General features: G+C 41.6%; 3 protein-coding genes and 1 non-coding gene across 5 annotated transcripts; 3 read left to right on the plus strand and 1 right to left on the minus strand.

Moving 5' to 3' along the window:
• The first annotated feature begins 9,322 nt into the window (after positions 1-9,322).
• On the plus strand, positions 9,323-9,394 carry TRNAQ-CUG (transfer RNA glutamine (anticodon CUG)). The gene has a single exon. It is a non-coding gene; the product is annotated as a tRNA-Gln (tRNA).
• A 5,037-nt stretch (positions 9,395-14,431) lies between these two features.
• LOC147869313 (putative protein ABIL4) lies at positions 14,432-18,793 on the plus strand. The gene is made up of 9 exons (XM_087328182.1): positions 14,432-14,578; positions 16,024-16,106; positions 16,196-16,346; positions 16,828-16,927; positions 17,409-17,492; positions 17,608-17,707; positions 17,842-17,864; positions 17,974-18,020; positions 18,436-18,793. The coding sequence occupies exons 1-9, from the start codon at positions 14,447-14,449 to the stop codon at positions 18,589-18,591; spliced, it is 876 nt and encodes a 291-aa protein (XP_087184308.1). The 5' UTR covers positions 14,432-14,446; the 3' UTR covers positions 18,592-18,793.
• An 822-nt stretch (positions 18,794-19,615) lies between these two features.
• LOC147869314 (intermediate cleaving peptidase 55, mitochondrial-like) lies at positions 19,616-37,778 on the minus strand. 2 transcript variants are annotated; one of them, XM_087328166.1, is made up of 16 exons: positions 37,605-37,778; positions 33,739-33,843; positions 28,315-28,578; positions 27,943-28,035; positions 27,265-27,474; positions 26,886-26,989; positions 26,165-26,231; positions 24,724-24,831; positions 24,196-24,288; positions 23,335-23,419; positions 22,567-22,637; positions 21,795-21,850; positions 21,052-21,112; positions 20,002-20,059; positions 19,864-19,928; positions 19,616-19,789 (listed from the first exon to the last, which is right to left on the minus strand). In XM_087328166.1, coding segments are annotated over exons 1-15 (1,488 nt in total). In that variant the 5' UTR covers positions 37,716-37,778; the 3' UTR covers positions 19,616-19,789; positions 19,864-19,926. The 2 variants fall into 2 exon arrangements, with proteins under 2 accessions (XP_087184292.1, XP_087184297.1); XM_087328171.1 differs by lacking the exons at positions 19,616-19,789; positions 19,864-19,928 and having other exon boundaries at positions 20,027-20,059; positions 23,335-23,415.
• A 10,311-nt stretch (positions 37,779-48,089) lies between these two features.
• Positions 48,090-50,999, plus strand: LOC147869315 (pentatricopeptide repeat-containing protein At5g39350-like). Its single transcript, XM_087328192.1, has one exon. It carries the CDS (start codon positions 48,238-48,240, stop codon positions 50,983-50,985), a length of 2,748 nt encoding a protein of 915 aa, XP_087184318.1. The 5' UTR covers positions 48,090-48,237; the 3' UTR covers positions 50,986-50,999.
• The last annotated feature ends 21,090 nt before the right edge of the window (positions 51,000-72,089 follow it).

A 72,089-nucleotide genomic window follows, 5' to 3' on the forward strand; every position in this document is an offset into this window, starting at 1 on the left:
ATGATTATCGTCAGTTCTATTGGTATGGTGGTTTTCTATTTCGGCAAAACCTATTGTATGTTCCTGATGGTCCCCCATGACTACAAGTTTTACAACATTGCCATGACTCACCAATGGCTGGTCATTTTGGAGTTCGCAAAACTCTAGAATTAATTTCTCGACACTATTGGTGGCCCCGCCTTCGTCATTTTGTTGAGGAGTATGTTCGCAATTGTGATATATGTTGTCAATCAAAAAGTCCTCGACACCGATCCAATGGCTTACTACTACCACTTCCCATTCCGAAAAATCCTTGGAAGTCTATATCCTTGGATTTCAATACTGATTTCCCAGTTTCAAAAGGTTTTGATGCAATTCTCAACGTGGTGGATCGACTTACCAAAATGGCACACTTCTTGCCATGTATGAAGTCTATTAATAGTCAAGAGGTGGTCGACCTCGTTATGCGGGAGGTATTTAGGCATCATGGTCTGCCGGATGATATTATTAGTGATCGTGGTCCACAATTCATGTCAAAGTTTTGGAAGGACATGTTCAAACTTCTCCACATTTCGGTTAAGCTTTCTTCAGGCTATCATCCCGAGACTAATGGCCAAACTGAACGTACCAACCAGACTTTGGAGCAATATCTCCGTTGTTTCATCAACTATCAACAAGATAAATGGGTTGATTTTTTGCAGTTGGTTGAATTCTCTTACAACAACTTAGCCCATTCTTCTATAGGATATTCCCCATTTTTCGCAAAATACGGGTTGTCATCCACGGTGGACGATGAATGCGCATCCACACATTCCTACCAACCCTGGTGTTGAGGATCGTCTTAGTCGCCTCCAAGAAATTCACACTACCATTCTCCACAATTTGCATGATGCTCAAGTTATACACAAGAGGGTTGCGGATCGTCATCGCCTAGACTCCTAAAAAAAGTTTCGCGTTGGGGATCATGTATAGCTTCTCCAACACAACATCAAGACCACTCGGCCTTGTAGTAAATTCAATTACCAATGTTTTGGCCCTTATATGATCACTGGTAAGATAAGTGATGTTGCATTTCGTTTTGGCCTCCCTCCGTACATGCGTCTTCATCCGGTGTTTCATGTATCCCTTTTGGAACATTATATAACAAGTTCAATTCTGGGCTATCTTACAACACCCCCACCACCTGTTGAGTTCTTGGATGGACCCAAATTTGAGGTTGTTGCCATTCTCGATTCTAAAATTGTGCGCAACAAGCTGTATTACTTGGTCGGTTGGCTAGGCTATACCTCCCATGATCGAACTTGGGAACCTGCCGCAAATCTTTCCAATGTTGCGGATATGTGGTCAGTTGGCTAGGCTATACCCCCCATGATCGAACTTGGGAACCTACCGCAAATCTTTCCAATGTTGCGGATATGTGGTCGGTTGGCTAGGCTATACCCCCCATGATCGAACTTGGGAACCTACCGCAAATCTTTCCAATGTTGCGGATATGGTCACTGCATTTCATCGCTAATATCCTCATAAATCATGGCCTAATACAAACCCTACAACCCGTGAAACGTGTCGTCGAAGAAGGGGAATAGTGACATGATGACACTCACATCATGCCTCGAAAGGATTTGAACCCACGACCTTGTTGTACATATGTCAAATCCTTAACCATTGTATTAATATTCTTATATGTATAGTGTTTAGAATATATAATCTAATATCATAGGAATATTCTATAATACTCTACATTTTAGAATAACCTAGAATATTCTAGAGTGTTCTATACACTAGAACCTTCTAGAATATTCTAGAAACCTTCTAGATTACTCTACATTCTAGGATGACCTAGAATATTCTAGTGTTCTCTATTACTTATAAATAGGGATCTATCAATTATCCCAAACCTAAATTGGTTCAACGCCATTTTGTAGCACTCTATTGTGTACTCCTTGTAATCAATTTTACTCTGCAATAAAATATTTCCCTCTCTCTCTCTCTCTCTCTCTCTCTCTCTCTCTCTCTCTCTCTCTCTCTCTCTCTCTCTCTCTCTTGACACATCCTACATTCGATGCTTAATCGACATGAGCTTGTATAACAACTTCAATGAGGAGAAGAAGGCTCAGGAACTCTGTGAGAAGATAGGCATAATGTTTTAGAACAAGAGTGTTGTAAATCGACTCTCAGTATTTTGAAAGTTGGTGAGACTCAGATATCAAGACGGCGAAGCACATGAATGCCTTCCAGGGGCTTATAAATCAAACTACCTCGTTGGAGGTACCTCTAGCTGACGAGGTACTCGTGTTGTTGTTGTTCAGCTCCCTCTTGGATAGTTGGGAGACGTTAGTTGTCACTTTGGGCAACGCCGGGCCAGAAGGTAAACACATATCCCTAGAGAGAGTAAACTCAAGCTTGCTAGATGAAGAGGCACATCAAAAAGACAAGGAAGTGATCTCAGACTCGAAAGCGCTAGTTACCGAAACCGACACACAATGAGGAAGAGCGGGAATCGGAGTCCCCAGATCCGGGAAAAGTCGGGGATGAGGTCAAAATCAAGGGGGAGGCCCACGTGCTTCTACTGTGAGAAGTTGGGGCATTTCCAGAAGAACTGCTGACACTGCCGGAAAGAGAAAGGGTCCGGACCGGAAGAGTTCATATCGGAAAGGAACGTTGGCAATCACGACAAGTGAGGAAGAACTACTGCTCATCACCGAGGAGAGCGAGCTACATCTTGTCAACGACGAAATGACGTGGGTGGTCGACTCCGGAGCATCGTTCCATCTGACTCCCGACTGGAAGTGCTTCGCATCCTACAGAGCTGGAGATCGCGGTTGTGTGAGAATGGGAAATATGAAGGTGCATGCCAAATTGTCGGCATAGGAGACGTGTCGCCGACAACGTCAACCGGGTGCAAGTTATGTTGAAGGATGTCGAACACGTTCCGGAGGTTCAGTTGAACCTGATATCAACCGGTCGGCTAGATGATGAAGGCTACACGAGTGGCATCCGGAACGAAGTCATGAAGTTCAACAAAGGGAGCCTGATCGTGGCCCAAGCCCAGCAGAACAACACTCTATACCTAATGCATGCCCGGATATGCCGGGAGCAAGTAAATGTGGCATCTGACATTGTGGATGAGTTGTGGCACAAGAGGTTGTGTCACATGAGCCAGAAAGGGATGTGTAAACTTGCCGAGGACAACATCATTCCGGAGGTGAAAAATGTGCAACTTGAGAGGTGCACAGACTGTTTGTTCGGCAAGCAGAACTGAACCTCTTTCCAGTCGAGACCACCGACAAGACGGAAAGAACCACTAGAGCTCGCGCATACCGATGTATGCCAAGTGGACACGAGGTCACATGTTGGGTCACAGTACTTCGTGACGTTCATAGATGACCACAGCCAGAAGTTGTGGGTCTCACAGCTGAAGACGAAAGATCAGGTATTGACTGTCTTCAAGGAGTTCCATGCAAGAGTGGAAAGAGAAACTAGCGAGAAGCTAGAAGCTGAAAACAATTCGAGCCGAAAACGGTGGAGAGTATCGGGGGAAGTTTGAGGAGTATTGCCAGTCAAAAGGAATCCGGCTCGAATTCTCCGTACTGAAGACGTTTGAGCTAAAATAATTGGCGAAAGGATGAACCGAACTGTGATGGAGAGAGTCCATAGCATGTTGGCACATGCTAAATTGCCCAAGACGTTCTGAGCTGAGGCATTAATGACAACGACGTACGTGATAAACAGGTCACCCTCGACACCCTTGGAGAAAGACACACAGTAGAGAGTATGGACTGGTAAAGATGTGTCGGCACTTGAAGGTGTTCGGTTGCCTCGCCTATGTACATGTAGCAAAGGACAAGATAGCAAAATTGGATCCGAAGTCTTGGTCATGCATATTCCTTGGGTACGACGATGATGAGTTCGGTTACCGAGTGTGGGGGACTTGGTCGACAAGAAGGTCTTCTGAAGTCGAGACATAGTCTTCATGGAAGACAAAACCATTGCTGATTAGGAGTCAGAGACGAAGACAATGGGATTCAGGGTCGATCGATAGAGATCAGTTGGAAGAAACATTGACACATCCGGTTGGAAGCTAGATGTCAGCCGAAGACCATGATGAACTGGCCAGAGGAACTGAACCGACCGATGAAGAATTGGACAACAGAACCAGACAAGGCCCCGAATCAGATTCGAATGAAGAATAGACAAAGGAGCTACTGGTTGGAAGCCAAGGAAGGAGATACCCTCTCAGAGAGAGAAGGGCCCCCAGAGATTTCCAGATGCAAAGCGTGTTTTGATAACCGACAAGGGGGAACCGGAAAGCTTTGAAGAAGCAAGGAGGGACGCCCACAACCAAAAATGGTTGAGTGCCATGCAAGATGAAATGGATTCCCTGCATGAGAACCATACATACGAACTGAAGGAGTTACCGAAAGGAAAGAGAGTGCTCCGGAACAAGTGGGTGTACAAGTTAAAACCGGGAGATGCCGGAAATCCACCAAGATAAAAAGCCCGGATCGTGGTGGAGAGGTTTCAATAGAAGAAAGGAGTGGATTTCGACGAGATCTTTGCCCCGGTAGTCAAGATGAAATCCATCCGGATAGTGTTGAGCATAGCGGCAAGCATGGACCTCAAGGTCAAGCAACTAGACATCAAGACGACATTTCTACACAGTGATCTCGAGGAAGAGATCTACATGCAGCAGCCGGAGGGATTCGTCAAGAAAGGGAAGGAGAACTTGGCACAGTTGAAGAAGAGCCTATATGGATTGAAGCAAGCCCCCCCGACAATGGTACCAGAAGTTTGACTCCTTCATGACCAATTAAGGATACCACAAGACACAAGCTGACCATTGCGTGTTCGTGAAGAAGTTCGACGGAGGAAACTTCCTGATACTTCTACTATATGTTGATTACATGTTGATCGTCAGACGGAACCATATCAAGATTGGAATGTTGAAGAAGGCCCTGAGCCAGTCATTTGCAATGAAAGAGATAGATTTTAGGGATGCACATAGTCTGGGACCGGACGAAGAAGTTGTTGTGGTTGTCACAGGAGAAGTACGCAACAAAGGTGTTTCAAAGGTTCAACATGTCGGATGCTAAGCTGGTTGGGTCGAAACTTCCGACAAATTGCAAATGTCCGGAAAGCATAGCCCGAAGACAAAGGCAGAGAAGTCGGAAATGATGAAGATAGTGTATGCCTTTGTAGTTGGAAGCTTCATGTACGCAATGGTGTGTACACGACCGGATATCGGATATGCAGTCGGAGTGGTCAGTTGTTTCATACACAATCCGAGAGAGAACACTGGGCCGCTATCAAGTGGATACTCTGATACTTGAAAGGCACCTCGAGCATGTGCCTCCGATTCAGCTCCGGTAAACCCCTATTGGAAGGATTCACCAATTTGGACATGTCGGTTGATGTAGATACCAGCTGGTCTACATCGGGATACGTCATGACATATGCAGGGGGAGCCGTAGCATGGTAGTCGAGGCCGTAGAAGTCTGTTGCATTGTCACCAATGGAAGCAGAGTACATGGTAGCCGTGGAAATAGACAAGGAAGTAATCTGGATGAAGGACTTCATAGGAGAACTAGGAGAACGAGGAATACGGGCAGGAGGAATACCGGCTCTACTGCGATAGTCAAAGTGCCATAATCTTTGCAAAGAACGTGGCCTACCACTCCCGAACCAAGCATATCCAAAGGAGATATCACTGGCACCGGGAGAAGGTAGAAGACAAAAATTTCTTGCTAACGAAGATCCACACGGAGGAGAACGGGTCGGACATGCTGACCAAGGTACTAACAACTGACAACTTGGACGTGTGCCAAAAACGGATTGGATTGGCAAGACATCCCATGCTGGAGTGAAGGGGGAGTTTGTTGGGAAACCGGTCCCTCCGGATGGGATCTGGATGAGAATTGATCAAGCCGAATCAGACGAGTTCAAGGAAGGAACCGGACCGGATGGATCCGGAAGGTATCCGGACGGTCATATTTGTAAATAGTACCAAAGTTATATATGTATAAATATAACTAGGGCAACATTGTTCTGTTGTTGTAGTTGTTGTAGTTGTTGTAGTTGTTGTTAGTTGTATAGAGAGACATAAAGAGAGAGAGAGAGAGATACAGAAAGTCGTATATGTTGTAACTGTTGGTTTGGCGAAGATATAGAGCATGAGGTCGTTGCCTCTGTGACTCTTACTATAATACCTCTTCCCTATAGTAATCCTGTTCGGAGTTGCTTGAAATCCCGTGGTTTTCCCCAATTAGGGTTTCCACGTTAATATCATGCATCGTCTTGCCTGACTGTGTAAGTGCATTCATCATTATCTTACTTCGGTTTCTTTCATTGAGTGATTAAGACTTGGTTGTGGTTGAGCACTATTTCTATCAATAAGACCTATAGGTTCTAATGTTGGAACATGGGATCCAACCTACAAATAATTTGAGGTTCCACTGAGACTTGAACTCAAGTTACTGGATTTAGAGTCCAATGTCCTAAGTGGTAAACCATGGAACCAACAACCTAAATGTAATGTTTTTCCATTAAATGCAACACTTCTATATTTCTATCTTGAATCTACATGAATGCCATTTAAGATTGAAATAGGACATATGGGATCCAACATTGCAACACTTCAATTCGGCCCATTGGATTCAACCCTACAGAAACTTGAACTTGGGTGATTGGAGTCAAAGTTTAGAGTCCTAACCACTAGAATATGGAATCCACAAAGCTAAATTTAACTTCCATATTCCTATCTTGAATCTATTGGAATTTTCCACGTAAGGTTGAAATAGGACCTATGAGTTCCAACATGGTATCCAATCTTGAAATAGGACCTATGACCCATGGGATCCAATCTTGTGAAGGTTATTCAATCTTGCAAAGGTTCTACCAAAGCTTGAACCAGTTATTCGATTTAGAGTCCAATATCCTAACGTGGAACCAATCAAGGATCAATTTGAAGCATTTGATCAAATGCAATGCTTAGATATATTTCTCTCTTGAATATATAAGAATGCCAAATGAGGTTGAATTAGCACCTATGGGATCCAACAGTGCAACAATTATACTAGACCTATGGGATCCAACCTTGTGAAGATACGAGATCTATCTAGGCTTGAACTCAGGTTATTGGAACCCAGAAGGATCAATTCCAATTTTCAACTATTCCACCCAAATGCAGCACTCAATGTTTTTCTCTTGAATCTTTAGCAATTATGGTTCAAATAAGACATATGGGATTCAACATTGCAACAATTAAATTGACACACGGGATCCAACCTTGCAACCAATTTGAGGTTCCACCGAGAGTTAAACTCGGGTTATTGGATTCAAAGTCCAATGTCCTAATAGCTAAACCATGGAACCCACGAGGCTCATATTTAGGCCTTAATGTTTATATAATAAATACATTTCAAAGACCTATGCCCTAAGCTCTACACTATGGAACCAACAAAGGCTCAAATTTGATCGTGATGTTTAAATCTGATCTATGGGATATTTCAAAGACCAATGCCCTAAGATCTAGACTATGGAACCAACAAAGGCTCACATTTGATCGTGATGTTTAAATATGATCTATGGGATATTTCAAAGACCAATGCCCTAAGATCTAGACTATGGAACCAACAAACACTCACATTTGATCATGATTCTAAATATGATCTATGGGACTTTTCAAAGACCAGTGTCCTAAGATCTAGATTATGGAACCAACAAAGTTTAAGTTATGGGATCCAACACAACAACATTGAAATTTGACCCATAGGATCCAACAATGCAAACGATTGTAAGTTTCACATGGACTTGAACTTGGGCTATTGGATTCAAAGTCCAACATCCTAATCGCTAGACCATGAAATAATCAATATGATAACTAAAGTTAATTTCTCTATTGAATGGGTCACTTTTGTTTCTGTCACTTTCATTGTTGACATCTAATCATATTTTCAAATACTACTAATCATATTTTCAAATACGACGCAGGATCTAGAATTGGAACACTTAATGTGACCCATGGGATCGAACCAAGCTTGAACTCAGGTTATTGGATTCAAAGTACAATGTCCTAACAACTAGACCATGGAACCAATTTAAGATGATCACTAGAACATAGAATGAACAAAAGTTGTAAAGTTCAAATATAATCCTTGGGGTTGAACCCAAGTGAAATTCAAATACGATTGATGGGATCCAACCATGCAATTAATTTCAATTTCCACTTAGACATGAACTGAGGTTACTTGATCCAAAGTCCAATTTCCTAACCACTAAACCATGGAACCAACAAAGGTTCACGTTGTTTGGTCAAACTATCTAACAATTTCTCAGATCCAACAATACGACCCACAAGACACAACATTGCAATGGCACCAACAAGGGTTCACCTTGTTATTTCAAATCTAACAATTTCTCACATCGAACAATACGACCCACAAGACACAATGTTGCAATGGCACCAACAAAGGTTCACCTTATTATGTCAAATCTAACCATTTCTCACATCCAACAATACGACCCACAAGACACAACATTGCAACGGAACCACCAAAGGATCACCTTGTTATGTCAAATCAAACAATTTCTCACATCCAACAATATGACCCACAAGACACAACATTGCAACGGAACCACCAAAGGTTCACCTTATTATGTTAAATCTAACAATTTCTCACATCCAACAATACGACCCACAAGACACAACATTGCAACTCCATTTCTCTCTTATTGAACCTGAAACCCTTTACACAACACCATTTCTCTCTAATCTATTGATTCCAACAATACCATTAATCAACTAGTGTCGAATTTATTTTATTTCATTTAGATCAGTGCCTTGCGCTGAACATGGAGTGCAGGTCAATATATTGTTTGAATATGGAGCATGTCCGCTCTCGATAGCATGCATGAGAAGAATCAAGCCAAAATGAATTTCATATGAGAAATTTTACGTGGACACAAGCATGTCCTCAAAGCTAACTTTTGCAACACGGTGCACATGCTTAAAAACTAAACTTTATGATGCAACCACCAACTTCTATTTGCACATGTGAAATGAGTTTCTTGCATTGACATATCCAATTTGTTTTTTCCCCATGATTCAAGTATGTTCTTATAGGAAAACACAAAGAAACAGCTTGCAAACTAATAAAGATGAATGTGTTTTCCTATGATGAGCATCACACTTTTGGACTCAGTAAGGGCATGCAAAGGAAATGGTTTCACATTGTTACTTAACATGCATAGTTTGTTTGATTACGCTATACTATAAATATGTGTAATTGTAGAGTTTATTTATAACATCAGTAAAATATTTATTAGGAAAATTACTTACAACATTGGTTCCATGGTCTAGTGGTCAGGACATTGGACTCTGAATCCAGTAACCCGAGTTCAAATCTCGGTGGAACCTTCTTTTATCTTTTTTCCTCTCCTCCGAAGTTGAGAAAAGAAAAGCGTGAGTTTTATGTTTTTTTTTCTCTCCTTCTTCCATGAATGTTCACACAAATCCACACGAATAGTCCTTGTCTATTTAAATTTTACACCCATCACTCCATTTGGAAATTGATATAATTGATTACGCCTATCACACCATTGTGTTTGACGAATGTTGTATGTATGGGTCGGGTCATATAGTCAATAATCGAATAGGTATATTATGCTTTGTACGTTGCGTTTAGCAATCAGCAACAGTTCGGTTTGAGAGTGTCAAACTCAAATCGTTTAAAAAGATTGAAACTTAAACCGAACTAAACTAAACCATGAAACCATTTAAACCGAATCGTTACAAAAAATTCAAGCTCAAACCAAACAATTTTAGAGACTTTCAAACCTTTAAACCGTTAAAACCGTGGTTTCACGGTTCGGTTTTGGTTTTCAAGTTAGGTCAAAATTCAAAATTCCACATTTTAAATTTTAAAATTGTCAATATGTATTTCAATTTTTAATTTTTCAAAATTAAAAGAATTTTCTTAAAATATCAAAATTAGGCTTAAAACGGTCAAAAAAATATTTAAGAAAATTATCAAATATCAATTCTAAAACCGTCAAACCGTTTAACTCCCAAAACGAACTATTTAAACCATTAACCCGTAGTTTTGTAGTTCAGTCCGAATCCTTGTCGGTTGCTAATTGCATTCACGAAGGTGTAAAGGTTCGATACAATTATATCGATATGATATATGCTCATGGAACAAACCTTCAATCAATTGAGGTTTGACAACAAAATTAGGAATGCTTGTGTTATTGGTACACATGTTTACTACGTAGGCAATCGAATGCATATGGGGTCGAGAATAAGTAATGGCCATTTTGCTACCCATTGTCTACTTTCAACCCTTCAAAAAGTACGACTCTCTATCAACCCATCAACATTTACAAAGGATACTAGACTCTAGTTCATCATATTCTTAAACAAGACGTCACATCATAAAGTGTAAACAAGCAAAATCACATCGTCAAGTTGTTGAGATTAACATACTAGAGCACAATGTGAAAGCATTACCTTTTTGCATTCGATGTGACATGAGTTTTGACTTAACCTAAAATAACTACTTCTAATCCACCAAGTTACTATATTAAAATTGCAAACCTCCCTTTGTAAGGGAACAGAGTTATAAAATTTGAGAAGCGTTCCGGCGTTCCGATAGGATAACGACCAAATGTTGCGTAGTCTCAACTCTTCTTAGGCTCAAACCTACATTTTTAAGGGAAGGCTGCACTAATCCAACAAGCAACCAGTGGTTGTGGGCACATACTACAATTTAAGAGAATTAAACAATATTATATATGCAAAGATTATTTAACTTATGGAATTTGGTGTCCAAAATGCATTACTTCAAGCATTATGTATCTTCCAATTGAGTCATAAATTTTAAATAATCACTTTGGGAGACCTCATTTACCATTGAACCAAGACACCAAGAAACATGTAAAATGGAAGAAAATTTGTGACATAGAAGAGAATTTGCTACAAAACATGTAAAATGGTTAGTCCTAACTCCTAAGAATTGGTCCGCATAAATCACTTGGTGAAATGGAAATATTCAATAATGAGTATATGCCAACCCATAAGTAGAGAGATATAACGCAACACATGCACAATTTGACGATTATTAACAACCGGCATGCCTACACATTTTATATCAGTGTCTCAAGTTTCAACTATTACTTATAAGCCACTCTATATATCACACGTGGAAGCATTGTTCCATAAATAACATTGGCTAATGCAAAATTGCATCCACATATATAGCCTTGTAACCTTACGGGTAGGGATAGAAAAAACAACCAAGCATGCATAGATGGTTTTTGATCGATCAAATTGATTCTCCATGTATTGGTTGAAGATTGAGTGCCCAATGCCTTCAGAATTGACAGCCAAAAGCTAAGTGATATAAGAGGGGATCTAACAAATCAACATTTTTATTTTTTTTCTTCTTGAAAAATATCCTTTCATTAGTTATGAACAATTATTACAATAAAAACTGACCTACCATCAAGCTAACAAATCAACAATTTGGTCAAATTGTAAACATAAAGGCGGTATCTACAACACCACGACAACCCACAAAACCTATAACATAACACACCATACAATAGCCTATCCCAAAACCCAAAACCGGGAATCCTTTATTCTTTGAGGCATCATACAAATTGACACAAGTGACACACATACGTCATATGAAAGCCAAATATGTGTACACAGATAACCATAATTGTTGAATTGATCGAAACCCATTCCAGACAAAACATCAAACTTATTTATCAAAACCTAGAGGAGAGAGAAGGGGGAAGAAGAGGGAGAGGGCTAAGCTTGGACCCACTCACTCACTCGATCGATCAGATGATGGTTACATAGCCCACCATGCAAACATCCTCATCGCCATTCATACACACATATGTGTACATGCATACATATAGGCACACACACACACAATTGCAAACATACATACATACATACACACACACACACATACAATCGCAAACATGCTCGTGACTAACTACTACCAAAAATTAAAGAGGGCAAGTGAGGGAATCGCGGGCACGGATGGTGCAGGTCGCTCAGCTGATGGCGCGTGCGATCTCCACCGTCCAATCTGGATAAAAAGCTGACAACATCTGTCACCAGGAGCCCGACTCTGTCATAAGGAGCCCCGCTGTCTGACAGCCTCTGTCACCAGGAACCCGACTCTGTCAAAAGGAGCCTCGCTGTCTGACAGCCTCTATCAGCCTCTATCACTAGGAGCCCGACCAATTGTGGGTAGGAGCCTGACTCTCAAAAAAGTAAAGTAATAAAGAATAATATAGCAATATAATAAAATAAAAATGAATAGGGTATTGGTTAGAGTTATCCCTAAGTTTTGCTAGGTTTATGGTTCAAATCCTTCTTCTTTTTAATTATTTCTCTTTGGTTTTTTTTTCTTCTTCAATTACTTTCTTTATTAGGGTTTCAACATTTGGTTAGTCACTTTACACTTCATTTACATTTAAGGGTCGTAATAGTGGTATTGAATTCTCGTCTTTACAAGTTACAACGTGATGAATTCTTGTCTTTTGCAATTGTAGATCTTTTACCCTATGATCCTTCTAATCTGCATCTTGCCCTTAACACTTTTGTTTAAGTAAAATTAGCTCTTACCATTTGGGCTATGTTGATTGTCACTTTAATATGCAACTCACTCATGTTCCAAGTTAAGTTAACTCTCGTAATTTTGGCTTTTTCTTGATTCTTTGATTTTATACCATGGAATACTCTACCTATGGATCATGAGCCAAAACAAGAAGAAATGACACATTCACATTTTCAAACTCACTCATTCACTCTATTCACAATAGTATGCAACTCACTCATGTTCCATGTAAAGTTAGCTTTCATAATTTGGGCATTTTCTTGGTTCTTTGACTTTCTACCATGGAATACTACTACCTATGGATCATCAATCAACACAAGAAGAAATGACACAATAACACATTCACATTTTCAAACTTGTAGGAAGCATTGGACACCACTTGGAATTTCCAAGGTTAAATAGACATAGCAAACAACTACTAAAGAGTACAAAAAACAGTGGCACTTATAACATTTCAATTCCACATGAAAGATTCCCTATTAGGGTGTAAAAATAAATTTCCATACATACATCCCTATAGAGTACCAGTATCAATATAATACTACCCAATTTTGAATATATACAAGGTATGCATAGAAAACCTTGTGGATGGTGAATATCATTCTCACATGCTCATCGGATGCAATAAGTATGGTGCCGTACTAGAGAAGCATGATACTCAAATCCCACCAAGAAGGATGAGCATATAAGCACATTAATTACCTTCACACAATTTTTAACTACAAAATAGCAAACCCCCTTCACAAGGGATCGCATATATGATGACATGTTTAATTGCTAAATGGAAAATAAGAATAGATTTTATTATACTCCATTCTCAACTACAATATCTCATGATAATAGGACAAGTTTAGCATGTATTGAACTCATATATTAGTATTCTTGTAGGATTGTCTATAAGATTGAATCGTGACCCTTTTTGAGCATTGAATAGAAAATCCTTGGTTTAACACACCCAAGATCCATACAGTAAATCAATGGCTATTCATATAAGAACATTGAGATATTACCATGATGGCCTTTTCAGTGCAGCTACATGTATAACATAACAAAGTTGTGATTTATGTTCGCTTCACAAAGAAATATAACAATGTGAGAAAAAATGAGCAAAAAGGTGTCATATAAAGATGCCCCAATATGTAGTTTTAGTTCATAGATACAAACTTGTGTAAAAAACATATACACAAAACATAATGATTTTTGAGGATTTCAAACAGAATTTTCAACATTAACCCTAATTTGAAACTTGAAACTTAATGTCATTGGAGATCTAGTGACATTTTTTATGCATAGAGATTGATAACCTGTGAGACTATATTAACAATATGTTTCAAAATAGGTTCAAAATGAGTGATTCAGGGTTTTTATAATCAGTGCTCATTAATAATGAGCGGGGCTCCTTTTGACAGAGTCGGGCTCTTGGTGACAGAGGTTGTCAGGTAGCGGGGCTCCCTTTGACAGAGTCAGGCTCCTAGTTACAAAGGTTGTCAGACAACGGGGCTCCTAGTTGGGCTCCCCAATAAGTGACGATTTCTTCGCGCGTTTTTTTTTTCCCCACATCAGACGGTGCAAATCGCATGTGCCCTCGACTGAGCGACCTGCACCGTTCCTCTCCGTGATTCCCTCACTTGCCCTCTTCAATTTTTGGTGGTATTTAGACACCACGTCGCAAACATACATACATACATACATACACATATACACATACATACAGTTGCAAACATACATGCATACATTTGCATGCATACATACATACATATGCATATGTCATCATACTGTATACATCATCATCATCATCATCATCATCAGCAGCCGCAGCAGCAGCAGAATACATGAGTCAGTCGTTGGGGATGATGGAATCCATGGCCACGAAGGAGCAGCAGAGCTTCTCCTCACCCCACCCCCCCATGACTTATGATGAAGCTTCCATGGAAGGAAGCCGCCATTTCTACATAGCTCTGCAGGTAAATGCTGTACCGCAATTTCCATTTTTTTTTTTTGGGGGGGGGGGGGGGTAGTTTCCTGTTAGGGTTTCATTTTTAGAGCTGTTCATGTGTGATGCAGTTCTTTTGTTTTCAAATACTGCTCACATATAATCTAATTCCTGTTCTTTAGTGTTTGTTTAATAGAACTACTATTCTATTTCCATCTTTTAGGGTTTCCATTTATCTGTTACTTAATGATATTATAAAGACATTTTTTTTGTTTGTTTTTGAGCTTCAGTCTGCTCAGTAATGAGCTCTGGATGTTTTTTTAGGGTTTTATTATTATTATTCAAGCTCTTAGGGTTTAGTAAAGATTTCCATGGCTATGTCTTTCTAGTGTTAAGCTCGTTAGAGCTATTTATTCAAGAAAATTCATCTTTTATAACTTTCTAGGTTTTGACTGGAGCTTTTCTTTAGAGTTCGTTAAGAGATTTTCCTTAAGATTCGGTTAAAGCTGTTCAGTACTCAAGAGGGAAATCAGAATGTATTCTGTTTACGTTTCTAAGGGTTGGCTATAGATTTTCCGTGTTCATTAGAGGATCCAGAATCTACCTTGTTTGAATTTCTAGACTTTGTTTAGAGCTGTATACCCTGAATTTATCTTGTTTCAGTTTCTTGGGTTTGGCTAGGAAATTTTAGGGATTGTGGAGAGTGTTGCTTTAGGGTTTGGTTAGAAATCTTCAGTTTTAAACAGGATACATGATTCATAGTATAGTTTGTTTAAGTTTCTAAGGTTTAGATGGAAGTTGTTAACATTGATCAAGCTATAGAATTCCAAATGAATATTTCTGTAAGTTTTTAATGTTTGATTTAGAGCCTGTCAGTGTCCACCAGTCACAGAAAATGCAGAATGTAGAATTTCTAGGGTGTGGTTTGATGTTGTCAGTGTTAATGAAGACACAGAATGTAGGTTTTGGATCCATGGTTAATCAAAATGCATATTCAGAGGGTATCTTCTTTTGATTTCTCAGGTTTGGGTAGAGCTCATCAATGTTAATCAAGAGATAGTTTGTAAAATATGTTTTTCTTAAAGTTTCTATGGTTTGGTTAGAGCGTGTAGTGTTAATCAAGACACAGAATGCAGCTGCAGGATGTATCTTGTTTAAGTTGCTCGGTTTGGGACGATCTTGTGAATGTTAATCAAGACACAATGCAGAAAGTATTTTCTTTTTGGGTTTGGTTAGAGCTATATTTCGGTGGATTTGATTAGAAGAGCTCCATAAATATTTTAGTAGAGTGTTTTTTAGATTCCTATCTGGTTTCAGAATTTACCTTCTCTCTGTTTCCAATTTGTGGCTCAAAATCTATAGAACTGAAGTTTAATGCTCTATATCTTTTAGTGTTCAAGCTAAGAAAGAATTCACCAGATCCCATACTATAGCATTCTTTGTTGTGGCTTTAGTCAATTCATGGTGTTATGTCAGGAGCTTAAAAGTCTGCAACCACAACTCTATTCTGCAGCTGAGTATTGCGAATCTTCATACCTATTCAATGATCAGAAACAAGTGTAAGGTTCACTTTCCTCTCATTATGTCCATTATTCAGACTTATCACTCTGTATATATCAAGAAGGTCTTCTTATTATTAATCATGTAGGGTACTAGAAAACCTAAAAGATTATGCAGTGAAGGCTCTTGTGAATGCGGTAGATCACCTGGGAACTGTTGCATATAAGCTTGATGAGGTTCTTTCTCAACAAATTAGCGAGATATCTTCAGTTGAAATCCGAGTTTCTGGTCTTGCACAGGTAGCATTGTCTTAAAGATTTGTTCAGAAAACAAAGAGAAGAAAAAACGTGTATGTTTTGAGTCATATCTTATTAAATACTTGTAGATCATTTTGAGCTTGCACAATCTTATACACATTTTGGAACGATGATATGATATTCGTTTGTATTGTAAGCTCCTAAGCTCTTGTGTGATGGTGTTAGATATAGAAACTACACATTCAATTTTTGTGCAAAAAGCCAAGAGGTGAAAATACCTCTATTCATGGAGTTACTATATTTTTGAATGCTTAATTTAGATACTTTTCATGTACACTTGATCTTATACACATTTTTCAAGTACGATATGCTGTTTTCATCGTGCTATATGTAGAGGGCACACCTTCAAGGGTAAAATACTGCATGTATGCATTATCATATACACATTTAGCAAGGATGATATGATGTTTTATTTTTACTGTAAGATCCTAAGCTCTTGTCTGGATTCTGGTATCAATTGTAGAGAGTGCGCACATGCCAAGAACACAAAAGCTTTGAAGTACTTTCTCATCAGCGGCCTCCCAGAGCTAATCGGAGATATCACAAGCACTATCTTCTCCCAGGTACATCTTTCTCACAGTGATTGATTGTGGGGGATGAAAAAGCGTAGACACAAATGTTTATTCCAAACATTATATGCTTTTTAGCGTACATATAATCAATACCTTTATGGATTCAATTACACTGTAGAAAGTTCATTAGCTTGTGGATGACCCATTGATGACTCACAGTCTGAATTTCTGTGGTCTACATATAGAGATAGGGTTAATTTGTTATAAAGTTCTAGCTGGTCTATTGTGTCCTTGCTATTTTCATTTTGAGCTCCTCAGTCTCTTGTGCAAGGATATTACTCTTTCTTGAATGTACAACTCTCAATTCTGAGGTATGTATTTATTGCTTCTCTCATTGTATTAAAAGCCGTAGAAGTTCCACACACCAGATGATGAACCTCGGCCTCTTTTTCTTGTAAAATATCCAAATTATGCTTTGATTACTTCTTAATTATGTTAATGAATTGTTGATTTCTTTACAATATGACATTAGATGATAAGCCAAAATACAAAGAACAACCAAAGGAAAACATGGAAGGGCGAAAAAGCGAATCTGAGATTTCAGAACCACAGAATGGTATATATAAACATACTCCTGTATTTGATGTGTGGACAAAGCATAAGCATGAGAATCTTTGATATTTTCATCTATGCAACTGTATTGTGTTTATTGAATGCATTTTACATGGCAGTCATGGAAGAGGCTGGAAAGACTTTGTCATGGCATTTAGCAACTGAACCCCCAATTACTATAAAAGCGACAAGGGAGATGCTACAAGATACAACAAACAGGTGGGGTCAGTTCATATGCATCTGAGGAATAGATATTGTTGTGCAAGTAGCTTAGAAGATAAATTTTTTTCTTTTTCCTTTTCTGAATCAATCACTTAAATACTGATTCAAAACTGGTTTCCATCATTGACCAGTGCTTCTGAAAGTCCAACTTCAGGTGATTCAATCAGGCTTCATTCACCTTATTGATGATGCATCATTATGTTTTATGTATTTGTTGTTTTTTATGATAATTTATGCACAATTGTTTAAATCATTTATTTCAGATGATATATCACCATTCCCAGCTGATCGACCAGGACATACTGACCAGGTTCTCTCGCTCTCTCTCTCTCTCACACACATGCACGTACACACACCATGTTCTCTAAATTGCAAAGCTCAGTAGTAAAATTCTTGACTATTGAGATTCACATATCAACTGCATGGATATTTTACATGAGAATGTTTCACGTTCGTTCCATATTGAAATCTATGTCAAGATGAATATCTAAGGATAAGTTTTAAATGGTGGGTTCCTGGAAGGATTTGGAAGTTTTCTAGACTGCTTGTTAAATAAGTGAAACAGACTGGTTATTGAATCCCTTAGCCTATGAAGAATGGAAGAGCTAATTTTTATGGGATGTTAAAAGCTTTGCTATGTAATTGCTAAAACATTAAGCTTTTGTACTGTTGATTCCATTTAAAGAAAACATGATGATTGTTTGCTACTCATTTTTAATCTGTAGGCTTCTGCGTTTGATGGTCTAAAAAAGCCTTTAGCATCACAATCTTCATTTAATGATAAGTCATCAGGCAGCCCAAAACAAGCGCAGCATGTACCAACTCGAAGCAAAAGCTTACTTTCATCCCTGCTCCGGAGGAAACGTAGTGGGAAGTCATAAGAGTGAGCCTGACGAGCGTTGAATTCATAATTTCAACATTTGTTATTTCATGTATAATTGAATGTTCGTACCTTTCCATTGGTCCTCTCTTGCTAATGATTACCCTATAAATCATCACATCCACCACAGATGTATTCTGCAACCATTGTACTATTTTTCTAAAACATTTTATCTTGAATTAGAAATTAAGAATCTTATTGGATTTCTTGCATGGCTTGTTTTTGCCATTATTGACCTAGAAAAAACTTGAAATCAAAAGATGTCAGCCTACTGATGTTATTAGGCAACCATTGTAGTTAAATAAAGAATCTAAGAACGTTACTTCCTCTTATGAAAGAATAATACATATTTTTTTGAGGGACTTATTTTGGTTACAAGAGACGTGTAATATCTTTAAGGGCACTTAAGTGGGATTCCAAGTAGTCAATAATGTAATTGGTGTCATATCTCTAATCTTATAGTTTGCTTACGAATATCATCTCTAATATAAGCATTAAATTTTACTCTTTATAAAAATCCAGGCTTGCTGATACTTTCTATGAAAAACATAACTTTGACCTCTTACATACAAATGAGATGGAGATAGCTTCCGTATGCATACTAGAAATGATTGGAACAAAGAGGTTCTAGGCATGAAGGTTTAATATTAATTGCCTAAAACAGTTTGAGGTCTGGAAATTAGTAAGTAAATCTGATACGGACGTTTTGCTTTGGACCCAATTTAAGTGTCAAACCTGGACGTTTTGCTTGTATTTCAGTTTGGAAAATTTTCCCTTCAATCACAATATATTATATATATGCTCTTGAAAGATTTGATTAAAAATTTAAACCCTCTCTAGATGGAAAACTTTCCCATTAAATTCAAGAAATGTTACTATCCTGAATGAATGTTTACCTTTTTTTTTAAATAATCTTGATTTGAGTGATTGAAGTTTGTCAGGTTTAGTGCTCAAATATACAGATCATTTCTACACATTCTTAATAAATAGTAAAGATAATATCCAACTTAAACTGTGATGAAAGCTTCTTTACCAATAAATATTTCTTTATAGCATATATTGAGTATCGTATGTTCTTACAAATGTTACAAATTATGCGACTCCACCAAAAACCAAGAATTTTCTTAAATAAACTCGAAGACTAGATTGACCTATCTCTGATTCCAAAATGAGTGGTCCAAGGTAGTTTTCATTAGACCCTGCAAGTAATGAAACAGATATTTGAATTGCATTTCCGTAATTACATATCTATATCAATCTTACCAAACTTTACCTAAACTGTAAAACCATTTCACTTGATATGCTTTTAAAAACACCAAGCTGGACCATTTAGAAGTCCTGCATTTCGATCTTTATCATGTAAGTATAAAATAGAGTAGACAAAATACAATTTGGGTAGTAAAATTCTTACAACATTGTAGCCATGCCTCGATCTCATTTATTTCCTTAGGAATTGAAGCCGTAAGTACCTGTAAATGTATGTGACAATATACATGGTTATTGAAGCTGAAGAAGGTATAGAACATCTTTGAACACAAATATACTTTTTGGAGAAACCAGACTTTACAAGAGAAATCTCATCATCTATATCTACTTCTGTCATTAGAGGTATTTATAAACAACAATCCATCAAATCAAAAGTAGCTAAACAATATAGAGATACAGCAATAGGTTATTATCAGCATAGTGGCAGCAAGTGATAGAAGCAGTGAAGCGAGTTATATATAGAGGTATGCAGTACAGCAGCAGCACTGTAAATGCAGCTCAGAAAAGTAAAACATTAAATAAGTTACTGATACCACTTTGACAAAATGCAAAAGGAGCTTCTATTTTGATGTCACAAAGAGTATAAGGAATCATTCATAAAACGCAGCATGTATCTGGGCTGCATACTAACACAGTTAAGGTCTGGGGTTGGATATTTTGAGGATAATTTGTACTTCAAATATATAATAATGTTTATAGAATGGGAACGAACTCCAAATACCAACAAGGTTTTCTTTATAACCAAAATGCCCTTACTCTTTCAAATGCAAATCGTCAACACCTAAAAGACTGAAAAAGAGGATGAATTGACCATACAATTGCTCAAATAGCACTTATACTTGACAATGGGGCCTGAAATGACAAGATAATTGCTCAAATAGCACATATAATTAATAAAGACAGGGTTCACCAAGGGTATTTCAGAATTAACACAAAATAGGGGCACCAAGCAAAGGAAAGAAAACTTGGGGTATTTTGCTGGTTTTCCCTACACTAGACATGGGGTAATATCAACTCTAGCCCCTGTAGTTTAAAAGATATCAGGAATAACCCATTCATAGCTTAAACAATCAGTATACCCTATATTCAAAAAGCTTCAAAATATGCATTTTCCCCTTCTACTTGGCTATATACATCTACAAAAAAATATCAATTTCCACATCAAAGAATCTGTGACATGTGAATAACAACAAACCTCATTTCCTGTTTCTGTGATTAGGACTTCATCCTCAATCCTCACCCCAATTCCTTGAAAACTGCATTGAAAGAAATTATTTACCACATTAACCATGCCATTTTGAAATACTCCATAGAAATATATATATATATATATATATATATATATATATATATATATATTTGCAACTGGTAGAAAAATAGAATACTCTGGCCTAGGCACAATAAGATATTTTAACTACAAAAGCGTCATCAATGAGCTCAAGTGTTAAGAGTCAAACTCTAATCCCATCAAAATCAAACATGTAGTAGGCCAACTAAATCTCTTCCCATACGAATTCTCAGTCTGCGATGCTCAACCCACTCCCATGTATCCCTATATCTCTGAAACTACTCTGATAGAATGCATAGACAATTATATAACCTCAAAACCATGTGAATAAGAATAGAGTTCCTCTTCCTTATTGTGAACTGGGAACATGTAAGTAAGGACACTTAGTTCCATATTCTACTCTGCTTAAGGTTGATTAGCAGTAAGGACATTTAGTTCCATGTAAGATAGCACAGAACCTGATTTTTTATTATTTTAATTCAGTAATCACAATCGGCAATTTCTTTCTTAACACTGCATTATTCTTATTATTTGAAAATTCAGTTGTACCTAGTTGCTCTGAATCAATTGGCCAACAAGAAACTTCATTATATCATCACATCTCAACACTTTTATAATCATCTGACAAATAGCAGAGCCTTGTACCATACCATTTTGGAAATTCATCGGATACAGGTATATACAGACCAGGCTCAATTGTCAGCACCTGCATAAGAATAATATGTATCATTAATTCACACATATAAATCAGATATAGAAATTATACCTAAAATTTACAGTTCTCAAGTTATTAATCAAATGTTACATCATTGACGTTCCCTGCATAACCCCCAATAATTCTACACCAAAGATAAATGTACAGCAAGGTAGGTAATATTGATATCACACAGTGCTCAAGGCCAGCAGCTCTCATGTACATCATGGCATTGAGGAGTAGCTAAAATCTCAAATTGGTAAGCCACAACCAATTACGTTATATGGTAGTAACATAATCAGACCACCTTCTTTTGCAAAGGAACTGCCCTACACGAGGTAGAGAGATGAAACCCCTCGGAATGGTCTTTTTCCCAGAGCCCACTCCTAGGAACTCAGTGTGCATTTTAAATGTGGGATTCTTCAGGCAGATACAAACCTCCATATTCATACTTCCACATTTACATGATTTAGCACAGGATGAAACATCAATGTCACTGTTCACAATGCTGCCCATTCACCAAAATAGGAGAAATCGTATCACATAAAAAGTGACCTATAAACCACAAATGATTTATAGGCTGTAATATATGTTATAGTGTCCCTCTTCAACAGTTCTGCTATTACACAGAAATTGTCAGTCAATGAAAGAAACTTACAATATCTGCACTAGCACAAAAACAGACCTTCATATCAAGACATCAAGATAATTTGGAATCGTGATCATACCACTCCAGGAACGAGCTGGCGGTCCTCTCGAATTCCTTTGCAATCATGAACGTCCATGCCAAGATAGTGTCCTAGAAGTTTAAGGTAAGAATTAGATTCCACAATAACACCGAGTAGCTTGGCCAAAAGGAATCTTGAATAACAGATGCCAAATATTGCCTAAATGAATGCATTGTTACATAAGAACCTCGAAGTACTAAAGAACAAAGAATGAATTTTAAGAGTAAGCATGCCTCACAAACAAAAAGCATTCTGCAATTGTACGCATACAATATCCTGTAGCAAGAAGAACCACAAAAACCTTCTATAGATCTAACTTTGAATTTAGCTTTCACATTGAGGGAGTGGACACTCCACGCCTGCAGGGATGCACTCTTTTTAAAGTAAGTTTGATGTTACATTGCCAAAATGCAGAGAAAAATGGGTGAATCACTGGTACAGTGAGGTGCAACCAAAAATACTAGGAACTATGGTAAAAGATGTAGAAGTCATCAATGACTCCAAATTCTTACAAATAAATAAATAAGCGTGAAAGAGCCTACCTTAATAGATCATCAAATTAGGGAAAAATACACGTGTACAAAAAATACTAGACTATTAAAACCACGATGAGTAAAACCAGGAGAAAATAATTGTATATACACATGGTCGAATTTAGACATATGTATGGATCAGACACCAAGGTCGATATGTGGTACAAAGTGATACAAACATAAAATATGGAAAAAATTTATTTATTACGCCCAAGTAGGAGACAATTATACGTACCAACACTAGTCGGGTTGATCTTTCCATAGTCTTCCTGTTTCTGTATAATACCAAGTTCTCTGGCAGCTTTGCATAGCTTATCTGTCTAGGAAATAAAGAACCAAGTTTACATTTCCATCTCTCCCTTTCCCCTTCCATCTTTCCCACTCATGTAATGATTAATCGCATTTTCTTTTTCACGAGGGTCCGCTGTATCAGACACTTATTAACTATTACATAGACACAATGTTTTGAACTAAAACATTTTTCTCTGAACAATAATGCATACAAACAGGATTTGCCAATCTAGAAATGATGTCAATTAACCATGGCCTCCAATCTGAGGCTCAGTTTGGAATACATGCATAGACATGAACCCTGGTCAGCAAAGTCGGGCCAAAAAACTGAAATTATGAAATATTTTGGTAAAAGCAGCACAAATAATTGGTAGGAATGTGCTTTACTTGCCCCCTATCATATGTAAAATAATCCATCTTGACCTACCCCGCCTGAACAAACATTGAAGATACAACTTCTTCACTGTTTGATAAAATGAATGAAGTTGTCAAAAGATTGCGTCATTAAAAAACTACAAGACCAAGAAGTATTTTATGATAGATGTCCTACATTGAGCAATATTTACAGATTTGCATTAGAAAAAAAATCTCAATGTGGCAGATCTTTGAGCTCCACGAATAGCAACCTTTAGATATCTCTATATATTTTTGTATCATATGTATGTGCATTAAGGAGACCTATTTGCATAACTTTCCAATTAATTTCAGTCATTGTTAGAAATTAGTAATATTTTTTAATACAACAAAAACAGCTTGTAAACTCAATCACGAGGAAATGGTAGACTTTTGGAGCAAGGACACTTACTGCTGCACGATGGATCTCTTGCAAGGTTCCACCAGGTTTGTAAAACTTTAGGCATTCTTTAAATGTTGCCAAAACAACTTCATAAATATCTTTCTGCATAGAAAAAAATTTAAACCATCAAGATGCATTAGAGAACATGGTGTTAAGACGATTCAAGAATAGCATTTGATGCATCCTCTGTAGTAAATTGTTCCAGCTACTCTCCCATTCGTTTACATGAGATTTGGACTATTCCTTTTATAGAAAAGCTCATTGAGAGATTCTGAACTTACAAATGCAGTATTCTAATACCAAAAGAGAACTTTCTGTGAGGAGTTAGAACTTTGTGATGTTAGTTGTGCCTCTATAAGTCTGCGATATCAATGTTAGTTTGGCTGTGCATCTCAGTCTATGAGATTAATCTTTGGCCTATGGATATCAAATGGCACTATCCAAGTGCCTATGTATCACAAAGATTAATAATTATATCATTTATTAATTCTTATTGATATATATATCCAGCTAACTATTAGCTTAAAGAGGCATCACCTGAGCATTAGAAATAATTCCGGAAGGGGACCATGTGCGAGTTATATCGCTGACATACCCATAATATTCACATCCCGCATCCATCAGTACCATTTCGCCTTCTCGAACCTGCATTTTTATTTGATGTTATCTTTCGGCTCTTGCAATGAGTACACATATAGTTATATATTCTAATTGAGTGACCATATACATTAGCAAGTGGTAGTATAATCAACCAGATACCAACAATCAAGTAGTAATACGATATGGAAAGAGACTTTAATAGATGGTTAGTTAAACTCTACTCTGGCATGTCGATTGATTGCTTTAAACATTTATTGTTAAGAGTTGGGACAACCTAAGATGACATAATCCCTCAAGACCTAATATGATACTATGCCACGAATACAAGAGAGAAGATAAAACAATGACAAGATCTTTACATTCAGATATACAAAGACACAAAACACGGGATTTAATGAATACTAACATTTATTGTTAATAGTCACGACACCCTTAGATGAGCTAATCCCTTCAGACCTAATATGATACTACACCATGACCACAAGAAATAAGATAACCAATGACAAGATCTCAACACAATGACACTAGAGTCAGACATGCGAAGAGACAGTACACAGGATTTAACCAACAATGCTGTAGATGATAACTTCACCATTCACAATAGTAGATACATTGCCAGGTACAGGAGTTCTCCATCTCACTCTACAAAGCTCTACAGATTAAAGAAGACCTGCCCCTTCCAAGTCCTGAGACTCTCATATTTAGACTTTGACTTTGAGAGCCAGCTCACTTGGCTTTTCCTGCTTGTGTGTCTTATTTAGATTCTTTACCAGCACCACAATAGTAGGTTGGCATTCACGATAATCATTGAACATATTGCTCATCACCCGTGAGAAAACCTAATAAAAGTGATACATGCACACTCTTATTCTGATTGAATCTACATGCCCTGCCATTACAAAGACTTTTAAAGATATCTGTATATATTTCTGTCACACTAAGAACATTTATATGGAATTTTTAAACACTACCATTACCAAGATTCCTAGACTCCCATATTGGATGCTTATTTAATTTTCTGTATCAGACCCACTCATGACAGAGACCAGATGGAAGTGAGGCCCCACTCCTTTTATTACAACTTCATTCAATGTTGACTTGGTATTAGTATTTATACCTCAAATTAGAAACAAGACTACATATCAGAATTAAACATTTGCAGTGTCTCTAACTTCGCATGTTTCCAATGTGAGGACAACCAAAAACATCTAGGATAAAAATCTATAAGAACGAAAATGGATGGTATGGACATCATTTTAGATGTTCTGTAAGAAAAAAATGATACTGGTATAATGCCTTGATACTTTACATGGCACTGTATAGAAACAAAATAATACTAACATATGAAACCACGCATATTCAGGAGGACAACAAATACCGGTTGATCATTTCGAGAATAATGAATGACTGTTGAATTTACTCCTGCTGCAACAACTGGTGGGAAACTGTTAAAAGTACATGTTTTTGCAACTGATATTAATTTAGATTGAAAACATGTAGAAGCAGATTGATGTAAGTAAAACCTATGTATCTAAATGATCAAAAATTATGCTAACAATGCAGATGCCTGTGTGAATACACACTCAAAATGCCTCTATCTCTATCATTAACCAGCTTTTTGCAATAATCCGGCAGTCAACTATATTCCGCTACTAAACAAGATACAATCAGCAATATGGTGGTTGTCACCACAATGAATTCATTTGAATTCTCCTAAACTATTATCCAAGAGTGTGAAGAGAAACTTTTGAACATAAACTAAGGTTGCAAGAAAAGACCCTTAATTTTAATAGAAGAGAAAGATACAAATTCAGCTATGACTTGGAAGATTCAGGGTGGAGATTCACTGTAAAACATTAAAAAGGCAAATCAGGATCACTCTAATCAACATCTGGACAGCGCACCTGATACATATTCAGACTATCAATTAAACAATTAAAAGATAATATATATGAGTCTTACAGCTTCACTTGAAGCTCCAAAATACGAAAATATTTGTATCCTAAGAACAAAGGACAGCAACATCACTTATATATATTAATGAATCTTTTTCTACCTATATAATTACCACAGAAGAAGAGATGAGTACAAATACTCACGCCATACGCTGAGCTCCTTTAATTTTACACTCATACTCTATAGTAGCTGCTAAAAGATGCTCATGCATCCTTGTCCGAGACACCTTCATGGTTTGCAAAAATGCCTACAGTATTCACAAGATGAGTTCTTTTGTAAGCAAGTATCGGACATACTAAACTAAGTACATGCTTAACATGAAATGAAATGAAAATTCTTTTTGCACACTCTAGATACTTTGTCTAGGAGCCAATCATCTATACATGAATGACAATGTGAAATTTCATGTATGTGCAAATGTTACACGAATCACTACATTGAATCATTATATGTAAAGTGATGTACATTATCAAATACACCCACATATCAGGATGTCTATTATAAGAAAGATTGTACTCTCACCTGACAAGCAATTCCAGCTGAATGTCTTATCAGATTAATTTCTGAAGGGGACTTAATCCAACGAGCTTCGTGACTATGTTTTTGTATACTATGAACTTTCTTTTCTTGCGTTGCCTCCTTGAAAGCTGGTAGCTGTCCAAGTTCAGAATCTGAAGGCAATTCATTGTCCACATAGACTCCCTTGGACTGTTTTAGAAGCTGGGGGAGATGCTGTAAAACCAAAACCCACATTCTATCTATAAAGAAAACTGCGGTATACAATATAAAACATCATCAATAATAATCAAATAAGTAGAAGGTACAACAACCACGAATTAACAAATAACTATTATTTCATGCATATATTCCATTCATGTTTTAATGACGAAATAAGAAACTTCTTTAGAACTTCAGATATTTATTTATTTATTTATTTATTTAAGAAACCTCACACCATAGTCTACTTAATAATTAATCATTTTTCCATGGATTTGAAATGGCAATAAGCACTGAAAAAAGGAACATGCAAACTTTGACAACACACTTCATAGACTGCAACGCAAAGTACTACCATATTTGAATCTTCTAGTTACTGTTTCAAAACCTGCTTTTTTACTTTTGCTTCAATTACATTACCACCAATTTCAAATAAACTAGCTACATGTTGTCAACTTCTTTATATGAAGAGTCATCAGTTACCTTGGATAAATCATTCATGTCATAAGCACGATCTGCTTTGAAAACAGTCAAAGCTTGAGGGGCAAGTGCTTTACGTCCTTCCCAAAATGCACCCTACAAAGAATCCAAGTTCAAGAAAATTTTCCATCCTTCAAATAATTTGAATGCACAAATTATAATCCAATTAAAATTTGGAATAATTACCAAAATACACCTCATTTTTTACGTAATTCTAGGAACACCCGTAGTATCTTCAACATTCTATAAATAAAATACCCCTCTTTTTACAAAATTCTCCAAGTACTCTTCTATCCACAATTTCCCTTTTTCTCTAGAGCAATAGTTTCATGAGAAATGAGGAGTATTCTGGTAAATGTCACTTGATATGTATACCTCTATTGGGGGGTCAGGCATAAACATGCACAGCTGGCCTGCCCCAAAAATTACTGCTATGCCTCCAGACTGTTGCGAACCAGTATAATATAAGTAGTCAGCACTCTGGCGATATGGATACGGCACCAAAACAGTCATTTCTTTAACAGGAGCAGAATGCAATATGACTATACTTCCAGTTGGCAGTGATGACAGCAACTTTTTTCTCCTCGATGCCACTTCATCATAGGTCACACCTGGCATGATTTCACCAGGTCGCAAAACCTGCAAGATCATACTGATCAGAAATTAACATAGATCAGATTACAAACAAGTACATTGCACATGTAACCAGGGACAATAAATATAAGAATGTCCTATGTCTACCCTGATCTACTGAATGTTTGTAATATATATTGTTGTTCATGAATGAGAGCACACGTAGTTCTAAATTATCAGAGATGCTAATACTACTTTATGCTTAGACCTGTCAGATTATCAAAAGTCGGACCATTAGGTCATTTTAGCAAAAAACAGTGGTATGTGGACATATCTCATGAAAACTAAAGACCTATTGTTCCATGCTTTCCTAATAAAAAAACCCACTGCACAGATCCTACTTTTAATAATAATAATAATAATAATAATAATGTACATGTGATTTCCCTTTCAGATCATCTCTGGCACAGTATTTCGCCTATGATGTCCTTGAGACTGCAATTTTAGGGGAATTGGCATTGAGATGAATTTGTGTTTTTATTTACCTTATGTGCAGCTAATTTAGCCATTATGACATTGATACAGCCTTCTATTATAACTAGAGAGAAGAAAAACCATAACATTGTCAATTTAGGGGAATCGGCATTGAGATGAATTTGTGTTTTTATCTACCTAATGTGCAGCTAATTTAGCCATTATGACCTTGATACAGCCTTCTATTATAACTAGAGAGAAGAAAACCCATAACATAGTCAATATCAAGTTACCAGTATCATTGAGTGAGTAGCTATTATACAATTAATAGAACATTTGGCATTTTAAGCGGAAACTTCAATGCAACAAGAAATCATACAAGTCTGATGTGAAAAAATTCAAATTCGTGTTCTAGTTCTAGTTCTAGTCCTGGTCCTGGTTTGCATCAGCAATGTCCACAACAAAGAGAAATGACTTTAGATGCCTGACATGAATCCACACTGGTTGGTATGCTTGCCAGTACACCATGAGGATCACTGGTAGTACACGTGTAGAATAAATCTGTCAATTTCTGTCTCTAGGTGGATTGATCAGCATCCACCTCTTAGAGGAAAACGCAGTAATCATCTTTGATCATTGGACTCCATCACTCTACAGATAAATTCAAATCCTTCTCATGAAACAATGGTATCTTCCTCCAAACTCATAATAGACCAGTCAATGACACATATAATGCACCTAAAATTCAATTTCCCAATTTGTAACGCTGACAGGTGCAGTCTCCAAAGCCATATGTCTATCGTGCAATCTCTATCTTCAGTTACGATCATTGATATCCTGCCCGGCCCTATTGTTGTGCAACAGATATGTTATGGGTGTCTCCAAATACAAGCCTTGAAAAAGTTACTACGGAGATATCCAAATCCTTATTTAAAGAGACAATGTTTTCTTCCTCTGATTTCATAATAACATAACCTTGATCTCACCAAGGTTCACTGAGAGAATTCTTTCTTCACAAAGGCACATAGATCATTTACATGTTTTTGTGCACCCTCTGGGCTCTCTGTCAAGATCAAACCAGCTGCATACAGAAGTGTGGATATGAGTAGTACCAAGTTCACTCAATCTACATGTGTAATTAGAAATCTCACTGATGCAAAGACAGAGAGAAGAAAGAAGAAAGAAAGATATATTAACGTCTTTTAAGAGGCCAAAATGGCCTAGAAGACCAAACAAGAGATTACATCTGAAGTGTTGTCTTGTCTTTGAGAACAACAAATCAAAAAAATAAGTAAACAATACTTCGTAAATATAAAAGTATATAAGATAAAAAGAGACAAGGGAATCTGGTTTTCAGCACATGTGAGATTATCAAGTTAGATATATTGTAGCTTTTGTCTTCGAAAGATCTCTAGCATAGGTCGATCCAGAATGGAAATATCTCCGAAGCGAGGGAAGCACCTACGATGGCGGGAGATAATGGCTTTTATCTATCGATGACAAGGGTGTCGAGGTCGTGATCCATGGGGCCGGGGTCTACGTGCACGGCAAATTGCTATTGCCGATCAATTGTAACCCCTTTGTTATGTCCTGGTCGGGAGCCCATTTGTGTATCCCGTGATTGACTTGTAGCATTAGTAGGAGTGATGGGGCTAAAGAAAGTTGTGATTGTTCTTTGTGGATGAGCTTGTGTGGCTATATTCTTTAACAACTTTCGTTGATGTCTCTTGAGCTCTAGCAAGAAAAGTCCTAGGCACCGTCGGTCCTCATATTCCATTACATTGAGTAGTGGACCAAAGCCTTGTTTAAAGAGGCAATGGTATCTCCCTCTGATTTCATAAAAGACACTACAGTGACAAACATAGTATGCTTCGGATTCCACTCCTTGATGACACAATTGGCAAATTCTCTCTTCTAGAGGTAGTCATGTATATCTGCCTACCTCAATCTGTAACTGATGTGATGAAGTTCACAGCTGCCATATCACACTACACATCACATAGGATAGATGTATGTCCATATAAGGTGGCCTAATGATGAATCCATCCTCCGATGTGTGTAAGAAGTGTGTCTTATAGTGGGCCATATTTGTACCAAGTGGTATTTTGGGACTGATCCATGTTATCTTGTTTTCCAAGTTAATAATATCAGTTCGGATCACTCTATTCTTTTCCACTTTGGTCATATTTAGATGGGGACAGTCCAAGGTATATTAGAACGGGAGTAGTGCATTTATACTCATGCCATGTGACTCGAACCATTGCTGCATTTCAGCATACCAACAATGAATGTCTCCATTTTCAGCAAGTTGTCTTGATGACATAAGTGCCAACCTTGGGTACCTTTGTTGAGGGAGCTCCCAAAGATGTTGGATAAATGTCACCAATCGGAATAATGCCTCAGTGATTATAGGTGTTGCTCCCATCTCTGCCCAAATTATATCGTGGGGCACCGATGCTTTGCTCCTTATCATGCGAGCAATCATTGACACTAAAGGTCTCTCTAAATCTTTCCAATGATTTGCCTTGTTAAGACTTGTTCCCCATGTTCCTACTCCATAGAGAAGATTTGGTGTGACAAGTGTATCAAATAACCACAGCTTAGAACGTGGCTCTTGGAACTACAAATGTGCACATTGTCTCTCAAGAGCACCAAGGGCTGCATATCCACGAGAAAGTCGAGCACAAGCAGCCTCCTGTAAGGAGAACCTAGGCCCTATAAATGTTACTCCTAGGTATGTGTAGGAGCATGTGTATTCCACCTTTTCCTCTCCCAAGAAGAATTCTGATTCTGATCTTGTTACCCATGCTTGAGTGGTGTTAAACACCATCACTTTAGTTTTATCCATGTTGATTGACAAACCTTTGTCCGTACAAAATAGGTTTAAGGCATTTAGATGTCTTTGTAGTCCCTCTAGAGAGTCAGAAATCAGCACAATATCATCAGCATATAGTAATATTTGATAGCTATACCTGCTAGGTGTGCTTCCCAACCCCCGAATCTCTCTATGTAATGTACCTCATCTATATAGAGACCAAAGAGAGTGGGTGATAGTGGGCATCCTTGCTTCACTCCGATTGTGCTAGCCACCGCCTCTGACAAACCCTTGGATACAGGACATCCTTGTTTACCCTAACGGTGCTGATCAACTTGTCTAATGCTCCTCTTGGAGCCTTAACCTTCCTTGACATCATCTCATAAAGTTTATAAATCCCAGCTGCATATCCTTTGGTACCTCAATAATTTGTTGTTATTGCATAAATTTAGCTCGTGGCACTGTGTCAAAGGCTTCACAAAAACCTGCAAAGTAGCAATATATATTCCAATGGGCTCTGCTGTCTTCAACAAGAGCCCATGACTTCAATATGAGGTTCATGGTGGCCCTTGAGCTAGATGTCCATCTAGTCAGGAATCCCTAACAATTAACTTATTAAGTATATGCACAAGAAGTGGAGCCAAGGTATCAGGCACATACAAAAAAGTTTTCCTACCAAGCCCAGATGGTCTTAGGCTTTCCTATTCTACTGTTTTCCAATTGCATTCATCAACATCTGGCAAGTGAAACACATATAGGAAATTGGCATGTCTTGTGAAGATGGAAGAGTAGGCTGCCATAGTATATCGATAAAGTTTCTTCAAAAGCACATTTCAACGCTCTAGGAAATCAGTGCTATGGTATTTGTTTGTCATGAGACATCTTCCAAGCCCTCTTGTGCTGGTATTAAAGGCTCTTTAGGTTTCTCTAACAAAACTAGAAGACAAGTTTATATTATTTAATATATTCTAATTCTTGTTAAAAGTTGTATGGTCTCGTTTCAAAGCTGTACTACAACTTCTAAAAGAATATTTTTTGTAGTTTGAATGGGATCCTTGCACAAGATTCTACTCAGCATTAAATAGGTATTTATGAGGCCATAACTTAGCTGTCATATCAATATTTAAAGCTCTTCTTCTAAGAGCATATATGTGTGTGTGTGTGTGTGCGCGCACTCCTACCTTGTATATTCTTTTAAGCAATAGGCTTTTGTTTTGCAAAATTGCTTCTATTACTTTAATCCCAACTATATGTTAAACCCCGTAATTGTTTTTAGTTTCTATATCCCTGTCTTTAGATATTTCAGAAAACTGTCATTCTATCTTCTACTTCCTTATATCTTGCTATCTTGACTCAAAAAAATATGATGAATCTCTGTTCCACCATACCAAAGAATGCTCTCTTCTGTCTCCCTATAAGGCATTGAAATATTGATCTCGCATGCTTACATGTTCATGTTTTTCTACATTCAACATTGTACCTAGTATGATGTGGGGCTGCCCTATGTTAGCAATAAGAACTGGCGTTATTGTGACAAAAGACATAGCTGGCCAATATAGATAGTATTTCTGAACACTGTTCAATTGTATACTTGAGCTACCTCTGAGATATATCGTCATTTAGGGTATCTTGTCATGTTCATTGTATCAACATTTTCAGGTCATTCCCCTTCAACAGTGAGTTTCAAATTTGAACAATTAGCAGATGATATCAATTGGGATAAAGCATTTATCAAAGTAACCTACATGGAAAACATGAAATTATCTGCATCTTTTGATTAGATTGACCAACAGAAGTCTGCAATATGATTTAAAGGTGGAAATAAGATTGCAACCAGAGGCTCATAGTCAATCCAGATATTCTCACCAAGTCCAACAGACCTTGATCTATTTATATTATCTTTCTATGCATACGTGGATAGATATATCTCTATTCACCTCTGGATGAGTTTCAGGAATCGGCTGCCCAGCATCCAAATCCACTACTGCAGCAGTTGACAAATCTCTAGAAAGAACCATGGTTCTCAGCAGTCTAATGTCAACCTGCACATCACCAATCAATAAGCATTATCAAAAGATCCAAATCCTCCTGGAACCAAAAGTGCACCTGAAAAGCATATAGTACTAGACCCACTTTAGTTCAAACTATAAATATAAAGCATGAAATTGGCTAAAACTTCTTCTAGTTAATTCTCTATAATTTATCAAAATATTTCTGCTATGTATTTTGAATAAAGAATATTGAAACAAAATAGATTTGCATGGTCATGGGCGAGATTGTTTCTACATGCACAGTTTCTAGATATAAAATCAGCCACCCAATAGCCTTCCAGGGTAAGTTTATGTCATACATTCATCACATCAAAATAATTTTATACATTGTATACACGCCCATAGAGACACTAGTATGAAGTGGAATTTCAAATTTTTTTAGTTGTGGAACAACTTAAAATTTCAGGGTTTTTCAATTAAAAATTTGGGCTTTTGTATATAACCACCTTACAGAAGCCATAACCACCTTACATGAATTGAGCCTTACATATAGTCTCCTACATTAAAAATAAGCCTACCTATGCCGCATATTCACCAGATTTAAGTTAAATCGTGCAGCTCCCTTCAACTTTCTAAGTTAAGCCATGCAATGGGTCAACCTAATTGCCTCAGAATGCAATGTCACCAATTGAAGGCACTTGGCAAAGAAAGTTTGATTCTGGATACAATTCTCTCTCGTTGATGAATTAAGGTTCCTTGCATATTTATACATAGATGTTGCACTTCTCTGGCTACACTGTTGTACCTCGCCCAAATACCTCAAGGATGCTAAAGAAGCTCGTAGAAGATTGAACGATGATTCTACAACCACTATAATTGATAGTTTGGTTAATGTTTTGAATGAGAAAATAACTCAATGTGTCAGGTTGATATAAATGACCACACAAAAAAATAACATGCTAATGAATATTGGGACATGCTAATATCATCATGTAAGATGAGAAAGCTTACCCAAGAAGAGCAAGAAACTATGTACAATATGCAAGCAACCATTAATTTGCATAGGTATGCATAATTGGAAAGTGTGAAGTTCTTACTTTTAGCAATAATTAAGGTAGTTGGAAATGGAGGTCTTATATTCCTTCATTTTAACATGCTTTGCACACGAACAGAATGCCAAATTGAACATTAGTTCATGGATGCACATCTCAAGCAAAATGGAAGAGATATTTCTGCAATATTATTTGTGACTGATTGGACATTGGCTCCACACCCATGATAATATTTATCGCATGTTTCATTCAGACCATTATAGTGTGTCCCGCACATGTAGCATATATTTTAGACATTCTCATATTGTTTCAAGAGGGTCTGTCACCAGGAGCTGTTATTTCTGTTCTCTTTGTAGAATTGTTTAATTATTTGCGTTTTACTTGCTCCTCAAAATTCTTGAAATTGGGCACAACAAGAATGGCTGTTCAATGTGAAAAAGTCAAGAGCCAATGGTCATTAGACCATAGGAAACCATTGTTGGCAGGCCCTGGATTAGCACGTATTCAATCCAGTTAGCATTGGATTCTTATATGGGTGGAGGTGAGTTTAGTTGTAAAGTTGTGCCTGATAAATTCACTTTAAGTGAAGCCCTCCACAAAACCTTCACCTAAAAGTTATAAGTGAGAGAACTAAGATATTTTTTTGAAGTGATGGAAAATCAATTTTCAATTTTGAAGGGAAAAGGGAATTATGTTCAAGAGCCAAAAATCTGCATAAATCATGGCTTAAACTAATACCTGTCTTTCTAGGTTTTGAGATCTATCTTATTATATTATCCTCTATTATTAGTTAAGAAAGAATACCCAGAGGTTGGGGCAGCCTTTGGGGGGCAACTGGTGTCGAATTCTTTGTGCAAGCGCAATATAGTCGTGGATGCGAAATGAAGCCATAGTGAGTTCAAAATCTTAATTAATCTTTCATTGTTTGAATGAAACTCCTCCAGTGGTGAAATTAAGCAAATTTGGTGGTTCCATTGGGACTTTACTTCAATCTGAAAGTTCCTTATGTCAGATTCATGATTCCATAAATGGGATTTGATCATTTGTTTCCTCAAAAAGTGGCACACAGTTAGGTATAGATCGAAGTATACATAAAAGAAAGAGTTTTCAGCCAATGGCCGACCAGAGACAAGATGATAAGGAGGTTAAAACTGGACCTTTTTGGTATGGATGAAATGTTTCATTGAGAAATCAGTGAGCAAATTGTTTATCCAATAATTTCACCACCCTTTTCACAGCCTGGTTACTCAAATGGGTTCAAAGCCGTAGATCTAATTCCTAAATGTTTCCAATCCTATATGCCAACAAATGTATTGGGATCAATGCAAACTACCGTAACAAATTCAATGTACAGATATTGGGATTCAACCAGGTTTTCAAGGGGCTTCTGGGAATATTGTAAACCCTGACAGATATTTTGCACCAAATACTTTAGCTCAACCATACGCAGGCAGCGCTAATATAGCTGGAAGCAGTAAAAACCATTCATACAAGGAGGGCTTACAAATGACTAATCGTGGAGCGCCATTTTCACAAACACCTATTTATGACCACTTGACACCTTCAAAGAAAGCAAAGAATTATGCAGACGGATTGCAGCAATAAAGCATGAAATGTTCAGCAGTATGCAAGATAAATTCGAAGGCTTTACCTTCTATAAAGAATTTGACATAACTACTACAAGGTGGAACTTCACTGAGTCCTAAAAATTGAGCAATGCAGCCACCTTCTTGAAGGGTAATACATTGCAATGGTGGAACAATTTCTTCGTGCAGGGTCAGGCACCTTCTTCATGGATCCAGTTAAAACAAGTTTCATCGTCTTCGTGATTTATAAACACTCGGCCTCCTAAAATTGGTCAATCAATCACCATGCTATTTTAATCACTGACTTCTCCTGGGTAAAATGCTTAGTCATGATTCTCAACCAATCATAACAACTAATTGTGGATTGGCTTCAATACTATTTCATTTCATGGATCGATCCTTTATTTTATCTATCCATTCACTTCCATTTACTACATCACCCCCCTTATGAACTAACCCTCAAGGCTAAATCCAATCATATCAAATAACCAATAAACTTCAACATCCACTTATCTAATTGATGGGCCAGCCTTGATCACTTCCATTCATCACAGTCACATCGTCTTGAGTCTTGGTGTCTTGATCCTCAACCAATCACATTGACTGGCAACCAATGTTTCAACAATCACCATTAAAATTGATGAAACACTTATTTCATCTTTCCAACCAACTTCCCAGGATTCCTCAACCAATCATATCTACTAAGTAATGATAGGTTTAACAATCACTGATCTTATCAATAGATCACTTATAGCATCGATATGATCAATTCACATTCATCATATGTGTACATCATCTGCGTATTAATATATTTAAAAACTCTGAAGCTTGTTTCTATTTATTTCCACATTCACTCCTATTGAGTGAATGAACATTAACGGAGGAAAATGTGTGATTTGATGTTTTCACCTCATGGAACACTTGCAACCCCAAGAGCTAGAAAAATGATCCAGAACGGTTAATAATATACTCTTAGGAAAAAAAAACACTAACTTGCTACACATGATCATTCAATTTTTCAATTGCCCGACATCATCAGGTACTTTGTATGATGACCTTAACAATGATGAAAAATTAGAGCATCTATATTATTTAGGAACCCTACCATAGTATCAATATGCCAAATTTTTTTGTTTTCTTGACATTTGATCAGAGCGGAAGGTGAAAAACTAACCGTATCTCTCTGACGGCCGTATGAGAAGAAGGATTTCCTCTGTATCTGTTTCTTCGTGTGCTGCAGGGTGCGTGAAGATGCAGACAAAACACCGCGCAGACGAGATGCCATAGTTTAGCTCAGCTCAGGCCGGCTCGGCTCTGCGAGTTTTTCTCCCTGCTAAACCCTAGAAAAACCTCCTCTGTATTGCTGACTATTTAATGAAATGTTAATGAATTTGCAGATATAGCTCCTGTGACTTTGAAAGTCGTTGATAAATTACAATTTTACAAATAATACATAATAGCATAGTATGACCCATACGTGCATTCGCGTGTACGAATGTGTCAAAGTTACCCACCCTCGAAGAATGGTAAATACCATACTTTTGGATTCACTATTTACAGAAATTACAGAAATTATTTCAAAATTATAGAAATTACTTCAAAATTATACAGATTACAGAAATTGCTTCCAAATTATAGAAATTACAGAAATTACAAAAGTTACAAAGAAATTACAGAAATTTTATAGAAATTACAAAAAAATTATAAAAATTACAGAAAATTTACATAAATTTTTGTACCACATACTACATACTATGACCTAAAGTTTAAAACTTTAAACTTTAAACCCTATTATTAACCCTAAACACACCTAGATGGGAGAGGCGGGCAGCTTGGTGTCTCGTTGGTATGCAAAAATTAATGGTGGGGAAGATGCACTATGCAAGGCTCAAGCAACAGATCATTGAAGGCTAGATGGGAGAGGAGAGGAGCTCATCATCACGTTGATGTGTAGAAACTGATGGCGCGAGAAGTTGTGCATGTGTGAGCAAAAGGAAAATATAACTGTTTTGGAAAAAAAAAAACACGAATATTTGAATAACATACGCATTTGTTTGCCAACATATGAAAACGAATGTTATGGTAGACAAATGCATATATTTACATACTATGCATAATAGGGTTTTGAGAGTACTCTCTCTCTCTTATCGTAATTAGTTTACCCTAGTGGTAAGTTGTTACACTACTAGTGCTCACTACATCTACTAGATGCCACTGTGGAACATAGGGATTGAACCCATGACCTCTCGGTCTCCATTGGGACCTTCCATTTGGGCAAACTCTCTTCTCAATTTTACCTTTGTATCATAATGACATGATAATAGAAGACTTATGCTATCTTTAATTCACAATATCAAGGTAAACCGCTAATCAATGACTAGAATTTCACAATTTTTGGACATTTTTCCCCTAATAAATGACTGGAATGTCACTAAATTTTTTGCTTGTTAAGTTTCTTAAAAATTGGTTTTATTGCTATTTGAAAACGTAGTTTGAAATATTAGGGTTTTTGCAACAACCAAGATAAAAATAATGTTCAAATGGTTTAGGGTTTTCTATTAAAATGTCAAAATGGATTGTATAACTTTATTAAATCTATTAAAATGTTAAAAATGGAACAAAATCTGATAAAAATGTAAATGATCACAAATGTGGGGGAGGGACAATGTGCAAAGCGGGGAAAATGACATCTGATGGACCATGAGTTTGTTCATCATGTGGATGGAGTACACGCCTACCCCAAGAGTTGTTTGAGAGGCTCCACATCGTCAATCCACTTTGGGTGCAACTTCATGCACAAAGTTGTAAGGTGGCTGACATTTTGAATTGGGTGCCGGAGGGCGATTACATATTCATACCCACATTGCACTCATGTCATCTAGTGTTGTGGACAAAGATGTGGCACAACCCAACCGGTGTAGATGTTATGAAGGGGACCAACTAGGTACTCTACCACGATCCAGTTAATAATGAGGTGATTGTCACCTTGAAGAAGTTGGCATATATGGCGATACAAACGATATGTAACACGTTGACTGACCATTGCATTGTAATAGAGGGTCGACATCTCATCTTGCACATCCCAATGCAACGAAATGGGTGGGATTGTAGCTATTACATGATGCAATCCATTCAAATGCTAGTTCAGGACACAACAAAGAAAAAGGGGTGCATCCATCACGGAGAAATTTCATGCTATATTAGGAAAGTAAGAACACAGAACACACATTCACAATCAACAAGGATATTGCTTTCTTTGAAGTGGATAATATGGTTATTTGAGCATTTGTGAAGACAAGCAAAAAAGTGGTTTTCCAAATATTTTTAAATTGAAATGGCTCTGTATTCCTAGTGATAGATTTTGAAGTTTTGGCATTCGCAAGGATAGAGTAAACTTATGAAATGCTCGTATTCCTAGTGATAGATTTTGAAGTTTTGACATTCCTAAGGATCGAGTAAACTTATGAAATGCATGATGGTTAAATAGGAAGGGTGAGGAAGAAAACATTAACATACAATACTATATAGCCTCCATTTTGATGTTTGTCTCCCAAAATTGACCAAGAAGCAAATACTATGGAAGAGAGATTCGAACTCTAAACGTATTGACAAGAGGTGGTGGTTAGAGTAGGGCACTATTTTTATTGGCTTGTTTTTCTTATAAAGATTGTAGGGTGCAGATTGCACGCGTTCTCAACTAAGCGCACTGCACCGTTCGTGGCCATGATTCCCTTGCCAGGAAGCTTTCTTTATGATTTGATAGCAGATAGACACGAGCTAGAAACTGATACACACATAACATACATACATACATACATTCAATATATGATTCTCTTTTACATTCATGCATGCATACATACTTACATACATACATACAGAAGCCTTCTTTATGATTTGATAGTAGATAGACACGAGCCAGAAACCGACGTGTCTATTATGACACAAATCATAAAGAGGCTTGGTGAGGGAATCGCGGCCACAGACGGTGCAGGTCGCTCAGAGAAGGCGCGTGTGATCTGCACCGTCCGATTTGGATGAGGAAGAAGGCGCCAAAAAAAAAGTTGCGCAGGCGGTCGCCCAACCCTGTCAGAGGTCTCCCAACCGTTTTTTTTTTAAATTTTTGGTTGATTTGGTCACCCAACCAACTCAAAAAAAAAAGTAGGTCACCCAACTGTTTATTTTTAAATAGGTTGGGTGACCTGTTTAACCAGGTTGGGAGACTCCTTTAGAGTTTATATTGAGTTGGTCACCCAACCAACTCAATAAAAGAAGCAGGTCACCCAACTGTTGATTTTTAAAACAGTTGGGCGACCTGTTTATCCAGGTTGGGAGACTCCTTTAGAGTTTATATTGAGTTGGTCACCCAACCAACTCAATAAAAGAAGTAGGTCACCCAACTGTTGATTTTTAAAACAGTTGGGAGGCCTGTTTATCCAGGTTGGGAGACTCCTTTAGGGATGTCTATAAAAGCCCTAAACCTGTCATAATCTGTCATTTTTTCAAACGAGATTGACAGGTTGGGTTTGCCGGGAAAGAGGTGGGAGCTCCTCCATCACAAATCGTCTGTGGCTGCACAAATCGATCTCCTCCATCACAAATCGATCTCCTCCATCACTATTCCCAGGTATGCTCCTTGTTATTATATCTTCCACAATGTTATATTCATCGCTTCTTAATAATAATGAAAACAAGCAAGATTGTATGGACCATATTGATGCATAGACATGTTTAAGCTTTAGGGTTTAGAGTCACTATAGACAAGAAGATTGTATGGACCATATTGATGCATAGACATGTTTAAGCTTTAGGGTTTAGAGTCACTATAGACAAGAAGATTGTATGGACCATATTGATGCATAGACATGTTTAAGCTTTAGGGTTTAGAGTCACTATAGACAAGAAGATTGTATGGACCATATTGATGCATAGACATGTTTAAGCTTTAGGGTTTAGAGTCACTATAGACAAGAAGATTGTATGGACCATATTGATGCATAGACATGTTTAAGCTTTAGGGTTTAGAGTCACTATAGACAAGAAGATTGTATGGACCATATTGATGCATAGACATGTTTAAGCTTTAGGGTTTAGAGTCACTATAGACAAGAAGATAAGCGAACCATAAGTGAAGTATAATAGGATCTAATAGGCAAGGCTTTGTTGATTTCCAGCCACTCTAATCCCAGCCAGTATCTTGAAGGCATAATCTAGAAGAGGATGTAACCACTCTTATCCACACTATAGGTGAGGCCTATCAAACTTATTATGATCTTGCGTTCACTAGATTTGCTTGCTTAAACTTGATTTAATCATCTATATTTTGATTGTTGGTTTTAATGATTTGCTTGCTTAAACTTGATATTTTGTGTGTTTGAGTACTAAAATCAAAAAATGTTTGATTACTTGAATGGTGGTAGATGACTTCCAACTCCAAGTACAAAGATTGGTGGGATTTCGATAACAGTGATATATATCCAACTCAAGAGAGGTATGTCACGAACCAATCTCCCCCAAGAATGGTTTAGGGTTTGATGCATGTATGTTGACTTGTGATTTGTTAAAGGGTCTTCGTTAGAAGACATTGGCGAAGTCGAGGAGCCGACATGTGTACGAGTGGGGACAAAATGGACCAAGATGCTCCTCCAAATGGTATGTGGATTTGGTGTCGTTGCAATATCTCAATCTTTATGCCAATCTTTATGTCAATCTTAAATATGTAACACAGGTGCAGAAGGAACAGTTGCTCCTCGTCCCGACTTGTTGTATAAGGTTGGAAGAGATGCAAATGGGAACAAGGCTCGTGCATGTATCTACACTGAGTTTTGCCGCCTCTCGCCAAGGTGGTATCGGAAAAAAAGTGACATGGAGTCACATTTACGCAGAGAACATGCAATAGACGTAGTCCTACCACGAGGGATGCGTATAGAGGAGGAGGAGGGTATTCCGGGGGCATGCTTTAACAGTTATGAGCGTCAAAGATCACTCAAAAGATTCATGGACCCGGAAATCAAGTACTATAGAAATCGACAAAAATATATCTGAAAGTTGAAGGTTAGGGCTGTTTCGAAATACAACTCTATTCCTGCTGAACTCCGTCTTGACACACAGGCAGAGTTCGTGGCACGATTTATGGACAAAGAGATGACTATATACGACTCCAATAAGGATGAGCGTTTGGAGATGTTGACGAAGAAGATAGCAGCTGGTTTGGATTCTTATGTAAGTATGAGTGAGGATTTCATTTCAGATTGTTGGAGGGTTTATTGGCAAAATTCAGATAATAAGATGTGTCTTATTGTGGTGAAACAGTGTAAAAAGGCGGGGATATCCACCCAACCGCAGGGTGTGTCCACGGATGTGGATGAGAGTCAAAACCCATCTGAGGGTGGTGTGTCCACTCCACCGAGACGGAGACGACCGAAAATGCCAATCCGACGGAAGGAGGTCGAGTCAAACACTGATGTTGTTTCCCTAACATCAGATTCAGATGACGTTGCATCGGATGTGGCCATAGTTCAAATTCAACATGGCAAGGGCATCGGATGTGGCCATATCTTCGACTTTTGTAAGTGTAATTGCAATTCCTTGTTCATGTGGATTGTGTATAGATGTGTTCTTATACATATTTGGTTACAGGGCACAGAGATGTGGTTCACCAAACGCGAAGTGGATTCACTTCGGATTCATGTGGACGAGTGGGCACGATCGGTATTAGGATTTGCACCTGCGACCGGTGGCTCCATATTGTAAATTTTGGGAATGTTGTTTTCAGCACAGATTTGGCTATAGAGCTGATGTTGTAACTATATTTTGGAATCCCCAAAAATTTTGTATAGTGAGAATCGACTCATTGTATATCGCGATTACTTATTAATGGAAATGTTGTTTACAACAATTATTTATCTCAATCTGAATGTATTTATCTCAATCTGAATATTGTGGATGATCTGAATGTATGGTTTTAAACCAATCGCAAGTTGTGGTATTGTTATGGTCACCCAACCAGGTTAAAATTAATTATCTTTTGTTATGGTCACCCAACCAGGTTAAAATTAATTATCTTTTGTTATGGTCACCCAACCAGGTTGCCCAAACCTTTTAAAATTAATTATCTTTTGTTTTGGTCACCCAACCAGGTTGCCCAAACCTTTTAAAATTAATTATCTTTTGTTTTGGTCACCCAACCAGGTTGCCCAAACCTTTTTAAATTAATTATCTTTTGTTTTGGTCACCCAACCAGGTCGCCCAACCTGTTATGTAAACGGCCAGAAAAACGGTCATCTTAACATGTAAATTAATCACATTCTCTGTCACTTTAAACCATTCTCTGTCATTTTAATCATAGCTCATTGCATCTCCAATATCTGTCTTATAATCACATTCTGCGTCTTAATCACATTCTTATTTTGCACAATCTCTAAAAGCTAATCAGGATTAGTTATATTCTTAATCAGTTATAATCAGATTAGTTAGATTCTTAATCAGATTAGGGGGATTCTTAATCAGATTAGGGGGATTCTTAATCAGATTAGGGGGATTCTTAATCAGATTAGTTAGATTCTTAATCATCTTAGTTAGATTCTTAATCAGTTATAATCAGATTTTGTAGATTCTTAATAAGATTAGTTAGATTCTTAATCAGATTAGGGGGATTCTTAATCAGATTAGGGGGATTCTTAATCAGATTAGTTAGATTCTTAATCATCTTAGTTAGATTCTTAATAAGTTATAATCAGATTTTGTAGATTCTTAATAAGATTAGTTAGAGTCTTAATCATATTAGGGGGATTCTTAATCAGTTATAATCAGATTAGTTAGATTCTTATAACCAGATTAGTTAGATTCTTAATCAAATTAGTTAGATTCATTCGAGATGAATCCCAACGAAATAGATTTAATCACATCCTTGTATGATTCTGAGGATGGTTATGCATCACCATACTCCGCAACCATCGACGATGACTTGGATTCGTCTACATCCGAAGACTATGAGTCGGCTTCATCCGAAGAAGAGGCGGAGGAGGTTGATCCCTTCATGTATTGTTCGGCGAGGTATATTGCGTTCACTAGAGGTATGTATGATTTAATGCTTAAAGATTTATTAGGTCAAGTTAAGGTAACATTTGAAATATTAAGCACACTCGCAAGGGGGGCACCTCTTAATTTACATGCATGGAGGCGCATGAAGAGTCGTCTCACGCTTATGAATGAGAATGCAATACACCTTAAGGCATCGCCTCATCTTCAGATTACGCACGTAGAGAAATGGAGGGAGATAGTATTGGCGTCACATTGTGGCGCATCGCACCGTTCTTTGACAGGTACTCTGACAGAATTAAAGAGAAATTGGTCCAATGACCTTCGTGACTATGGGATCCCTAGTGCGTATGTGAAAGCAGTGATTGACCAATGCGGTTGTCAAGTTGTGTCGAGGTTAACTCCATCTGACATGGAGGGGACAAGTGTCGTGAAATATAAAAAGTCTAGACCCATAGAAGTGATCAAGGTAGAGGCACATAGGGTTGATGATACGTTGATAGATGTTCAATTGAGGTATCACACACGCTTTTGTACAGGGGTCACAAGGGGTGCACATGTGACTAGGTATAATTGTCACCGATCCGGTGTGGCCAACAAGCAATATCCATGCACTCGACGTAGAAAGCATTCATCTCGATGTGGGTGTACTTTTCATGTGAACGCTCGAATGAATGGCGGGGTTGACCATGGGACAGTGACCCTTTCAATATATGGACCTCATACGGGTCATGTACCGGGAAGTAGACCAGATGCATACTATTTGCCAGTGGCCCCAAATGTTATAAGTTGTTGTAGAGATGACCTTTTTGATGTTGGTTGCGCACGACACGTGGCACGGATGAGCATGCGTAAGGAAGCATATCATAAGTCCAAGGCTAGTCCATTAGACCTTGTGAGTTATAGGTTCTTTATGATACCAAAGGAGGTCAATAACATGGCCAACAAGTTAAAAATCGGGAGTGCCATGTCAGGGGTTGATTGGTCTTTGATGATGCAAGATGCCTATGCCCTCCGAGATCTTGGGAAGGTGGCTCATGTCCAACCCTACTTGCCTGGTGAATATGGATCTCCCGCAAGGCAACCGTTCATCTTGGTTCTCCAAGATGAATGGATGTTAGAGATGTGTGAGCGACTGTCGATAAACAACTCTTGGGCAATCGACTCCACGTTTAAAACAAACCAATTTGGCTTGCCATTATATGCAGTTGTGGCTCCAAATGCCATGGGAGTTGGTATCCCATTATGGTACATGATATGTAGTTCTGATAAGGGGTCTAACCATGAGCAAGTAGCTTTAGAAACTTGCTTGAGAGTCATATTTGCACGGATGCCCAATGTGAGGCCAAATGCCATAGTCATCGATAAAAGTTGGACATCGTATAATGCCATAAGTAATGTGGTTGCAACAGACCGATTATCTTGGATAGTTACAAATGGGCAAAGGTCGCAAACACATTGTCGACTTTTGTTGTGTCACTTCCATGCAAAAAAAGCATGGTTGGACAACTTGTTGCCAAAGGTAAGTGCAAGTGAGAGAAACCACCTTTATAATCGGATGTGCCAACTCATGCAATGCATTACGGAATCCACATTCAATGCCCAATGTGAGGACTTAAAGGTAGAATATGCAAACAAGCCAGGTGTTTGGCAATATATAGAAGGAGGATGGTGTGGCTTGACATGTGTGTGGAGGAAACTGTGGCCCAAATTTGGTAGAATGTTCAACTACGGACATGTTGACACTACCAATCTTGTGGAGAGACATTGGCAGTTTATCAAATATACTGCCTTAAGAGGGAGGATAAACCGATCAATTACCGATCTTGTGCATGTTTTAATCGGGGACAGTCAAACTGGCACTTGCATCGGGGGTACTGTTATTGAATGGTACAAGCAACGACAAGAAATATGTGAGAGTGGTAGATTTGCACCACGTGCAAATTGTAGGGATCAAACAACTAGACTTAAAGAGGCCGAAAGGCTACTAGAGAGGTATGAAACTAATAATGCGACAATGCATATTGTGGACGAGCCTCGATATTGGTTTAAAATATTGAGCTTGACAAAACCGGATGTATGGTATAATGTATCGCTCCAATGTTCATATTGTGATTGCCACGACCCTGCGAGTAAATGTAAGCATATACTTGGCATCAGGATGATTATTGAGAGGCACATGCCACATCTATGTGGGTCATTGCCTTTTATAGATCATGCAACCTATATGCGCAATGACCATTTCACAGAGACGGAAATGGAGACAGAGGTAGAACCAGTCGAGGAGACAAACCCTATAACATCACGAGTGGAGGAATGTTTGTCGAAATTACAAACGCTTGAGGGGGCTATTCAATGTTTTAAGCAAGGGTTACAATCCCTCGACTGTGCAGCAATTTTGGCATGTATGGAGTCCATTCAAGAAACAAGTGAGACATTGGTGTATCACACAGGTGCACCGAAACCAACTAACGAAGAAGACCGTGGATCCATAGGGCGTAAGCAAGCAATTGGTGCAAAAAGGGGAGCATCAATCAACATTTCACAAGATCTTATTGGCAGCTCCCCAAACACTTCCAAGGCACACACAGGAAAAATGCAAAGAGGCGCAAGTCGAGCTAGGAGGCGGTTGCCAATATGTGCGACAGATAAAATGCGATGCTTGCATTGCGATGCCTTGACCTTTAGATCAAGGGACTCAAATGTTGATTGTTGCAAGAATTGTGGTCGCATCTTGCCATCATCTCCGGATGAGCCATAAATGTTTGGTAACTTTCAACTTTTATGTTTTGCCAGGATTATTTGTTTTAACAGAAGTATGGTAAAGATCGTCGGTTTTAAGTAATTTAAGGTTGAATTTTGTGACTATTTGATATGTTATTGTAAGTTTACATTCTTCGTTTTATGTTTTAAATGTTTTTTAACTTTCAACTTTTATGTTTTAATATGATTATTTGTTTTAACATAAGTATGGTAAAGATCGTCGGTTTTAAGTATTTTAAGGTTGAATTTTGTGACTATTTGATATGTTATTGTAAGTTTTAAGGGTAATTAACAAGCTTATTTGAAGATTTTGGTTGGAATGATACATTTGGTTGGGCGACCTGCAACGGTTGGGAGACCAATCGGTTGGGCAACCTGTAACTGTCAGGGTTGGGTGACCTAAAACGGTTGGGCAACTTGCAACAGTCATAGTTGGGTGACCAATTTCGGTTGGGCGACCAACGACTCAGAGTTGGGTGACCTCTGACAGGGTTGGGTGACCATCGACTCAGAGTTGGGTGACCTCTGACAGGGTTGGGTGACCATCGACTCAGAGTTGGGCGACCTCTGACAACTTTTTTTTTCGCGCGCTCTTCCTTATCGAAATCTGACGGTGCAGATCGCACGCACCTTCCTCTAGGCGACCTGCACCGTCTGTGGCCGCGATTCCCTCACCAGCCCTCTTTATGATTTGGTGCAGGATAGCAACGAGCGCCAGAAACTGATACACACATAACATACATTCATACATACATATTATACATGCGTGCATGCATACATACATTCAATATACTGTGTGTATATATATATATATATATATATATGCTTCTCTTTCTTACATTAGGATCCAAAGCTACTACTTCTGCTGCTACTTTTAAGCAGAAACTGCGCCACAATCCCAAATGCAAATGGAAGCAAATCGACCATGCCCACCAATCCCTGCATGATGATGATGTATTAGCCTTGCCTGTCTGTCTTACACCTTGCCATGATCCTCAGAGGGGGATATGCTGCTACCCCATCCTCCATTAGAGCTCCCTTCATCCTCCAAGTCCGCCTCCATAGCTGCTTTAGCTTCTCCCTCGCGTAGAAACCACTACAACCTAGCAGAGAAACAGCGATCAGATCGAGCTGATCAGGAGCTGATTTGGCGGGACCTCCTCGCAAATCCTTCCCTCTGGTGGGATAATAGATATGATAAGCTTGGCCGTGGCCACCCTGACTTTAGACACAAAATCTCACGGCAGCCTCTCTGGCTTAACAGTCATTGTAAACCTACCTGGGTCGATAGGGAAAAGCTTGATTCTTTCAACCATGGCCTTTATGCAGATAGTTGTGGCGTGTTCGAAGATTTGGTTAAGAAATTCCATGGTTTTTGCAGGGTTGGAAAGCTTGATATGGCCATCCATATGCTATTTAACATGCCTTTTCATCCCACTGAGAACATGTATTACGCTTTGCTCAAGGTGTGTAATGATAGAAAAGATCTTGCTGAAGCGAGATTGGTTCAATCTCGTCTTTCTTGGGATAACCTTGAGATTTTTGGGTTTCTGGGTGAGTATTTGGTCATCACCTTGGTTAAATGTGGTGGAATTGAAGATGCTCTCTATGTCTTCAATAGAATGCCACATAGAACGGTTTTCTGTTGGACTGCTATCATTTCAGGATATGTAGAATGTGGAAATTTTAATGAGGCTTTAAGTCAATATCCTTTGATGCAAGGAGATGGCATTGATCCAAATGATTTCACATTTATATGTCTTCTCAAAGCATGTGGCTCTCTTCGTGATTTGGAAGGGGGAAACAAGATGCATATAGAAGCGAAAAAATATAACTATGGATGTGATTTGTTTGTTGGGACAAGCTTGATTGACATGTATGCAAAATGTGGGAGTATAATCCTCGCCAAGAAAGCATTTGATGGGTTATTAGAGCGAAATGTAGTCTCTTGGACTGCATTGCTAGCGGCTTATGCTGAACATGGTCAACCTGAAAGAGCTTTGGGATTCTATGATAAAATGCAAGATGAAAGTGTGAGTCCTGATGATCGCGCCTTTGTGATTGCCCTTCAAGCTTGTTATGTGCTCGCCGAAGATGAAGGGTCTCTTGGTCAAGATGCTCTTAGAAGAGCTCAGGCATTACATGCTAATGCATGGATCAAGAGCTTAGACTCTGATGTTTTTGTAGGCAATGCTCTTGTGAGTTTGTATGGGAAATGTGGAAAGATTACTGAAGCTGAAAATGTGTTTGCCAGGTTGCCTATTCGCGATATAGTCTCATGGAATGCATTGTTATTTGCTTATGTTGAGGACGGTTGGACACACAAGGCTTTGCGTTTGTTTCGACAATTGAAGGAGGAAGGAGTGGCTCCAGATGATCGGACATTTGTATCATCCCTTCAAGCATGTGTCATGTTGGTTGAAAATGATGAATGCAGTGGTTTTTCAGCCCAATCAACTAAATTGATTGCTGTTGAGGTTGGCCGAGCATTGCATTTCGAGTCAAGAATAACAGGATTTGATACAAACCTCTATGTGAGTCATACATTAGTGAATTTGTATAGTAGTTGTGGCACGATTGCTGAATCCGAAAATGCCTTTATTCGTCTTAGAGAATACTCAGTTGTATCATGGACAGTCATGTGCCTAGCGTACCTCAAGCAAGACGAAGGTGTAAAAACGTTACAGCTATATAAGGAAATGCAAGATGAAGGGGTAGCTCCGAATGATAGAGCCTTTACAGTTGCTCTTCAAGCCTGTTGCTCTCTTGCTGAAAAGGAAGCAACTGAGGGTCAACCAGACAAAGCTATACTCCATATGATTGGAAAGGCACTCCACGCCGATGCACAAAGAATTGGCTTTGATTTGGATGCATTTGTTAGTAGCGCACTGGTGACAATGTATGAGAAGTGTGGGGGTCTAGAAGAGGCGAACAACACGTTTTCTGAGCTATCAAAAGATCACGTAGCACCGTGGAATGCAATGCTATCGGCATGCATTGAAAGAGATGAAGGACATAAGGTTTTAGAATTGTATGGACAAATGCAAGAGAGGGGAATTGAGGTGACCGATACAACTCTTCTATATGCTCTGCAAGCATGTAGTAAAGCTGGGAGTCTAGAGATCTGTCGGGAGATTCATTACACTCTTGTTGCTGCCGGGCTAGAGTCAAAGATGAGCCTTGTGAATACTTTTATTCATGCTTATGGATTTTGTGCAAGTATAGCCGATGCACATGCTGTTTTCAATCTGATGCCAACACATGATGATGTGGCATCATGGAACACTCTCATTGGTGGATATGCTCAACAAGGTAACTGGGCAACAAGCCTCCTCCTATATGAGAAAATGAAGGGGACATTTGTTAAACCTGATGGGATCACATTTACTTCCATTCTCACTGCGTGTTGTCATGGTGGGCTTGTAGAGAAAGGCATTGATTATTTAGAATCCATGAGTAGAGATTATAGTCTATGTCCAGAGATTGGGCACTATAGTACTGTCTTAGATCTCCTTGGGAGAGCAGGCGATTTTGTGAGGGTGAGAGACTTGCTATCAAGTATGCCAATGTATCCTAACATAGCTATGTGGTTAGGCTTACTTGGTGCATGTCAAATGCATGGTAATGTTGAGTTAGCATGGCATGCGTACAATGAGGCTGTTCATTTGCAACCCAAGCAAGCGACTGCTTATGTTTTAGTGTTGAATATTTATGCTGATGCAGACCCTGAGGTTTATGAAGTGGCAATGGATTAATAAGCACCGAAATTGGGTGAGATAGTGATCATTGCATATTTTGCAATATGTTTATTTTGTTTTCTCAAGACATTTTTGGAAGATCTTCTTACCTTTTGCCTGGACACGGGCAAAAATCGCTATCCCAATAATTGAAACATGTTATTTATAGGAGCTCAATGTTGATCAAGTTCAAGAAAAAAATTCATGGAGAAGTCTTGGTGGATTTGGGCAAATTATAGTAAAGAAAAAGTATGCATGCGAATTAGAGTTGTCCTATTTGGAACACATCACATGAAGGTGCCATATAGCATGTGTTTTTTAGATGGTGCTTTGATGATCACTGTGCAAGATTGCGAGGAAGCACCATGTAATGTACTAAAGACCTTTTATATATATTGTACCAACATTGAGTGGGATGGTGTTCATTACTTATTTGGCAACATGTTTCTTTTATTTTCTCAAGCCTTAGAAGCTAGAGGTGTATAGTGTCTCAAGAATCTATGAGAAGGGTGTGAAAGTGTCGGCAGGGCCACGAAACGAGAGTGTGACTTGGACAGTAAAATGAGATTCTATTAATGAGGGAGCTGCAATAAAGTGAGACTTGGGCAACAAAAAAAAAGCAAATAAGAGGGGAGAAGCGTGCTTTATGTAGCCACCCTCTCTACATTCCCTCTTCAACGATCAACATTAGGAGTAGGATCAAGAATATACTCTTAGAAATGCATACACCATGTCAATTGCAATATTCCATGTTAGTTACAATAGTATCATTTCAAGAATGACTAGTAATGAGTTATTTGATGCTCATGGCTGCCAAGCATATGTTCACACTATACTGCATGTTGAGCTTGTTTCTCAACTCCCTCCTTCAAGCTTGACTAAGAGTCAGATGTTGAATTAGAACTAGCCCCTTCATCTTATGACCATCGAATTAGATACCTTAGATCTTGCTTGAGCTTGTTCCTTCATCATTAATCTCCTTTATTACTCCCACTTAAGCTTTCGTGATTCAAGTGGGTGTAATGATTTTCTCCAGATTAGCCATACCAAGTGTCTCGTGAAAATGTGTGTTGTTTGTAGGCCACTATGTAAGAATCAATAATCGTTCAGTTTGAGTTGAATTGAGCTTCAAAATCGTGGTATAATAGTTTCACCTATTTGGTTTGGTTTGGTTTAGTTTTAGAAATTTGTAAATGGTTCAATTTGCCTTGGGGGAGGGTTCAGTTTAGTTTGTTTTGAGCCATTATCAACTAAATGATGCAACTTAATAGTTCAATGGCTTAATGTCTTAACAATCTAATGGTTTGGGGGTACATTTTCGAAACATTTACTAAATATATAAATGATGTAATATGTATTATGAAGTTTTAACTTTGAACCCTAACAAAATATTTCAATTACAATTTTTTTTTGAGTTTTAAGAAAATAGCCCTTTCTTGAAAATTTGAAAATTGAGTCCTAATTGCGAAACTGCGACTTAATGGCTTAACCGTTTGTCGATCTCTTGAAGCGTTTAGTTTGAGCTTGAAAATCCTTCAAATAGGGTTGGTTTAAACAATTTGGTTAAAATGGTTTTGCTGTAATGGTTTCATAGTTCAATTCAGTTAGGTTTAGTTTCAATTTTTTTTAATGATTTGAGTTTGAGATTCCCAAACTAAATTGAATTGAACTATTTCTGGTTATTACAAGTATGAATATATTGGAGATTGACATATCTAGTGATGGTCTGCCCTTGGATTCAATGGTAGTGCACCTCAGTGTGCTTCTTGCTCGCATAAAAGATCGAGTTCTCTGCTTGTTAGATTCTACTCATGTTGTCATGAAGGTCTAGAGCAGTACTTTAGCCACAACCTCTTCGTGTGCAACAACTATGCCTGTTTTTGCCATTGAGTGTTATAAGCATAATCCAGAGAACCAATTCATTTGCTAATTTTAATGGGTTAAGAGTACAATAGTCGAGAAATCAACTATCAGAGGAACTGGGATAACTCGTAAGGACTCATGACACGTGGTGACCTCAGAGCCTTATGTGTTAGGCTATATGAAGGGGTGTAGCTACCCACTTTATTATGATGTCTTGCAACATTGTAGAGGCTTCTTCAGATTTGTTATTAAATTATCAATGTTAGAGGCTAACTAATTACTCAACAAAATATAAGGAAAGATAAATTATAGAAAGGAAAGATGGGTGCAAAATCATCCAAGTACCACCTAGTGATGGCTTGAGACTCACCCAAATCTCCTTGATTTGTCCCATACCATTGAGTATTGATTTAGTGTCGTGGAGGTTTCCGACCACCAGGAGAAAGGTCCGTCGAAAGCGTGTGAACAAGGGTGTGCAAGTATGCACATGAACTCGGTCTAATGTACAAACAAATGTAAATAACAAAGTATTGATAAGTACAAGGCAGGAGCATTTAATAAGGTATTTTATGATCCCACAAAATGAGGGGAATAATAATGTGTGTGATAGGAGGAGATTGTGGAGGGGATCACTGACAGAAGCGTCTGTCATTACTACAGATGTAACAACCTCTTCTTGTGCTATAAAAGGAGAGGATTGAAACAGTTTTGGGGATCCATCATTTGGTAGGGGAAGGCGCTGCCATTTTGTGCTCTCGAGGTTTTAGTTTCTTGCTTTGTGCATTCGGTGGGGAGAGTAAGGCCTCTGTTTGCATAGGAAGCCTGTGTGCTCTCGACCAGAGGCTTACTTGTGTGTGCGTGCGTGTGCGTGAACACCGAGCTCGAAGCTCTCATTCCGGCCTGAGGCCATTTGTATTCTTCTCTATCTTTGATACATTAGTTGAATATTTTGGCATTGTTATATTCGGGTATTTTCTCTCCATTTCCTCTATCTCGGTCTCTTTGTGTAGCGTCAACATTCGACTCTCTATTTTAGTGTCCGGGGAGGTGTTGTTCTCCCCTTCCTTGTTAAACATTGTCGTGAAGATTTCCGACTATGGTGAGAAAAACCGGGTGGAATGGGCAAAGTCGGCAATGTGCACCTTTTGCACATGTACATTCAAAAATGTATATAAAATAAGAAGGGGAATATTTGTCCCACATTGTAACGTCCTTCCCTCCTTGGACTATAAAAGGAAGGAGGGGTCTCTTGTTAAGGGGTTGCCCATTTTGAGTTAGAAGGGTATACCACTTAGATCTAGGGTTTGGTAGTTTTCTCTTCTTCTTATTTTCCTTAGGGTTTCTACTTTGGTCTTCTTCACCCTATTTTGTTTTAGGGTTTCATTTTAGGTCTTCTTCTTCGTCGTCTTGTGGGTTTTGGTTCCTTCTTCTTGAGTGGAGGTTTAGTGTTCCATTTTGGTTCTTCATATTGTGAGAGTTCGTGGGTGATTTAGGGTTTCGGTTTTCTTTGTGTGAGAGTTTGGGTTTGTTTTGGGGTTTCTACAACGACGACTCTTCGACATTCTGGTGGTGGCACTTGGTGGTTTGGCTTCCTCTCCTCTTCTCGACAGAGAGCATTTCGTGTGGCAGCCGGTTCGAGAAGGGAGGGTGAAGTGGCACGGGAACACTCCACCGTCTTCGGGGCATGACCAATGGTGGATGTCGTGGTCCCGACGGCCCACTTAACTCGCCTTCGCTAGTTCCCATTTCTTAACTCGTTGTATTTACCCGATTGTTTTGTAATAGCTACCGGATTCGTGGGTTGTAAGCCGACTCATTGTAAAATGTTTGTAACATATATATATATTTGTGTATATTCCTCTTTGTTTTCACCTATTTGAGTTGAGTCCTTGTTCACGGTCAATCCTCTTACCGATCCGAGTCAATCCGTCCAGAAGTTGATCCGACGGGATATTGATCCAGATCGATCCATTCGGAGGTCGATCCGGGCCGATCCATCCGGAAACCGATTCAGACCAATCCGACTAGACCGATTCAGCCGGAAACGGACATGAGCGGAAAGCCAAAGGGCCGATGCTCGTTGAGAGTGAGACCTCCACCATCCGACTCCCTAGTCTGTGACCCCCGTGGTCCCACCCAAGCCGACACGTATGCATGGATAATTGCGACAACGTTTTGTCCATTGCGAATCAAAGCCTGTGTGCTCATCTTCTGGAGTATGACTTTGGATCTGAATCAGATAGAGGTCCTAAGAGCCCGTATGTTCAACAAAGCACTTGACAATTGAGCCGGACAGGACACTGCAAGCTTAGTAGCCGCTCATTCTTAGGCTCCTTGGTCCGAGATCCCGGTGGTCCCGCCTGAGCCGACCCCCAAGTACTGGAAACCCGCGACATCTTTGGTGAACCCGATGTGAAAAAGGCGTAAAAAGAGTTCTAGGAGAGAGGCAGTGGGCTGACTCAAGCAATGGCTGGCCTCGACAGGGCCATAGAGAACATAGTGAGCACGATAGGCCGATTTGATGGAAAGAATGTCTCGAGCTATCTGAAGGCCTATAGGGCTGAAATGGTCATGTGGGACATTCCCAAGGAAAGACGGTTGGGTAGCTTTGCCAGGGTTATAGCCCTGAGCATCCACATCGAGGTGCTCGAGATGGAGGCGGTTTGTCACAATTGGGAAGAGGTATGGTCTCGACGACTCGCTCTGAATGTCGAAGAGGGAGCTTATGGAGTGGGTCGAGCTCCTCAGGAAAGGGAGGAACACATCGACACTTGTCCAAGAGTTTGAGATGCGGTTTGCAAGACTATCGCCGCTGGACCGGACTGTGCTCGATATGAGCAAGGTCCTATTGTTCATCAAGTCGGTCGACTCGCATGATTGTGAGAAGGTGGGTATGTTTCTGGAGACGGACGACGACCTTATGATTGACTGGGCCATGGTGAAAAGAGTCTACCACCATTTTGATAAACGACGGGAATGGAGCGACAAAGGGCTGTCGTTTGCCAGCCCATCCACGTAGGGAGGAGTAGCGGCGGAGGTCCCGACTCCGCTGGGTGAGGCGAGAAGGCGGACTGACTTGGGCCCAGTACTGACCAACATGGTCGAGGGACAGTCCGGGGCGCAACGCTGTAGGAGCTGACGAAAATGGTGCGTGATCTCCAAATTGGTTAGGCTCGAAGGGATGGTGGGGGTCAATCGCGTGACTGGGACCCGTCTAATGACCTTAGATGCATGTGGTGTGACAGTGTTGACCACATCTTGAGGGACTGCACCGACTTCATCGAGGCGTTGATGAACAACATGGTGTACCTCTGGAATGACCGAGTACACACGAGTGAAACACGAAGGCCCCTCAAGATGAACACTAGACGAGGCGGTATGAAGAGGATAATCGAGGAGGCAACAACGGGGCATGTTGAAGCCGTCCATTACTCGGCGTTGGCAGGTATCTGGGTAGGAGGAGAGAAGAACATTGGCTCGGAAAGCGACATCGGAATTTGGTCGGTTATACTTGAAGGGTTCTCTGGGAAGAAGCTGAAGAAGGAAGAGGCGGATTGCGCGGAGAGGGTAGTCCGGGAGGTCACTGGATGGAGCAATCCGGTAGAGGAGAAGACCAACTTCATAGAAACTGCGGCTTCATAGAAGTTCTGGTTGAAGACTAGCGGGTAGGAAAGGCTGGAGGGGCCAGACCTTCAGGCATGTATGATACCCGGAGTGGGTCAATGAAGAATGATGGCGGTCCGACTGACATGCAGGAAAAGGTAAAGGGAAGATTTCTGAGCTTCCTGTTGAGCTGGAGATTCAGAAGTTGCTAGACCTAAGGAAGGTCTTAGAGGAGCGCATCCTCAACAATAGGGTGGAACTCATGTTGCGAGAGGTATTGGGTACTTCCAAGAAGGAGTTCCACGACACAATCATTGAACTGGTAAAGAGGAAGCGGCTCTCGACTGAGCCAGAAAGCGAGAAACTGGTCGAAGTGAAAATGACGCACATCGATGAGGTGGTGGTAGAAGAAGGGTATCTGATAGCCACTACAAGCGGCCGCACTAGGCAAGGGCAATAACGGATACATCAGTCTGGATCGGGGTTGTAACGGAATTGGTGGTGGTTCTAATGGACCACAGATAAAAAATTAACCTGATGTCCATGGATTTCTACAGAACGGGGAAATGACTGATCGACACCAAGCATGGGTGGAAGATACACGTGACAACTCGTGTTACGAAGGAGCTACACGGTACATGCCCAAATGTTCGGGTGAAGGTTGGGGACGTCGAGATTGGTCAACACTTCTTTGTGCAGGAGTCATCGTCCCATCTAGTAATCTTGGGTGAGCCCTATATTATGGCGGCTCAGATAGAGACAAAGGTGCTCGACAACGGGTTGGCATACGCACGGGTGAAGAGTATTGTCTGCCGGCATTGTAACCATCATACATAACGCATGGAGAATAGAGTATTATATTAGGAGCGTTAAAGTAACGCGTTGTCGTGAAGAAAACCATCCAGAGCGGAATCCGTGCACCGGAGCGTAGAAACCGACTCTTCATGCACGTGCGCCTTAAGTTGTACATAGGAGATCCTAGGTAGATTCGGTAGGTAGGGAGTAAAGGGGAAACGACTCCTTCCTTGCCTATAAAAAAGGAGGGAGACGAGGAGGGTAGGGGGATCGCGGAGAGTCGAGGACGAAGTGCTGTCGGTTTGCGTGCGAAGGCTTCTTTCTCTCTCTCTGGTTCGCAAACTCCATAGCTTCCTTTTGTGCAGGTTTCGGGAGGCTCGCGCTGCTCTGAGGAATGCCCGAGTGCTTCCGGCAGCACCTCCAACCTGTTCCTGTCTTTCTGTGCGTTTACGAACAGGTATCGACATCTGATCGCCGGCCTGTTCGGTTGTAACCGACTTCGTGTTTTGTTGTCTTCGTGTTCTTGTTGTTTGTCTTTGTTAATACATACATACATTCGTGTCTTTCTATGTCGCTGTCCCACTTGCGTCTTTGCGTCGAAGGGCCGTGTCCCTGTGGATCTACGCTCGCACGTAGAGGGTTTCTTCCCCTTCCTCTCTCGCTCTTTGGTATAGGACCCCCGAGGTTCCGCCTCATTCCACGCATCCGCGAGGAATACCTCGACATCTTTGGTGAACCCGACGTGAAGGAGGCGGCAGAAGAGCAGAAGATGAAAGGGTCGGATCTTGCAGAGGCCATGGCTTCGGCCGTGGATCGGATACTGAGCGCACGCGAGGGCTCCAGCGCCCTCGACAGAGCCATTGAGGCGGTCGTCGGTACGATCGGCCGGTTCAGCGGAAAGGATGCCACGAAGTATTTGGCGTCCTACGGGGTAGAAATGCTGATGCGGGACATTCCAGAAGAGAGGCGTCTTGCCGGGTTCCCTCGAGTGGCGATGCCGAGCATCCATGTGGAGGTGCTCGAGGTACGGGCGGAGAGCCGTACCTGGGAGGAGTTCGAAGGCCGACTCCTAGAGAAATATGGGCTGAACGACGCGCTCCGGCTTTCGAAACGGGACTTCATGGAATGGGTGGAGTCCCCCGACAAAGGAAGAAACGCGTTGGCACTCCTCTGGGAGTTCGAAGAACGCTTTGCGCGCCTTTCGGCGCTTGACCGAACTATCCTGGATACGAGCCGGGTCCTACTGTTCGTCAAGTCGGTGGACGAGCGGGACCGGGATCAAGTCGGCTCCTTGCTGGAAACCGAAGACGGGTTGACAACCGATTGGGCTGCGGTTAAGAGAGTCTATGGCCGTTTCGACAAACGGCGAGAATGGGCTGACAACGGGGCGGCCGATGCGGGCTCTGTTACAGCAAGGAGGCTTGAACCGGCGCCGCAAGTGCGAAGGGAAGAGACCCGGGAATGGCTTGAAACCGGTTCGGCTTCGACCGGCATGGTCAATGGCTCGTCCGGAGGAGCAGCGCTGGAGGAGTTGATGCGGGCGATAAAGGATCTCCAGATCGCCCAGACTCGAAGGGAAGGCGGCGAACCGGCTCGTGACCGACGGCCGGCAGTAGGGAACAGGTGCATGTGGTGCGACGAGGTCGGCCACATCCGGAAGGACTGCGGCGATTTCGCAGAAGCGTTGAGGAACTGGGTGGTGTACCTGTGGGAAGGCCGGGTGCACGCCGGCGACACCATAAGGGCCCTAAACCAAAACGACGGACGAGGAGGTATGAAGAGACTGATGGAAGAGGTAGCGGCCCGACACGTGGAGGCCATCCACTACTCGACGTCGGCCGGCATTCGGGTCGGGGGCAGCGAGGCCCGAAAGGAGGGCAAAGACGGCTTCTGGTCGGCAATGCTGGAAGGTCTTGCCGGCGCATGGTTGAAGAAGGATGAAACGGACCGCGTTGAGAGACGGGTCCGGGAAATAACCGGGTGGAGCGATCCGGTCGAGGAGAAGACGGGCTTCGTAGAAGCCGCCTGCCAGAACTACGAGGCTCTGGTAGAAGACAAGCGAGTGGGGAAAGCCGGAGCGGCCGGGCCCTCACAACGATACGAGACCCGATACGGGCAACGACGGAACGATGCCGGCGGGTCCAGCTCGCAAGATAACCCTAGGAAGGGCGGATACCGATTGGGGACGGAGATAGAAAGGACTACGGACCTACGAAAGGTCCTAGAAGAACGGATCCTCGACAGCAAAGTGGAGCTGACATTGCGAGAGGTGTTAGGGATCGCCAAGAAGGAGTTCCACGACTCCATTGTAGACTTGGTGAAACGGAAGAGGCTGTCGACGGAGACGGATCCGGAAAGACCGGTAGAGGTGCGGACGACGCACATCGACGACTCAGCACTAGCAGATGAGTGGGCGGAGAGCCACTATTCGAGGCCACACTGGGCCCGGGCGACCACGGAGACCCCGGCAAAGATCGGAGAGGTTCAGGAACTGGTGGTGGCACTGGTGGACCACGGTTCGGAAATAAACCTGATGTCCATGGACTTCTATAAGAAGGGGAAGTGGCCGATCAACACCAAGCACGGGTGGAAGATACGGGCGGCGACGCGCGCCACTGAGGAACTGCATGGGGCCTGCCCGAATGTGCGAGTCAAGATCGGCGACGTCGGGATTGACCAGCACTTCTTCGTACAGGAGACGTCCTCGCACTCGGTCATATTAGGGGAACCATACATCACGGCGGCTCGAATGGAGACCAAGGTGCTAGACAACGGTTCGGCCTACACAAGGGTCAAAAGCCAGGACGAGTGCCATTCGGTCCAATTTCTGACCGTGAGACCGAACCACGAGAGGAACCGCGAATCCCTCGGTGGCGAGAACCGGGAGGATTTTTAGAGAGGGCTGCCAAGGCGTGGGGCCGAGACAGTCCGGACACTCGGGAAAGACCCCACAGCTGTACGATAGAACAGAAACCGAAGAAACCTTGTACGATAGGTAGAAAATTCTGCTTCTCCGGCAACGGAGGGTGCATGATAGTCGGCATCGTTGGGCGAGAAAAGACAAGGGCGGAAGTGCGACTTCGAGCGTGCGGAGTTCTCGGCCCGGACGAGGAAATCAGCGGAGCCGTTGAGGCGGTCTCCTTCGACGACACCTTGGGGATGCTGAGGAAGGTTGCCAGAGAAGACCTTAACGAAGACCGGACGATACTGGTATGTTCCGAAGAGATGTACGAAGTCATCGCGAACTTCAGTCGGGGGCTCGGGTCGGATCGGACGGCCCGAGTTAGCACAAAGTACAAGGCTGTGGACCGGAAGGTAAGGCCAGTCGCGGCACCCTTACTGGAGGGCAGCGAGTCCCGGATCGGAGGGGTTGCGTCGGACCCCAGTTTACGAGATCCGGCCTGCATAGGACACCCCTTCACCGACGGGACGCTCCGGGAGCTCAAAATCGGTGGGGGCGGGTTCCTACTGCCGGCGGAGGAAGACCGTTTTTGGAGGATGCTCAGAAGGCACGGGAAAGCCTTCGCATTCTCACCGGAAGAGATCGGGTGCGTGGACCCGACGATCGTGGAGCCGATGGTGATATTCACGGTACCGCATGTACCGTGGAATCTCAAGCCGATTCCAGTACCGAGAGCTCACATCCCGAAGTTGATGGAGCTATTGAGGCAGAAAGTCGATATGGGTATTCTCGAACCGTCGAGCGCGCCATACTTGAACCGATGGTTTACCATACCAAAGAAAAACGGAACATTGCGCTTCATTCAGGACCTGCAGCCGGTCAACAGAGTGACCATCTGGAACGCATGAATCGGACCGACCATAGACGAGTTCGCGGAGGCCTTCGCCGGAAGGTCGATTTACTCGGTCGGTGATCTGTACTCGGGGTACGACCAGTTCCAGCTAGCCGTGGAGAGCAGAGACATTACGACGATGCGAACTCCCCTCGGCCTAGTGCGAATGTGTACCCTGCCACAAGGAGGGACCAACTCGGTGGCCCACATGGTGAATGCAATGAACAAAGTACTGAGGGATTGCATCCCGGACATCACCATGCCGTTTCTAGAAGACATCCCTATCAAGGGGTGCCCGGTGGAAGAGAAGGATGAGACACTCGGGCCGGACGGATGCCGGCGATTCGTAGCAACACACATCGACGACTGCGAGAAGGTGCTACAAAGGCTAGAGGATGCGAGGCTCACCTTCTCCGGGGAGAAATCGGCCTTCGGGCAATCAGAGATCCTGGTGGTCGGGCACCTATGTGGACCATATGGCCGGAAGCCGTCTCCGGCAAAGGTAGAAGCCATCTCCGCGATGAAGACCGACTGTAGCTCGGTTACGGAAGTTCGGAGGTTCCTGGGGGCATGCGCATTCTACCACATATGGATCCCGCATTACGCCCACGTTGCGGAGCCGCTATACGGGTTGCTGAAGAAAGGGCGAAAATTCGAGTGGCGAGACGAGCACACGGAGTCGGTCCGGAAGCTGAAGGAAGCTCTTGCGGCAGCACCGGCGCTCCGGAAGGCTGTCTACGAGAAGGGTACCCCAGTATACATAACGGTGGATACGAGCCCGACCGGGATCGGATGGGTCGTCAACCAAGAAGACGAGGACGGCACCCGGTTCCCGATCCGATTCGGTGCGAAGGTCCTCAGTGAACGACAGCGAGGGTACGCCCAGGTTAAACGCGAACTCTGGGGTATCGTTTCGGCAGTAAAGGCCGACAAAGATTACCTGATCGGGATGGAAGTGGTTATCGAGACGGATTGCCTGCCGATTCTCGGCATGGTTTCCGGATGCGCGACACCGGACCTGGCGATGCTCAGGTGGATAGCGTACATCAAGTCCCTGGACCCGGAAATACGACACATTTCCGGAAAGGACAACACCATGGCCGACATGCTTTCGAGGGCGAGGTTTGATGACGAGGGCGACATAGTTTCGGAGGACGAAGAAGTCGGCGTGGACTTCTTCGAGGCAGCGTACGTGACGACCGACGGGGCGAGCACTCCGGCACTTAACGGCTTCGACGAGAGCAAGTACGACGGCGAGTGGCTACAGATCGGTGGATTTTTGAGGACAATGACGCCGGATGCGTCATGGACGAAGGACGAGGCCAACCGGATCCGGAAGAAAGCATATCGATTCTTTCTCCAGGACGGATACTTATGGAAGCACCCGAAGAAGAGGAACGGCGTCCCGCTCCGGGTGGTGGCGATGAAGGAAGAACAGGAAGAGCTGCTGACGGCCTACCACGACAGCCCTTGGGCTGGACACCGTGGAACGTGGGCCACGTTCGAGAAGATAAAGGGGAAGTACTGGTGGCCGGGACTGTACCGGGACGTGCATCGGTTCGTGACAACTTGCGAGAGCTGTCAGATGCACTCCATAGTCCGACATCGGGACAAGCTTCACCCTACGTACCCTCCGACCATCCACTTCAAATGGATGGTAGATCTGGTGACGATGTCGATGGGAGTCGGACAGATGCGGTATCTGGTCCTGGCTCGGGAAGATCTGACGAACCAGGTGGAAGGTCGAGCCCTTCAGAACAAAACGACCGCGGCCGTATGTCGGTTCCTGATCGAGGACGTGATATGCCGGTACGGGTGCGTCGGGAAGATCGTGGCCGATCGCGGGGAGCTGGACGCCGAAGAGGCCAAGGAGCTGTTCGACCGGCTAGGAGTCAAGCTCTCGCTTACCACTGCGTACAATCCGGAGGCGAATGGAAAGGTGGAGCGCGGACACGGACCGATCGTCAAGGCGTTAGTTCGGGCATGCGGAGGTCAAGTCGGGAACTGGCCGCGGCTGTTGCCTTACGCGTTGTGGGCGGACCGAACTACGCACAGTTCGGTAACCGGATTCATGCCGGCAGAGCTGATGTTTGGGCAGAAGCCGATCATGCCGATGGAACGCACGATCTCCTCTTGGGCAACCGTGGACTGGAGAGACGAGATGAGCTGGGAGGAACTGTTGGCGGCGTGCATACGACAGCTCGAGCGAAGAACAGAGGACGTGGAGCAGGCCGCGGGAAAGCTTCGAGTGGCAAGGACGAGGAACAAAGTCCGGTTCGACCGAACGCACCGGCTCCGACCGAAGAGGATCGAGGAAGGCGACTGGGTGCTAGTCTACGACAGCAGCCTCGACAACCAGCACCGAGCGACACGGAAGTTCGCAAGAAGGTGGTTCGGGCCTTATGTGGTACAAAGCGCCAACGACAACGGGACGTACCATCTGGCGGAACTCGACGGCACAAGAATAGCGATACCGGTAGCTGGGAAGCGGATCAAAGCGTTCAAGAAGCGTCACGACAACGAGCCGGATCCGGTTAACCTGGACTGGGACGACGAACGATCCGAAACCGAGGAAGAACCGACGGGCGGGGAATGAAGGCTGGACCGGTTTTCTCCGTCCCAACACAATTTGGCGCATGCCGGTGGATGCGCGGTTAGGTGGGGGCGGATGTCGTGAAGAAAACCGTCCACGAGCGGAATCCGTGCACAGGAGCGTAGAAACCGACTCTTCATGCACGTGCGCCTTTGTACATAGGAGATCCTAGGTAGATTCGGTAGGTAGGGAGTAAAGGGGAAACGGCTCCTTCCTTGCCTATAAAAAAGGAGGGAGACGAGGAGGGTAGGGGGATCGCGGAGAGTCGAGGACGAAGTGCTGTCGGTTTGCGTGCGAAGGCTTCTCTCTCTCTCTCTGGTTCGCAAACTCCATAGCTTCCTTCTGTGCAGGTTTCGGGAGGCTCGCGCTGCTCTGAGGAATGCCCGAGTGCTTCCGGCAGCACCTCCAACCTGTTCCTGTCTTTCTGTGCGTTTACGAACAGGTATCGGCATCTGATCGCCGGCCTGTTCGGTTGTAACTGACTTCGTGTTTTGTTGTCTTCGTGTTCTTGTTGTTTGTCTTTGTTAATACATACATACATTCGTGTCTTTTTGTGTCGCTTTCCCACTTGCGTCTTTGCGTCGAAGGGCCGTGTCCCTGTGGATCTACGCTCGCATGTAGAGGGTTTCTTCCCCTTCCTCTCTCGCTCTTTGGTACAGGACCCCCGAGGTTCCACCTCATTCCACGCATCCGCGAGGAATACCTCGACAGCGTGTAACGGTTGTACGCAGGGATCGTAACCAATTAGAAGCCCTGTGTATATAAAGGGCTAGAGACTGTTGTAAAGGGCTAGCGTATTACGAGAGTGCCGTTTTAATATAGTTTATCTTCTCTGATCTTGGTGTTCTGTCTATTGGTCTATTGGTCTCTTGTTTCCGTGTCTCGTTCTTTGTACAAGACTGTGTTGCAGTAAACACAAGGTAAGTACGCGTTGGGTGCTATGCCCCTATGGAGGTTAGGTTGTAGTCGCCTTCCCCTTACGCCCTACCTATTCCCTTGCACCACGATCACCTTGTAAGCTACCCCGAAGGATTGAGGGTGGCCTGCGTTCCTAACCGGTAACACTTTTGGCACGCCTGGTGATATGTGAATCCTCGCAGCCAAGCAAGCAAGGAATGGATGTCTAGCCTCCGATGTATCAGAGAACCTACGCGACAAGATCGACCACTAACTAGATCCATCACCAGACAGATAGAAGAACGCGCTACGTGGAAACCCCGCCTCAACGACCACACCTCCTCTTTTCAAGAGTACACGGTAGACTCCACGCTCACATAATAGAGCGGCTTCGATCATGAAGTCTTATCGCCACATGACCAAAGTAGTGCGAACAAACGCCACAGTAGCCCACACTACGGTGTTAGTAGCCTTCGTTTGCCGATCGTCACCATTGCGACCGGAATGACTTTTTCATACCCCCGCTTCAATGGAGAAATCGACGCTGCGAGCCACATACGATCGTTCCTCAATGTATGGAATGCTAATGACATCGTGCAACGGCTTCCAGACGCAGAAGCCCATGCTTCGAAGATCGCCGATTTCGGGTTAACTTTGGACAGTTGGGCAGCGTGCTGGCATTCCCAGATGGATTTGGCAGCAATCACAACCTTCGACCAATTGCAATCGGCATTCTTGCATTTTTTTCATCAGAGGGTGTCACAACGTGAAATTGTTGGTCAGTTCTATACCATCAAGCAACTTCCAACAGAATTCGTAGAGGATTTCAGTCTGCGTTTCCAGACTTTACGACGGAACCTTACACGGGCCTCGACAAACGAAGAGGCCAAGGAAACGTTTTTGGCAGTCCTACGAAGGCCTATCCGGAGGATGCTGAACACGCAAAGTGTGAAAGGGGAGACGTCAGATATGGTCATCGAGCAAGCATGAGTTAGAGGAGGAAGATGAAGGACTATCCATGGCATCGCTACGGCAGGCGTTGCCTCAAAAAGAGGAACATCAATTCCGCCAGGCCTACCAACAATCGCTACGACAATTTGACGAGTAATATGCGGAATAATCTCCTGCCACAACCGAAGCATAGATCACTTGATGACAATCAAACACAAAAGAAATGGGAATGGAGGTAAGTACACAAATAGAAAGAGAATACACAGGATGTTAACATGGAAAACCCTGAGAGGGAAAAACCACGGGAGTCCACAGACTCCAAACTATCACTATGTCAAGGAGTACAAAAGGGAGCACAGAGGCAACGACCTCTTACTCACGATCTTCGCCTGGCGGCGGTTACAATAGAGATATGCTCTGTATCGCTCTCTCTCTCTCTATACAATCGTTTCGCAAAAAAAATCCTATATGAAGATAATAACATCAACAACTAACACTACTGTTTGCCCTAGGTCACATTTATACTAATATGACATTAGGACTATTTACAGATATAGCCCCAATGGGCTCTCAGAAACATATCTACATATATGTCCCTTCATCTGGTGAGAGGTTCTGACAGGGCCTGCAACATTTGGTTCTCACCGGGTCTTCCTTGCCGGGTACTTGTCATCCGGTTCTCACCGGGTCTGCATCGTCCGGTTCTCATCGGGTCTTCCTTGCCGGGTACTCGTCATCCGGTTCTCACCGGGTTTGTATCATTCGGTTCTCGCCAGGTCTTCCTTGCCGGGTACTCGTCATCCGGTTCTCACCGGGTCTACATCATTCGGTTCTGGGTACTCCACATCTGATTCTCAGGTCTTCCGTTGCCAGGTACTCCACATCCAGTTCTCACCGGGTCTTCTGATGCCGGGCCCTCGTATCCCATCCGGAGGGACCGAGATCCTAACCAAGGTTGTTAGGTATGTTAGGTACGGTACATATACCATACGTATTTAACGTATTAATACCCGTATAATACCTCCCAATTTAAAAATACGTTAAATACGTTTTCTTAATATGTTAAATACTTATAAAATACGTTAAATACGTATTTTACGTATAGTACGTTAAATACTTCTAGAATTTGAAAAATTATTTACCTTTCTAAACAATATCTATAATATTGTAAAAAACATCTATGTTTACACAATTTTGTGATGTACAATATAGTTCTACATCCTAAAATGCATATAAGACATTTGAACATTTCACATCCTAAAATACTTGTAGTAATATGGATGTCTACCTTCCCTTATTCTATAAATAAGTGTAAGTGTGTATCACAATGTTCTACTTCAAATTGTAATTATTTACAATTATGCCTTCATAGATTGAGGAATCGTCTACGATTATCACGCTCATGATAGGTTTCTCTTTTCTTCGTTTTCTTCTTCTTCTTCTTCTTCTTCTTCTTCTATCTTCTGCGATTATCACACTCAAGACAGGTTTATGTCTTCTTTTCTCTCTTCTTCTTCTTCATCTTCTTCATCGTCGTCTCTTCTATTCTTCTTCCTTCCTTCCTTTGGCTTCTTTTTCACTAAAATCTTTTTTTTCTTTTGCTTTTTGTTAGGGTTTTACTTACATTTTCTTTATAAATACGTATTATACCTGTTGTTTTATAAATATGTTAAATACCGTATTGGACAAATGTACATGATATTTGACTGAACAACATTGAGGTATAGTACATACTATACAAATTATGCGGTACTACACGTATTTAAACGTTAAATACGGGTACGTAAACAACCATGATCCTAACAAACTCCCCCTTCACTCTGGCATGGGATGCCTCGTCAATCCAATCCGCTTCCGGCATACGTCTAGCTTGTCGGGCGTCATCACCTTGGTCAACATATCCGACCCGTTCTCCTCCGTGTGGATCTTCGACAACATGAACTCTCGGTCTTCTACTCGCTCCCGAATCCAGTGGTACCTACGCTGGATGTGCTTCATCCTGGAATGATACACTTCGTTCTTCGCAAGGTGGATGACACTTTGACTGTCGCAATAGAGCCAGTATTCCTCGTGCCGGATCCCTAGCTCTTCGATGAAGTCCTTCATCCATAGTATTTCCTTGTTGACTTCCACAGCTACCATGTACTCCGCTTCCGTGGTTGACAACGCAACCATCTTCTACAACCGTGATTGCCACGAAACAACTCCCCCCGCATATGTCATGACATATCCCGATGTTGACCGGCTGATATCCGCATCAACCGACATATCCCAATTGGTGAAACCGTCAAGTTGGGGTTTATCGGAGCCGAATCAGAGACACGTACTTGAGGTGCCTTTCAAGTATCGGAGTATCCATTTTACCGCATTCTAGTGCTCCTTGCTGGGATTGCTCATAAACTGGCACACCACTCTGACTGCATATCCGATATCCGGTCGGGTACACACCATTGCGTACATTAGGCTCCCGACGGTAGAGGCATATGGTATCTTCATCATATCCACCTTCTCTGCCTTCCTCTTCGGGCTTTGCTTACCAGATAACCTGCAGTTTGCTGGAAGTGTCGATCCGACCGGTTTCGCATCTGACATGGTGAACCGTTGAAGCACCTTTGTCACGTACTTCTCCTGTGACAACCACAATTGCTTCGTTGGACGGTCCCGGATGATATGCATCCCCAACATCTGTCTTGCCGAACCCAAGTCTTTCATTGAGAAGGTCCGGTTCAGGGCCTTCTTCAGCATCCGTACCGACGATCAACATGTTGTCCACGTACAAGGGGAGTATCAGGAAGTCTCCACCTTCGAACTTCTTCACAAATACGCAGTGATCGGCTTGCGTCTTGTGGTACCCTTGATCGGTCATGAAGGAGTCGAACTTCCGGTACCATTGCCGGGGAGCCTGCTTCAACCCGTAGAGGCTCTTTTTTAACCAGCAAACCAGGTGCTCCTTCCCTTTCTTCACAAATCCCTCCGGTTGCTGCATGTAGATCTCCTCTTCGAGGTCACCGTGGAGGAACACCGTCTTCACGTCTAACTACTCTACCTCATGGTCCATGCTTGCCGCTATGCTCAGCACCATCCGGATGGAAGTCATCTTTACTACCGGGGCAAATATCTCGTCGAAGTCCACACCCTTCTTCTGTCGGAACCCCTTCACCACGATCCTGGCTTTGTACCTTGGAGGGTTGCCGACATCTCCTGGTTTCAACTTGTACACCCACTTGTTTCGGAGTGCTCTCTTTCCTTTCAGCAACTCCACCAATTCATACGTGTGGTTCTCATGCAGGGAATCCATCTCGTCCTGCATGGCACTCAACCACTTGCAGCTATGGGTGTCATCCTTCACTTCTTCGAAGCTTTCCGGCTCCCCCTCATCGGTCAGCAGCACATGCTCTGCATCCGGAAATCTCCGGGGGCCCCTTCTCTCTCTAAGAGGATATCTCCGTCTTTGGCTTTCGACAACCGGCTTCTCTATTTGTTCTTCATCCGAATCCAATTCGGGTTCTTGGCCGGTTCCGGTTTCAGCTTCCTCTACTTCTTCTTCTACCGGTTCGGTATCCTCACCGTAACCGGCTGGTTCCTCGAGTGTCAACCGGTTCTTAGCCGGGTGAGTCCGAATCTCATCGGAGTTCATTATCTTCTTCTCTGACTCCCAGTCGGCAAGAGTCTTGTCCTCCATGAAGATAATATCTCGGCTCCGGAAAACCTTCTTGTCAGCCGGGTCCCACACTCGGTAGCCGAACTCATCATCGCCGTATCCGAGGAATATGCATGGCCGGGTCTTTGGATCCAACTTTCCTCTCCGGTCCTTAGCAACATGCACGTATGCGAGACACCCGAACACCTTCAAGTGCCGGTAGGACGCTTCCTTACCGGTCCACACCTTTAGTGGCATGTCTCCATCCAAGGGCACTAAGGGTGATCTATTTATCACATACGTCGCTGTTGACAATGCTTCAGCCCAAAACGTCTTGGGTAGTTTAGCATGTGCTAGCATACTCCGGACCCTCTCCATTATGGTCCGGTTCATCCTCTCGGCTAGCCCGTTTAGTTTCGGCGTCTTTGGCACAGTAAATTCGAGCCGGATTCCCTTCGAGCGGCAGTACTCCTCGAACTGCCCCCGGTATTCCCCTCCGTTATCTGCTCGAACCACCTTCAGCTTCTGTTTGGTTTCTCTTTCCACTCTTGCGTGGAGCTCCTTGAAGAAGGATAACACCTGATCCTTCGTCTTCAACGGTGGCCCACAACCTCCGACTGTGGTCATCTATGAAAGTCACGAAGTACTGTGCTCCGGCATGGGACTTCGTGTCCACTTGACACACATCGGTATGCACCAACTCCAATGGTGCATTACGTCTCATCGGCGGCCTTGATTGGAAGGAGGTCCGGTTTTGCTTACCGGCTAGGTAGTCGGTGCATCTCTCAAGATGCACGTTCTTCACCAGAATGAGGTTGTCATAGGCAAGCCTCTTCATCCCCTTCACGCTCATGTGACACAGTCTCTTGTGCCACAGCTCACCGGCAGTGTCGGAAGCCACATTCACTTCTTCCGGGCATAACTGGGCATTCATCAGGTACAACGTGTTGACCTTCCGGGCCCGAGCCACTATCAGGCTCCCTTTGCTGAATTTCGTGATTCCATTCTAGATGCTACCTGTGTAGCCTTCATCATCTAGCTGACCGACTGATATCAAGTTCAGTCGAACCTCCGGAACATGTCAGACATCCTTCAGCAACAACTTGTATCCGGTTGGTGTTGTCAACCACACGTCTCCTATGCCGACAATTCGGCATGTACCTTCATTCCCCATCCGGACACAACCGTGATCACCGGCTGTGTAGGATGAGAAGCATTTCTGGTCCGGGGTAAGGTGGAGCGACGCTCCGGAATCAACAACCCACATTGTCTTGTCGCCGGCAAGGTTCAACTCACTCTCCTCGGTGATGAGCATCAACTCTTCTTCACTTGCCGCGATTGCCGTCATTCCCTTCCGGTCCGGTCCCCTCCGGTCTTTACCGTTCCGTTCCGGTGTCCGCTTCGAATCAGTACCGTCGGTTTCCTTGTCTTTTCGGAAGTGCCGATAGTTCTTTTGGAAGTGTCCCGACTTGTCGCAATAGAAGCAAGTAGGCCTCCCCCTTGACTTTGACCGTGTCCCCTACTTTTCCCGGTTCTGGGGACTACGGTTCCTTTGTCTTCCGCGTTCCGATTCGGTAAGGAGCGCTTTGGAGTCGGAGCTCGTATCCTTGTCTTTCCGACGCGCCTCCTCATCTAGCAAGCTCGACTTCACTCTTGCTAGGGATAACCATTTCCCTTCCGGCCCGGCGTTGCCCAAAGTGACAACCAACGTCTCCCAACTATTTGGGAGGGAACCGAGCAAGAGTAGTGCTAGTACCTCATTGGCGAGAGGTACTTCCAATGATGTTTCATGGTGGATCAACCCCTGGAAGGCATTCATTGCTCCGCCATGCTGGAGCCATCTTGGTACCAAAGTCTTACTAGCTTCCAAAATACCGAAACCTGATTAACAACATTTTTGTTCTGAAACATAATGCCGATCTTCTCCCAGAGCTCATGAGCCTTGCTCTCTTCATTGAAGTTGTTGTATAGACTCATGTCGATGAAGCACCGTATGTACGCTGTTGTCATCATGTGCATCACCTCCCATATCGTGGAAACGATTTGGTCTGTTCTCTTGTCCCCGAACTGAACCGACAACCAAAGATCTTTAACCACGAGCATGTCCCTCATCTTCGATTTCCACACTGAGTAGTTGGAGCCGGTGAGCTTGAACATGCCTCCCAACGAATCGTCCATTTTTCTATGTCGTTTCACTCTGATACCAGTTTGACGAGTAATATGCGGATAATCTCCAGCCACAACCGAAGCGTAGATCACTTGATGACAATCAAACACAAAAGAAATGGGAATGGAGGTAAGTACACAAATAGAAAGAGAATACACAGGATGTTAACATGGAAAACCCTGAGAGGGAAAAACCACGGGAGTCCACAGACTCCAAACTATCACTATGTCAAGGAGTACAACAGGGAGCACAAAGGCAACGACCTCTTACTCATGATCTTCGCCTAACGACGGTTACAACAGAGATATGCTCTGTATCGCTCGCTCTCTCTCTCTCTCTGTACAATCGTTTCGCAAAAAGAAATCCTATATGAAGATAATAACATCAACAACTAACACTACTATTTGCCCTAGGTCACATTTATACTAATAGGACATTAGGACTATTTACAGATATAGCCCCAATGGGCTCTCAGAAACATATCTACATATATGTCCCTTCATCCGGTGAGAGGTTCTGATAGGGCCTGCAACATCTGGTTCTCACCGGGTCTTCCTTGCCGGGTACTCGTCATCCGGCTCTCACCGGGTTTGCATCATCCAATTCTCACCGGGTCTTCCTTGCCGGGTACTTTTCATCCGGTTCTCACCGGGTCTGCATCATCCGGTTCTCGGTACTCCACATCCGATTCTCACCGGGTCTTCTGTTGCCGGGTACTCCACATCCGGTTATCACCGGGTCTTCCGTTGTCGGGTACTCCACATCCGGTTATTACCGGGTCTTCCGTTGCCGGGTATTTCACATCCGTTTCTCACCGGG

The sequence above is a fragment of the Azolla caroliniana genome, unplaced genomic scaffold, assembly GCF_043228905.1.
Source record: "Azolla caroliniana isolate FFs.n. ecotype wild unplaced genomic scaffold, voAzoCaro1.0.p SCAF_1, whole genome shotgun sequence".
NCBI lineage: Eukaryota > Viridiplantae > Streptophyta > Polypodiopsida > Salviniales > Salviniaceae > Azolla > Azolla caroliniana.

Excerpts from the sequence above, each read along its gene's own strand:
- LOC147869313 (XM_087328182.1), top strand. The coding sequence starts at position 14,447 with ATGAGTCAGTCGTTGGGGATGATGGAATCCATGGCCACGAAGGAGCAG. Across the intron at positions 17,493-17,607 it reads GATTTCAGAACCACAGAATG|TCATGGAAGAGGCTGGAAAG; the intron begins GTATATATAAAC and ends TTTACATGGCAG. Across the intron at positions 18,021-18,435 it reads GACCAGGACATACTGACCAG|GCTTCTGCGTTTGATGGTCT; the intron begins GTTCTCTCGCTC and ends TTTAATCTGTAG.
- LOC147869314 (XM_087328166.1), bottom strand. The coding sequence starts at position 37,715 with ATGGCATCTCGTCTGCGCGGTGTTTTGTCTGCATCTTCACGCACCCTG. Across the intron at positions 27,475-27,942 it reads ACATGAATGATTTATCCAAG|CATCTCCCCCAGCTTCTAAA; the intron begins GTAACTGATGAC and ends TTGGTTTTACAG. Across the intron at positions 26,232-26,885 it reads AAAGGAGCTCAGCGTATGGC|TTTCCCACCAGTTGTTGCAG; the intron begins GTGAGTATTTGT and ends TACTTTTAACAG.
- LOC147869315 (XM_087328192.1), top strand. The coding sequence starts at position 48,238 with ATGCTGCTACCCCATCCTCCATTAGAGCTCCCTTCATCCTCCAAGTCC.